A 72,089-nucleotide genomic window follows, 5' to 3' on the forward strand; every position below is an offset into this window, starting at 1 on the left:
CTTCTTTCAGAATGCAGGGCAGAGTCATCAGACGCTCCACAGGGGGCGGAGCCGGCATTGTGGTGGCAGAGCATAGTTCTATTCAGAGTCCAGGTGTACTCCTCCCACCAATATACCTGTCAATCTTTCTATTCACCACCAGGCTACCTAGCTCTGCCCATCTGGGTTTCCCCAGCCCGTTCACTCACACAAGCCAGACAGCAGATACACATCACGCAGAGGCGGGCTGAAATGGTTTGGCAAGCAAAGGCCATCTTTCTAAAACTGGCATTTGCAAACGCAGAATATTAAAATAAACCTTACGAAAAGATGTACCCTATTATTCTGAGTTCAGGCATACTAAACTCGATTTTCTACCATGTTCCCTGGGTCGGTTAGGATCATAGGATGTAACAATCTTAATCACCCATTCCTGCCTTACAATAGTGAAAAACGAAAATGGCTGTGATTCACTATTAGGACATGCCACACACATCAGGGCTTGTCCTACATTATGCCACAATGCACCCTGCCCTTGGACCTACCATAGGGGTGACTAACATGAAGTTAAGGGAAGGTTTAGGGACTGGCAAGTGTGTCCACTTGCCAGTCAGCATGTCAGTACCAGACTGCACACAGGTTCTGCAATGGCAGACCTTAGGCATATTTTTACCAGGCCGCGTCTGTGGGTGGCACAACCAGTGCTGCAAGCCCACCAGCGGCATTTGTATTTACAAGCCCTGAGCACTCCTGCTGCACTTTACTGGGGTCTGATAGTAAACCAAATAAGCCAATCATGGAATCCAACCAACATATACATTTTACAATGGGGAGAGCATATGCACTTTAGCACTCAACAGCAGTGGTAAAGTGCCCAGAGTCATAAAACAGCCAACAACAGGTCAGAAAAAATGCAGGAGGAAGGCAAAAAGTTTAGGGATGACCCTGCAAAACGGGCCAAGTCCAACACTACCCCCTTCCAGCCAAAACACAGGGCAGACCAATCACCACCGTGATGGTCTTCCCTGCTTGGGGCGATAGAACAAGGACCTGGCCCGCAACTGCAGGGGCAGACTCCAGTTCTACGCCAATCTGAACCTAATGGAATCCCTCTGTCCATACTCTCAGGGCCTACCAAGCCAATCCATGGGGAACCCTTCTCCTCACCTGTGGACACCACCTGTGCAGCACCTAACCTTAACTGGCTCACAGGTGTGTCCCAACAGACAGACAGCAAAATGCCACAGTGGCTACTGACAGTAGTCCGGGATGAGACCCAGGCCTTATGCCTCTCATGGCTCTCAAACCTCTGTGGCGCCAGGGTGCGTGGGGCAGTAGCCCCAGTTGTTTGGCAACCTTTGTCCATTCTCCCTCCTGTCAGGTCAGGTATGACATCCTGGCACCGACCAACCAGCCCCAGGCCTGTACCCGGCAGATGGACCAAAGACTGGGGTGGCCTCTCCCACACCTGGTCCTCCTCCTTGGGGCTCTGCACCCTCCCACTTGGAGTGGTACCCTGTTCCAGAATTGCCAGGGCACCTGTGGCAGGTGTCCTGTGCAATTCGCCCACCAGTTCAAGGGTTCTATCCTGTAACTGGGCGTCCAGGTCAGGGGGGACACCCTGAACCTGGCCCCCCAACCTAGGGTCTAAACCCTTCAGTTGAGCCGGGGTCAGAGGCGAGGACTCCCTCTGCACCCCCTTCCAGATGGCTGTACCCTCTCAACTGGAGTGGTACCCCTAGAAGCAACATGGGTCAGGACAGAGATTACAGTTGTCCCACCCTCCAGGTCAGATAACACCTGAACCTGGCTTCCCAACCCTGGGACCAACACATGCGGTTGAACGCTCGCCTGGCACACCAGGACTTCCCGGGGAGCACGCATGCCCCCCCTGAAGGTGACACATAACTCATGTGTCGTGTGACAGTCTGCCTGGCTCAGATCTCCCGACCCCTGTCCATCTGACAGTGCACGAAGATCCCCCAGGACAGTAGTGGTGTCACCATGGTCATTCACTGGTGCCGCAGCCCTTCTGGCTGGCCCCTGACCCACTGGTTCTTCCACTGGGGACTTTTTCCCCCTCTCACCCCTCAATCTGGACTTCTGCACCCTCCCAACTGGAGCAGTACTGCCAGACACCAGAACTGAGGGAGGCCTTCTTACAGACACTCCCCGTTCACCAGACACTAGGGGATCCCGCACAACGGGCAGCCCCTCAGAACAGACTAGGCTCCCCACCTGGCGTTCCCTTAAAGAACCATCCAAGTTCTGGGACTGAGGTTGGGCACTACTGGCACATAACCCATTCTCACTCCTTCCCCTTAAAGACAGGACGTGAGGCCCTACACCCCTCTCACTACTACAGGATCTAGTTGGGCTACTCTGAGCCACTTCCACCACACTGGGTGTAAAGATACCTGAACCACTCCTCTTGGGATCACTCCCTGATCCCTTTCCAGACCCTCTGGACTCCACCAAAAGGTCTGCCTCCAATGTGAGCTCCCTGCGGTCAGAGAACTCAGTCTCCCACAGGTGTTGGCATAGCTTTGGAAAACAGGGACTTACAATATGCTCTCCCACAATTGGATCACACAGCACCCTAGCAGGGTTAACCAAACTATCCTTCACCTCACCATCCAGTGCCTCACACACGTACTCCACACCACTCTCCTGAGACTGGCAAGACAGTATCTGACTGTCTCTGTCACACAACCCACACTCTTCTGGGCGGTCTTCACACTCACATACCAGGACTTCAATTTTGGGGGAACCCCTCTCCCTGCACCTCTCATCTAGAGTCAGTAGAGTGTCCCTCCCACCACTAGGACCATGAACCCCTGCACCAGTTACCCTATTCCTCTCAGGGACACTGCACACTACTGGAGCTACCTCAGGTCCTTGAACCTCCTGGTGTATGTTAACCCCCTCCTTCAAGTCAGGTGCCATGTCTCTGGGTGTGTGAACTACTCTCTCAGCACTAGAAAATTCAATATTGCTGCCACCATCTGAGCTGGATTCCTCCTCCCACTCAGCAAAGCTCAATCTCTGAGCTACACACATTTCTTGTTGCTGGACTGAGACACTCATGGTCTCAAGCCTCTCGATCTCTAAGTTAAGCTTCCTCATTATCAAGTCATGCTCCATTTGCATTTTCTTTTCTTCCAGAGCCAGCTTTTTGCTTTCCAGCTCCAGTTGCCCATTTAGTTTCGCCATCTCTATCTCATGAGCTCTGGTTTCCTTCCTGTCGGCCCACTCCTCTGGCGACAGGCCTCTGCCCAAGCTAGCGATGCTCTCTGCCCGCTCAATTTCCTCCACCTCATCAGAGTCTTTTCTTGACTCCATCCAGGCCCTCAGCGCCTTGTAAAGATCTACTTTGAGCTTGCATCCAACAGTGGGGACTTTGAATTTCCTGCAGAAGCCCTTCAGCTGGGCCTTGGTGTAGCTCTCTAATCTCTCTTGTTCACATTCCATATCATCCATTCCAGAGACTATAGAGGCTGCCCTTCCTGCAGGGAGTGAACCAGGCATGGTTTCTCAAAAATGGAGATTCGTGGCACAACAAAAAAAATCTATAGTATTGTGGCTGCGTAACTGGTCTGCACTCACTATGTGGCGATCAATGATCTACTATATGCAAACTACAAATGCAAATCCGAAAATCCTCCCCGCTGCCTCCAATGTTAGAAATGAGGGGACTCTGGTTGGCGCAGGCAAGGACCAGCGACAAGCAGGGACCCTTTACTTCTAGTCAGGGCGAAGTATGACTCCTTAGAATAACCACTGCTCACCCTCTAGGTGCGTGGCGTGAGCAGTCAAGGCTAAACCTCAGGGCATACACGGTTAAGCATTTGCAATTATACACACAGTAAACTCTTTACATGCACCACAAACAGACACCAAGCAGGTTGTATACAGAAATAAGGCTTTTATATATTTTCAGCAGATTTAGATTTAGTACAAGACCCAGTAACAGTGAAACAGTGGGGCCACGATCTCTATGATACGGAAACAAGGGGAACCGTGGGCCTTAGCGCACTTCGCGCTGGGGCAGCAACCGGGAGGCACGCGTCAGACGGCAGAGAAAACAGAACGTTGCGGACCCTGGATCCGATGCGAGCTCGCGGTCGAGTTCGTAAGTACAGTACCTTTGTTTTCTTTTCGTGAAGGTGGGTGCGGGACACTCAGCGGCTCTTTCAGAAGGGCGAGGCGGTGTCCGGGGCTTCCACGCTTCACAAGGGGGGTATGGTCCTTCAGGCTCACAACAAGAGCGGGGTGTTTCAGGTGGCAAGTGAACAAAGTAGGGCAGCCAGGCACGCTTTCTACGTCCGGGCCGTCCGAGGCTTGAAGATGCTCAAAGCGCCGATTCCGGCGGGAGGGGTGAAGGGTGCGCAGCGAGCCTCTGGCGAGCGAGGGGACGGGGGCAGCCCAGCACGGGGTAGGGAGAGCGGCTCAGATCGAGCGAGGCTCTTCCCAAGGCAGGGGCGGTGTTAGACCTGGCACCATTGGCGTGGGTCACCCTTCCATTTTTGTTTGTGCCTCAATGTATTTTTGTGCTGGTGTTAGCTGCTCAGGGCACTGTGCCACTGCCATCCAGTGCCACAGTGCAAGTGCTCCCTATGGTAAAATGTATTATGTGAATTGACTTCCATGTTTGGCTATTTGGTTCTATCAGTCCCTAGTAGAGTGCACCAGGGGTGCCAAGGGCTTGTATATCCAAATGCTGCTAGTGGGCTTGCAGCACTGGTTGTGCCACCCACAGAAACAGCCTGGTAAAATGTGTCTAAGGTCTGCCATTGCAGAACCTGCATGCAGTCTGGTACTGTCATGCTGACTGGGCAAGTGTCCCCACTTGCCAGTCCCTAAACCTTCCCTTACCTTCATATTAGTCACCCCTATGGTAGGCCCTAGGGCAGGGTGCATTGTAAGGATAAGGTAGGACATGCCCTGAGGTGTGTGGCATGTCCTAATAGGGAATTACAGCCATTTTCGTTTTTCACTATTGTAAGGCTACCTGCTCTCCATAGGCCAGAATGGGCTGCTAGATTAAACACTCTATAATCCTAGCAGGCTCAGGAAGCATGGTAGAAATTCGTGATTAGTATGCCTGAACTCAGAATAATAAAATACATCTTTTAGTAAAGTTTATTTTAATATCCTGTGTTTGCAAATGCTACTTTTAGAAAGTTAGCATTTGCTTGCCTAACCATTTCAGTCCGCCTCTGGAGGGGAGGGCTATCTTCTTAGTGTGTAGCTTGAGTGACTGGGCTGGGAAGTTCCAGGAGACAGGCTGGGGCTGCCAGGTGGTGAATAGAAAGATTACACCAGGAAGGGTGGGAGGAGTGCACCTTGACTCTGAATAGGGCAGCGCTCTGCCTCCACAATGCTTGCTCCATCCCCTGGGGAGCGTCTGATGTCTCTGCCCTGCCTGCTGAAAGAAGAAGCCAGAGTCCCAACAAGCAAGTGCTCCTCACTGAAAAGAACTGGACTGGGATTATGCAAAGGCCCCCCTGGCCTGTAAAGACAAAAGAAACTTGGTATAAATGTAGGAGCCCTGCTCCTAAGAAATCAGATCCTGATTGAACCACAAAGGAACTCTGCCTGACTAGAAGGACCTGGAAGAAGCTGAAGGAGGAGTAACTTTCCCTGACCTGGGGGATTGGCCTGCAGTTGGTGCCTTGCTGAGAAAGGAGAGGAAAAGACTAAAAGAGACTTTGCACTTTGTTTTCCAACTATCTCCAAGGGCTTGGAAGAAGAGCTTGCCCCCTGAACTGAGTCCCAGTACCATTGGACTCATCTGCCTTCAAAAATTGAGTTGCCTGGACGATCTGTGCTTGTTTCCCGCTGGATTTGGCCCCAGTACGCCTCGTACACCATCCGCCGCGAAGCCGTGTCTTTGCCGCCAGGCACCGTGCGTCTACGCTGATCCAAAAGCGTTAGTACGTGTCATATCCCTCCCGGCTGCATTGCACCTAACCTTCCCCGCCGATTCGAGACGTACATCACTGGCCGCCGAACCCTGTACGCCGGACCCAAGTTCCATCGTCCCGCAGGTACGGTCCGTACGCTGCTAACGTACTGCACCGTGCCGTACTCAGAGCCGAGAAGCCGCAGTACGCTGATCCTCCCCGTACGCTGTACGGCGCCGAGAAGTGTCGCCGCCCATCCGCACCGAAGGTACGGCACGAACGCTGAACGCCACGGACTCTGCAAGCTGATCCGGGCCATCCGCACGTATCCCTGAAGGTCCCGTACCAACGCCGTGTACCGACGCCGCGACCCGACCAGACCAAATATGCTGCCGAACTACGACCCGGACCCATCAACTTGTCCCGCACTGTCCGTCGCGGACCCCACGAACTTAAGGTACTTTGTTCTGTTCGCACCGCAGCGTGCGCGTCACTGACCCCGGAGTCCGCACCGATTGTTTGACTCGTACTTCCTTTGTTTTTAATGCAGAATTGAGTAAAAGAAGCCTATTTTTGCATTTTAGGCCTTTTTACAAGAACATTGAACTTTAAAATAATACTGTGGTCATTTTAATCGTTATTCTGGTCTTGTGCTAAGCCTTATATAAAGAGAACTATTTTTGATATAACCTTGACTGGTGTCCATTTGTGGTGTGTCATTGTATTACTCTATGTGTTCACAAATGCTTAACCTATGACGCCCTGAGAATAGTCTTGACTGCTTGCGCCACACTACCTAAAGGGTGAGCAGAGGTTATTTGAAAGGGTGATCCCCTTATCCTGACTTAGAGTTGAGAGTCCCTGCTTGTCACAAGTGTATACCTGTGCCAACTAGAGACCCCCATTTCTAACATTGGTGGTCAGCGGTGAGGATTTGAATTTGCATTTGTGATTCATGTACAGTGATTGAGTGAACGCCACGTAGTGAGTTCAGACCGATAACGCAGCCAAACAGTATTAATTTTTGTTTTGCTGAAGAATCTCCACTCTAAGAAACCATGCCTAGCTCAGTCAGTGGAGGCGGAGCGTCCTCTATATTCTCTGGGGTTGATGACATAGATTGGGAGGAGGATGCACTGAGGAAGTGCACAAATGAAGTCTTGAAAGGATACCTCTCCAAGTACAGAATCATCCAAACTGGATTGAAAAACAAGGAACAGTACACAAAGGCGCTGAGGGCCTGGTACGAATCCAAGTTCCCAGAGAATGCACTGGAGGTGATACCCCCAGAAGGTGTTGCTGAGCCTAGCAGAGGCCTGTCGCCAGAGGAAATGGCCGACAGGAGTGCTGCACGAGCACATGAAGTGGAGATGGCAAAACTACAGATGGAAATGGAAAGACAAAGGCTGGCCATGGAGCATGAGGTAAAAATGAGGGAGTTGGATCTCAAGGCCAAGAGTTTAGACCGCTCTCCCTCTGGTGGCAGCAATTTAACAGAGTCAAGGGTGCACATTCCTAAAGATGTAGTGAAAGAGTATTATAAGCAGGGTGATATTGGGCAGTGGTTCAGGGCCTATGAAGTAGCCATGTCCTCCCACCGGGTCCCTGAGAAAGATTGGGGAGCGGGGTTGTGGGGAAGGTTCCTGAGTGAGGGGCGGGACACACTGCTGGATCTCCCCTCTGATGTCAACACATCCTATCCACACATGAAGGAAGCTCTGATGACAAGGTATGGGTTAACTCCTGAATTGTACAGGCAGAGGTTTAGGGATTGCACCAAGAAACCTGGTACCACTTATGTAGAATATGTGACTTTTTTTTCCAGAGCGCTAGATGGTTGGGTGAAGGGTAGCAAAGTGAATGATTACCAAGGGCTGTTTGATTTAATTGCATGGGAGCACTTGTCTGATAATTGTTTTCCTGAGCTACGCCAGCACCTGATTGATAGCAAGCTGACTAACCCTAGGAAGCTTGCTGAGGAGGCGGACCGCTGGATCAGCACCAGGGTCCACAAGGGTCCCATGGGAGGCCCCGCCAAAGGTGTTCAGGGTCCCCAGCAGAAGAGTGGGGGGGACAAGGGTAAACAGAGGGAGTTCTACAGACGGCCCCAAAGTAATTCCCAGGGGAACCAAGGGAAAGGTTCTCAGCCACCGCCACACCCAAAGCAGACCGGGGCCCCGACAGGTAACCCTGTTCAAAGAGGGCCCCCCAGATGTTACAAGTGTAACAACCTGGGGCACTATTCCATGGATCCCAAGTGCCCCATGTATGGTAAACCAGCACCCTCTGGTGCTCCACCCCCCAAGCAGGTGGCTAGTGTAGCCTTTGGGAGGGAGGTAGATGTCCAAAGGGAGGGGGTTCCCGCACAGATGACCCTAGTCTCATTAGGAGACAGTGAGATGGTCGCTGAGGCCCAACTGCCCCCCAATACTCAAAAGTATGGGCAGTGGGTGACCATAAATGGCCGAAGGGTGGGGGCTCTTAGAGATACAGGAGCCAGTGTGACTGCTGTCAAGCAACACCTGGTATCTCAAGAGCAGGTTGTCCCACACGCATTCTGCCGTGTTGTCAACGCCGACAACACAGAGAGTCAGTGTCCAATGGCTCAGGTTCCCTTTGAGTGGGGGGGGGGTCTCTGGTACTCTGCAAGTGGCTGTGAGAGAGGCCATGCCTGTTGATTGTCTCCTAGGTAACGATTTGGAGAGCTCCCCTTGGGAAAAGGTGGAGAAGACAACTCACCTGAGGATGGTGGATTTACCTGATTGGGCGTGCGTGACCACCCGGTCGATGGCAGCCAGTAGGGGTGTTGAAGGGACCCTGGAGCCTGAAGGAGAGGCACAGGAACCGGCCTTAGGGAGAGGGCGCAGGAGGCACGAGAATCCGGCTCCTGAGGTCCCCACGGCCCAGGAGGAAGCAGACCTTGAGGGGGATGCCCTGGAGCCTACCAGGGAACAGATAGCCGAACTGGGGGACCTGCCTGAGCTGACCCATTGGCAGCAAGAAGGAGGCCCCACCAGGGAGGAATTCTGCAGGGAGCAGAAGGAGTGCCCCTCTCTAGTGGGTATGCGGCAGCAGGCTGCAGCCCAGGCCAATGGTGATCAGTCCGGTACTCACTTGATCTACTGGGAGAACGACCTCTCCTGTACTCAGAGCCCAAGGTTGCTGAACCTGGGTCAGCCCGTGCGCTGGTGGTACCCCAGAAGTTCAGAGCCTTCCTACTGGGGCTGGCTCACGACGTTCCGTTAGCAGGGCATTTGGGGCAGGACAAGACCTTTGAAAGGCTTGTCCCCCACTTTTATTGGCCTCAAATGCGCAGGAGTTCTGACACTCACTGCAGGACATGCCAGACTTGCCAGGCAAGTGGTAAGAGTAGAAGGAAGCTGAGAGCTCCACTCCAACCTTTCCCTGTGGTCAGTACCCCATTCCAGCGAGTGGGGATTGACATTGTGGGGCCACTGGACCCCAAGACAGCCATGGGCAACAGGTTTATCCTGGTCTTGGTGGACCATGCCACCCGGTACCCTGAAGCCATCCCTCTGAGGACAGTGACGGCCCCCGTGGTGGGACGGGCACTGATGGGAATTTTCTCACAAGTAGGATTCCCTCTAGAGGTGGTGTCTGACAGGGGGACCAATTTCATATCGAAATATATGAAATCCCTTTGGCAAGAGTGTGGTGTGACATACAAGTTCACCACCCCTTACCATCCCCAAGGAAACGGGTTGGTTGAGCGCTTCAACCGAACCCTAAAGGGCATGATTATGGGTCTTGAGGAACCCATGAGGCGTAAGTGGGACGTCCTCTTACCATGCCTTCTCTTTGCGTACCGTGAGGTGCCACAAAAGTCTCTGGGGTACAGTCCCTTTGAACTTTTGTATGGCCACCCAGTACGAGGACCTCTTAGTCTGGTCAAGGAAGGCTGGGAGCAATCTCCCAGGAAACCTCCCCAGAATGTATACAGTTACAGTACATGCTGGCTTTCCGGAACCAGACTAGGCGTTTCAGGCAACTTGCTGAGGCAAACCTGGAAGCCAGCCAGGAGGAAATGAAGCGTTGGTATGACCAGAATGCCACTCTGGTTGAGCTTCAACCTGGTCAAATGGTATGGGTCCTGGCCCCTGTGGAGCCTTGTGCACTCCAGGACAAGTGGACAGGACCCTCTGAGATTGTGGAGCCCAAGAGTTCTGTCACCTACTTGGTGGACTTGCAGTCTCCGAGGAACCCCTTGAGGGTCCTCCATGTCAATCGACTGAAGCCCCACTTGGAGAGGTCCGAAGTGGGCATGCTCTTGGCCACAGATGATGGGACGGAGGAGGAGTCTGAGCCTCTTCCTGACCTCCTGGTAGCCTCAGAGCGGGACGGGTCAGTGGATGGAGTTAACCTCTCACCCACCCTGACCCCTGAGCAACAGGATGACTGCCGCCAGCTGCTGGGGCTGTTTCCTGACCTGTTCTCCCTGGTCCCTGGTATCACAGATTGGTGCGTCCATGATGTGGATACAGGAGACAGCTTACCTGTGAAGCACAAGGCTTACAGGGTAACTGACAGGGTCAGAGCCTGCATCAAAGAGGAATTCTCAAAGATGCTTGCTCTAGGGTTGGTTGAGTCCTCTAGCAGTCCTTGGGCCAGCCCAGTGGTCTTTGTCCCAAAGGCTGCCTCGCCGGGTGCCACACCCGAACTCCGGTTCTGTGTAGACTACAGAGGACTCATTTCGGTCACGAAGACTGACGCGCACCCCATCCCCAGAGCTGATGAGCTCATCGAAAGGTTAGGGGCTGCACGGTACCTCAGCACGTTTGATTTAACGTCTGGGAACTGGCAGATCACCTTGACTGATGGGGCCAAAGAGAGGTCCGCATTCTCCACACCAGATGGGCATTTCCAGTTCCGGGTGATGCCATTTGGGATGAAGAGTGTCCCTGCCACCTTCCAGAGGTTGGTCAACCAGGTGTTGGCTGGGCTGTCCGAGTTCAGCGCAGCATACCTGGATGACATCGCAGTGTTCAGTGGCACATGGGAAGAACACCTGCGACATCTCTGGGAAGTGTTGATGGCACTGCGCAAGGCAGGCCTCACGATCAAGGCAAGCAAGTGTCAGATCGGGCAGGGTTCCGTGGTGTACTTGGGACACCAGGTAGGGAGCGGCCAGGTGGCGCCGCTATAACCCAAGATTGAAACCATCCTGGCTTGGGAGCCCCCAAAGATCCAGACGGAGGTGAGGGACTTTTTTAGAACTCACAGGGTACTACAGGAGGTTTGTCAAGGGGTATGGCAGCATCATTGCCCCCTTGACAGAGCTGACTTCGAAAAAGCAGCCCAGAAAAGTGATATGGACTGATACCTGTCACAAGGCCTTTGACACCCTGAAAACTGCCATGTGCACGGCGCCCGTGCTCTTGGCTCCTGACTTCTCCAACGAGTTCCTTGTGCAGACAGATGCATCAGAGCATGGTGTAGGGGCTGTTCTCTCACAGATCACTGAGGAGGGCTTTGACCAACCCGTAGCCTTTATTAGTGGGAGGTTACTTCCCCGGGAACAAAAGTGGAGTGCGATTGAGCGAGAAGCATTTGCTGTGGTCTGGGCATTGAAGAAGCTAAGACCACACTTGTTTGGGTCTCACTTCCAGGTTCAAACAGACCACAGGCCCCTCAGATGGTTGATGCAGATGAGGGGTGAGAATCCTAAGTTGTTGAGGTGGTCCATTTCCCTACAGGGGATGGATTTCACGGTGGAACATCGCCCCGGTACAGACCACGCCAACGCTGATGGTCTTTCCAGATTTTTCCGCCTTAGTGATGAGAACTCCCTGGGGTAGGGTAGTTCTCCCCACATTTCAGCTGGAGGGGACACGTGTTAGACCTGGCACCATTGGCGTGGTTCACCCTTCCATTTTTGTTTGTGCCTCAATGTATTTTTGTGCTGGTGTTAGCTGCTCAGGGCACTGTGCCACTGCCATCCAGTGCCACAGTGCAAGTGCTCCCTATGGTAAAATGTATTATGTGAATTGACTTCCATGTTTGGCTATTTGGTTTACTATCAGTCCCTAGTAGAGTGCACTAGGGGTGCAAGGGCTTGTATATCCAAATGCTGCTAGTGGGCTTGCAGCACTGGTTGTGCCACCCACAGAAGCAGCCTGGTAAAATGTGTCTAAGGTCTGCCATTGCAGAACCTGCATGCAGTCTGGTACTGTCATGCTGACTGGGCAAGTGTCCCCACTTGCCAGTCCCTAAACCTTCCCTTACCTTCATATTAGTCACCCCTATGGTAGGCCCTAGGGCAGGGTGCATTGTAAGGATAAGGTAGTACATGCCCTGAGGTGTGTGGCATGTCCTAATAGTGAATTACAGCCATTTTCGTTTTTCACTATTGTAAGGCTACCTGCTCTCCATAGGCCAGAATGGGCTGCTAGATTATAACACTCTATAATCCTAGCAGGCTCAGGAAGCATGGTAGAAATTCGTATTTAGTATGCCTGAACTCAGAATAATAAAATACATCTTTTAGTAAAGTTTATTTTAATATCCTGTGTTTGCAAATGCTACTTTTAGAAAGTTAGCATTTGCTTGCCTAACCATTTCAGTCCGCCTCTGGAGGGGAGGGCTATCTTCTTTGTGTGTAGCTTGAGTGACAGGGCTGGGAAGTTCCAGGAGACAGGCTGGGGCTGCCAGGTGGTGAATAGAAAGATTACACCAGGATGGGTGGGAGGAGTGCACCTTGACTCTGAATAGGGCAGTGCTCTGCCTCCACAATGCTGGGGAGCGTCTGATGTCTCTGCCCTGCCTGCTGAAAGAAGAAGCCAGAGTCCCAACAAGCAAGTGCTCCTCACTGAAAAGAACTGGACTGAGATTATGCAAAGGCCCTCCTGGCCTGTAAAGACAAAAGAAACTTGATATAAATGTAGGAGCCCTGCTCCTAAGAAATCAGATCTTGATTGAACCACGAAGGAACTCTGCCTGACTAGAAGGACCTGGAAGAAGCTGAAGGAGGAGTAACTTTCCCTGACCTGGGGGATTGGCCTGCAGTTGGTGCCTTGCAGAGAAAGGAGAGGAAAAGACTAAAAGAGACTTTGCACTTTGTTTTTCAACTATCTCCAAGGGCTTGGAAGAAGAGCTTGCCCCCTGAACTGAGTCCCAGGACCATTGGACTCATCTGCCTTCAAAAATTCAGTTGCCTGGACGATCTGTGCTTGTTTCCCGCTGGATTTGGCCCCAGTACGCCTCGTACACCATCCGCCGCGAAGCCGTGTCTTTGCCGCCCGGCACCGTGCGTCTACGCTGATCCAAAAGCGTTAGTACGTGCCATATCCCTCCCGGCTGCATTGCACCTAACCTTCCCCGCCGATTCGAGACGTACATCACTGGCCGCCGAACCCTGTACGCCGGACCGAAGTTCCATCATCCCGCAGGTACGGTCCGTACGCTGCTAACATGCTGCACCGTGCCGTACTCAGAGCCGAGAAGCCGCAGTACACTGATCCTCCCCGTATGCTGCACAGCGCCGAGAAGTGTCGCCGCCTATCTGCACCAAAGGTACGGCTCGAACACCGAACGCCACGGACTCTGCAAGCTGATCCGGGCCATCCGCACATGTCCCTGAAGGTCCCGTACCAACGCCGCGTACCGACGCCGCGACCCGACCAGACCGAATACGCTGCCGGACTACGACCCGGACCCATCAACTTGACCCGCACTGTCCGTCGCGGACCCCACGAACTTAAGGTACTTTGTTCTGTTCGCACCGCAGCGTGCGCGTCATGGACCCCGGAGTCCGCACCGATTGTTTGACTCGTACTTCCTTTGTTTTTAATGCGGACGAGTCACACACCCAGGTACGGACCGTACAAAGCCTGAAAAGAAGCAGAATTGAGTAAAAGAAGCCTATTTTTGCATTTTAAGCCTTTTTACAAGAACATTGAACTTTAAAATAATACTGTGGTCATTTTAATCGTTATCCTGGTCTTGTGCTAAGCCTTATATAAAGAGAACTATTTTTGATATAACCTTGACTGGTGTCCATTTGTGGTGTGTCATTGTATTACTGTATGTGTTCACAAATGCTTAACCTATGACGCCCTGAGAATAGTCTTGACTGCTTGCGCCACACTACCTAAAGGGTGAGCAGGGGTTATTTGAAAGGGTGATCCCCTTATCCTGACTTAGAGTTGAGAGTCCCTGCTTGTCACAAGTGTATACCTGTGCCAACTAGAGACCCCTATTTCTAACAGGCGGCTAAGCAGTCTGGTCACGGCTCAAGGAGGGGCTGGGGGCACGAGAGTCACGGCTCCGGCGAGGGAAGGAACACCACAGTCCAGCGGTGGGCGAGTGAAGGTCAGGTTGAGCCAAATGATCCTGGGGCTCAGTTCAGGGGGCAAGCTCGCTTCCAAGCTCTTGGAGATCGTTTTGAAAAGCACAAGTTTCTTGAAAATAAAAATGAAGCAAAGTCTTTAGTAAAAGGTTCCTCTTCTCTCCTTTGGCAGCAAGGTCACCACTGCAGGCCAGTCCCTCAGGATAGGGACAGTCTTCCTCCTTACAGCTTTCCTGGCGCCTCCTCCTCAGGCAGAGATTCTTCTTGGTACAAAGCAGATCTGATTTCTTAGGAGCAGGGCTCCTAATTTATACTACATTTCTTTGGTCTCCCAGGCCAGGGGGGCCTTTGCCTAGTTCAGTCCAATTCTAGAGCACTTTGTTGACGCGATGCAGGATTCTTCTTTCAGAGGGCAGGGCAGAGTCATCAGACGCTTGTGGTGGCAGAGCACAGTCCTATTCAGAGTCTAGGTGTACTCCTCCCCCCCATCTACCTGTCAATCTTTCTATTCACCACCAGGCTACCTGGCCCTGCCCATCTGGGTTTCCCCAGCCCTGTCACTCACACAAGCCAGACAGCAGATACACATCACGCAGGGGCGGGCTGAAATGGTTAGGCAAGCAAAGGCCATCTTTCTAAAAGTGGCATTTGCAAACGCAGAATATTAAAATAGACCTTACGAAAAGATGTACCCTATTATTCTGAGTTCAGGCATACTAAACTCGATTTTCTACCATGTTCCCTGGGTCGGTTAGGATCATAGGATGTAACAATCTTAACCGCATATTCTGGCCTATGAGAACAGGGTAGCCTTACAATAGTGAAAAACGAAAATGGCTGTGATTCACTATTAGGTCATGCCACACACATCAGGGCTTGTCCTACCTTATGCTACAATGCACCCTGCCCTTAAGCCTACAATAGGGGTGACTAACATGAAGTTAAGGGAAGGTTTAGGGACTGGCAAGTGTGTGCACTTGCCAGTCAGCATGTCAGTACCAGACTGCACACAGGTTCTGCAATGGCAGACCTTAGGCATATTTTTACCAGGCCGCGTCTGTGGGTGGCACAACCAGTGCTGCAAGCCCACCAGCGGCATTTGTATTTACAAGCCCTGGGCACTCCTGGTGCACATTACTGGGGTCTGACAGTAAACCAAATAAGCCAATCATGGAATCCAACCAACATATACATTTTACAATGGGGAGAGCATATGCACTTTAGCACTGAACAGCAGTGGTAAAGTGCCCAGAGTCATAAAACAGCCAACACCAGGTCAGAAAAAATGCAGGAGGAAGGCAAAAAGTTTAGGGATGACCCTGCAAAAAGGGCCAAGTCCAACAGCAGGTATAACACATAGGCAACCAGAGCACCTGCAGTGGAAGAGGTGCATGCAGGTAAGCTACACAGGCAACAAGATCACCTGCAGTGGAAGTGGTGCACACAGGTATACCACACAGGCAATGAGAGCACCTGCAGTAGAAGTGGTGCATGCAGCTAGGCCACACAGGCAATAAGAGCATCTGCAGTAGAAGTGGTGCGCGCCAGGTACACCACAAAGGCAGCAAGAGCACCTACAATAGAAGTGGTGCTTGCAGGTAGGCCACACACGCAACCAGAATACCTGCAGTAGAAGTGGTTCACACAGGTATACCACACAGGCAATCAGAGCACCTGCCGTAGAAGTGGTGCACGCAGGTATACCACACAGGCAACAAGAGCGCCTACAGTAGAAGGGGTGAAAGCAGGTAAGCCATGCAGGGAACCAGAGAACAGAAAAAGTGGTGCACACAGGTATACCATGAAGGCAAGGAAAGCACCTGCAGAAGAAGTGGTGCACACAGGTATGCCACGCAGGCAATGAGAGCACCGGCAGAAGAAGTGGTGCACACAGGTATACCACACAGGCAACGAGAGCACCTGCAGAAGAAGTGGTGCACACAGGTATACCACTTAGCTAACGAGAGCACTTGCAGAAAAAGTGGTGCACACAGGTATACCACACAGGCAGCGAGAGCACATGTAGAAGAAGTATTGCGCACAGGTATACCACACAAGCAACAAGAGCACCTGCAGAAGAAGTGGCGCGCACTTGTATACCACGCAGGCAGCAAGAGCTCCTTCAGTAGAAGTGGTGCGTGCAGGTATACCACGCAGGCAACGAGAGCACCTGCAGTAGAAGTGGTGCACACAGGTATACCACACAGGCAGCAAGAGCTCCTGCAGTAGAAGTGGTGCATGCAGGTACACCACACAAGCAACCAGAGCACCTGCAGTTGAAGTGGTGCATGCAGGTAAGCCATGCAGGAAATAAGAGCATCTGCAGTAGAAGTGGTGCGCGCCAGGTGTACCACAAAGGCAGCAAGAGCACCTGCAGAAGAAGTGGTGCACACAGGTATACCACACAGGCAACAAGAGCACCTGCAGTAGAAGTAGTGCGCACAGTTACACCACACAGACAATAAGAGCACCTGCAGTAGAAGTGGTGCATGTAGGTATACCACACAGGCAACAAGAGCACCTGCAGTAGAAGTATTGCGCACAGGTACAACACACAGGCAATGAGTGCACCTGCAGTAGATGTGGTGTACACAGGTATACCACACAGGCAATGAGAGCACCTGCAGAAGAAGTGGTGCACACAGGTATATCACTTAGCTAACGAGAGCACTTGCAGAAGAAGTGGTGCACACAGGTATACCACACAAGCAGTGAGAGCACATGTAGAAGAAGTATTGCGCACAGTTATACCACACAAGCAACAAGAGCACCTGCAGAAGAAGTGGCGCGCACTTGTATACCACGCAGGCAGCAAGAGCTCCTGCAGTAGAAGTGGTGCGTGCAGTTATACCATGCAGGCAACGAGAGCACCTGCAGTAGAAGTGGTGCACACAGGTATACCACACAGGCAGCAAGAGCTCCTGCAGTAGAAGTGGTGCATGCAGGTACACCACACAAGCAACCAGAGCACCTGCAGTTGAAGTGGTGCGTGCAGGTAAGCCATGCAGGAAATAAGAGCATCTGCAGTGGAAGTGGTGCGCGCCAGGTGTACCACAAAGGCAGCAAGAGCACCTGCAGAAAAAGTGGTGCACACAGGTATACCACACAGGCAACAAGAGCACCTGCAGTAGAAGTAGTGCGCACAGTTACACCACACAGACAATAAGAGCACCTGCAGTAGAAGTGGTGCATGTAGGTATACCACACAGGCAACAAGAGCACCTGCAGTAGAAGTAGTGCGCACAGGTACAACACACAGGCAACGAGTGCACCTGCAGTAGATGTGGTGTACCCAGGTATACCACACAGGCAACAAGAGCACCTGCAGTAGAAGTAGTACGCACAGGTATACCACACAGGCAACGAGAGCACCTGCAAAAGAAGTGGTGCGCACAGGTATACCACGCAGACAACGAGAGCACCTGCAGAAGAAGTGGTGCACACAGGTATACCATGCAAGCAACGAGAGCACCTGCAGAAGAAGTGGTGCACACAGGTATACCACGCAGGCAACGAGAGCACCTGCAGAAGAAGTGATGCACACTAGTATACCACGCGGGCAACAAGAGCACCTGCAATAGAACTCGTGGGCACAGGTATACCACACAGGCAACGAGAGCACCTGCAGAAGAAGTGGTGCACACAGGTATACCACTTAGCTAACGAGAGCACCTGCAGAAGAAGTGGTGCACACAGGTATACCACACAGGCAGCGAGAGCACATGCAAAAGAAGAGGTGCGCACAGGTATACCACACAGGCAGCAAGAGCTCCTGCAGTAGAAGTGGTGTGTGCAGGTATACCACGCAGGCAACGAGAGCACCTGCGGTAGAAGTGGTGCACACAGGTATACCACACACGAAGCAATAGCTCCTGAAGTAGAAGTGGTGCATGCAGCTAGGCCACACAGGCAATAAGAGCATCTGCAGTAGAAGTGGTCAGCGCCAGGTGTACAAAAAAAGGCAGCAAGAGCACCTGCAGAAAGAGAGGTGCGGACAGGTATACCACGCAGGCAACGAGAGCACCTGTAGTAGAAGTGGTGCACACAGGTATACCACACCCGAAGCAATAGCTCCTGAAGTACAAGTGGTGCATGCAGGTATACCACACAAGCAACCAGAGCACCTGCAGTTGAAGTGGTGCTTGCAGGTATACCACACAGGCAGTGAGAGCACATGCAGTAGAATTGGTGCGCACAGGTATATCTCACAGGCAACGAGAGCTCCTGCAGTAGAAGTGGTGCGCACAGGTATATTGCACAGGCAGTGAGAGCCCCTGCAGAAGAAGTGGTATGTGCAGGTATAACACGCAGGCAACCAGAGCACCTGCAGTGGAAGTGGTGCATGCAGGTAAGCTACACAGGCAACAAGATCACCTGAAGTGGAAGTGGTGCACACAGGTATACCACACAGGCAATGAGAGCACCTGCAGTAGAAGTGGTGCATGCAGCTAGGCCACACAGGCAATAAGAGCATCTGCAGTAGAAGTGGTCCGCGCCAGGTACACAACAAAGGCAGCAAGAGCACCTACAATAGAAGTGGTGCTTGCAGGTAGGCCACACACGCAACAAGAATACCTGCAGTAGAAGTGGTTCACACAGGCATACCACTCAGGCAATCAGAGCACCTGCCGTAGAAGTGGTGCACGCAGGTATACCACACAGGCAACAAGAGTACCTGCAGTAGAAGGGGTAAAAGCAGGTAAGCCATGCAGGCAACCAGAGCACCTCCAGTAGAAGTGGTGCACACAGGTATAACACAGAGGCAACAAGAGCTCCTGCAGTAGAAGTGGTGTGCGCAGGTATAACACACAGGCAACCAGAGCACTTGCAGTAGAAGTTGGGCATGCAGGTAGGCTACGCAGCCAAGAAGAGCACCTGCAGTAGAAGTGGTGCGCACCAGGTGTACAAAAAAGGCAGCAAGAGCACCAGCAGAAGAAGTGGTGCGCAAAGTTATACCACGCAGGCAACGAGAGCACCTGCAGAAGAAGTGGTGCGCACATGTATACCACGCAGGCAACGAGAGCACCTGCAGAAGAAGTGATGCACACAGGTATACCACGCAGGCAAGGAAAGCACCTGCAGAAGAAGTGGTGCACACAGGTATACCACGCAGGCAACCAGAGCACCTGCAGAAGAAGTGGTGCACACTGGTATACCACGCAGGCAACGAGAGCACCTGCAGAAGAAGTGGTGCACACAGGTATACCACTTAGCTAACGAGAGCACCTGCAGAAGAAGTGGTGCACGCAGGTATGCCACACAGGCAGCGAGAGCACATGCAGAAGAAGTGGTTCACACAGGTATACCACACAGGCAATCAGAGCGCCTGCCGTAGAAGTGGTGCACGCAGGTATACCACACAGGCAACAAGAGCACCTGCAGTAGAAGGGGTGAAAGCAGGTAAGCCACGCAGGCAACCAGAGCACCTCCAGTAGAAGTGGTGCGCACAGGTACACCACACAGGCAACGAGAGCACATGCAGAAGAAGTGGTGCGCACAGGTATACCACGCAGGCAACGAGAGCACCTGCAGAAGAAGTGGTGAGCACAGGTATACCACGCAGGCAACGAGAGTGTCTGCAGAAGAAGCAGTGCGCACAGGTATACCACACAGGCTACGAGAGCACCTGCAGAAGAAGTGGTGCGCACAGTTATACTACGCAGGCAACTAGAGCACCTGCAAAAGAAGTGGTGCGCACAGGTATACCACGCAGGCAACGAGAGCACCTGCAGAAGAAGTGGTGCGCACAGGTATACCACGCAGGCAACGAGAGCACCTGCAGAAGCAGTGGTGCACACTGGTATACAACGCAGGCAACAAGAGCACCTGCAGTAGAAGTAATGGGCACAGGTATACAACGCAGGCAACGAGAGCACCTGCAGAAGATGTGGTGCACACAGGTATACCACACAGGCAGCAAGAGCACATGCAGAAGAAGTGGTGCACACAGGTATACCACGCAGGCAGCAAGAGCTCCTGCAGTAGAAGTGGTGCGTGCAGGTATACTACACAAGCAACCAGAGCACCTACAGTTGAAGTGGTACGCACAGGTATACCACACAGGCAGTGAGGGCACATGCAGTAGAATTGGTGCACACAGGTATACCTCACAGGCAACGAGAGCTCCTGCAGTAGAAGTGGTGCGCACAGGTATATCGTACAGCCAATGAGAGCACCTGCAGAAGAAGTGGTACGCGCAGGTATAACACACAGGCAACCAGACCACCTGCAGTGGAAGTGGTACATGCAGGTAAGCTACACAGGCAACAAGATAACCTGCAGTGGAACTGGTGCACACAGGTATACCACACAGGCAATAAGAGCACCTGCAGTAGAAGTGGTGCATGCAGCTAGGCCACACACGCAACCAGAATACCTGCAGTAGAAGTGGTTCACACAGGTATACCATACAGGCAACAAGAGCACCTGAAGTAGAAGGGGTGAAAGCAGGTAAGCCACGCAGGCAACCAGAGCACCTCCAGTAGAAGTGGTGCACACAGGTATAACACACAGGTAACAAGAGTTCCTGCAGTGGAAGTGGTGCATGCAGGTAAGCTACAGTTAGAATCCGGGGTCTCTGGTTGGCGCAGGTATGCACTTGCGACAAGCAGGGACCCTCTCCTCTAAGTCAGGGCAAAGGATTACTCTTAGAAAATAACCCCTGCTCACCCTCTAGGTAACGTGGCGCGAGCAGTCAGGCTAGATTCCAGAGGGCATGAGGTTAAGCATTTAGGGCATCCCACAATAACCACCAACCCACCACACAGTGGCACAAGACTGTATTTATAAAAATAAAGCTCTTTATAGATATACTTCTTCAAGCAGGCTTCAAAATACAGGGTTTCACTTCTTAAGAGGGTTCCAGTTACTTGTACTCAATATTCCATGAGGCCACAGTAATTAAAAGGCAATTTGGGGGCAATATTCACTTTCTTGAGGTTTGTGCGTCGGAGCGTCTTTTGTACAGTTCGTACGGGTGTTGGTATGCGTCGTACCACTCTTCGTACGGGCCGTACAGTCTTCGGGACGCTTCCTGCGATTGCTCACGCTTCCCGCGTGAATCCGCGTATTCTGTACGGACCGTACAGGCGAAGGTACGTGCCGAACAGATGTCAGTATGCTTCGTACACCCAAGGCCGCTTCCCCTGCAGTGTCTCACGCTTCTCGCTGGGGTCAGCGTACGGGACAGCCAGTCCGGGCCGCACAATGGGAGTACGCGCCGTACGGTGGGAAGTACGCGTCGTAGAGGGGGAAACAGTACCTTAGTCTTTTGTGGGGAGTTCGCGGCAGCCTCAGCAGTCCTCAGAGGGGCGTCCCGCGTTGCGTTGCAGTCCCGCTTGGTCAGAGGACGGCGATGCTTCGTGGGGCACCTCAGGACTTCCACAGCTCACCTAGAGGTGGGAAGCAGGAGGGGCGGCTCGGGGGTGATTTTCAGCATGCAGCGCTGTCGGCATCGGCCAGAATCGGTGAACCACTGTGTCGTCGATCTTCGCAGTGGTCTCTGCGCTTGGAGTCAGACAGTCTTTCCTTCCGTTGCGAGCTCCGGCTCGAGGGGGAAGCAGTTTACTTTGCTCAGGCCAGGCAGGGCAGGCCTTCACAGTGCTCACAGCAGCACAGTCGATCAGAGGTCACGTTGCTCGGCGAGATGGGGGCACACAGGTTCTCTGGGGTCAGCGTTTGCAATCCACCCACAGCAGCTTCCTTTCTTCCAGGGAGGGGTAGCGCCCACTGTTCCTGGGGCGCAGTTCAGGGGGCAAGTTCACAAGCAAGCCCTTGGAGATTGTTCTTAAAGCACAAGTTGAAATAAAAGTCTTTCTCAGTCTTTTCCTCTCCTTCTGGCAGCAAGGCTACCACCACAGGCCAGTCTCTCAGGCTGAGAGACAGTACTCCTCCATGCAGCTTTCCCAGGTCCTTCTCTTCGGGCAGAGGTTCTTCTTGGCACAAACAGGATCTGATTTCTTAGGAGCAGGGCTCCTTCTTTTATACACAGTTTCTTTTGTTCTTTGTCGCCAGGGGGCCTGTGCCTGGCTCAGTCCGGTTTTGGAGCACTTTTTTGTGGTGACTCTGCTCTTTCCTTTCAGTGCACAGGGCAGAGACATCAGCCACTCCACAGGGGGCGGAGCCAGCATTGTGGTGGCAGAGCACAGGTCTATTCAGAGTCAAGGTGTGCTCCTCCCACCCATCCTGGTGTAATCTCTCTACCCACCACCTGGCAGCCAGCCTGTCTCCTGGAATTCCCCAGCCCTGCCCCTCACTGAAACTAGGCAGCACACACACACAAAGCAGAGGCGGACTGAAATGGCTAGGCAAGTAAATACTAACTTTCTAAAAGTAGTATTTACAAACACAGGATATTAAAATAAACTTTACTAAAAGAAGTATTTTATTATTCTGAGTTCAGGCATACTAAAATTGACTTTCTACCATGCTCTCTGAGTCCGCTGGGATTATAGAGTGTAATAATTTCAGCAGCCCATTCTGGCCTATGGAGAGCAGGTAGCCTTCAATAGTGAAAAACGAAAATGGCTCCAATTCACTGTTAGGACATGCCACACACATCAGGGCATGTCCTACCTTATGCCTACAATGCACCCTGCCCTTGGGCCTACCATAGGGGTGACTAAGATGTATTTAAGGGAAGGTTTAGGGACTGGCAAGTAGGTGCACCTGCGCAGTCAGCATGACAGTACCAGACTGCACGCAGGTTCTGCAATGGCAGACCTTAGACATATTTTACTAGGCCGCTTCTGTGGGTGGCACAACCAGTGCTGCAAGCCCACCAGCAGCATTTGTATTTACAAGCCCTGGCACTCCTGGTGCACTTTACTAGGGGCTGATAGTAAACCAAATAAGCCAAACATGGAATCCAATGAACATCAACATTTTACCATAGGGAGAGCATATGCACCTTAGCACTGATCAGCAGTGGTAAGGTGCCCAGAATCAGAAAACAGCCAACACCAGGTCAGAAAAAATACAGGAGGAAGGCAAAAAGTTTAGGGATTGTGGTAAATAAAATATTACGCTCTCAGAATTTTAAAGTATAAATAAGATCATGCATAAAGCAAGAGGCTGAGTCTGTGGTATCAGGTTCATAAAGGGCTTTATTCCAATAACTCGAGTCAGAGGGAGAATATTACCATCACCAAAAAGGATCTGGAAAGGGACTCAAAAGTATTCTCAATATTCTCAAAACATTATTCACAGAGTACAGTATATATACATTTCTCAATTGTACGTAAGCAAAAGAGCAAGAGAGAATGAGATAAGAGCATGTGGGCGTGTAAGTAGGCGTGAAGGTGGGCGTCCATGTGGGCGTCCACTTGATGATAATGGGAAATTTGTCATGTGTGGGTGGATACCTGGAGGGGGTTGCGTGATCTGCTGGAATTGTACTGGAACTTTGCCTTACTTGTGCTCAACTCGAGCATGACGTGTAACTGACGTGGGGAGGGTTGCTATGCAACCGGACAAGTCTGGAAGTGAGGCCTTCAGTGAGTGAGGCCTTCAGTGTCAGGACGACCAGCACATCTTGTATTATCTGATATCCCATGTCTGGAGCAGGGACTGATTTGTGACACAGGTTGCTCATCACCAAGAGCCGATGTGGCATCTATTTCTTCATTTACTTCATTTACTGCAGAGGCCTTACATGGGGGCTATGGGCTTTTTACTGACGTGAGCTTTGCAATCTCACAAAGAGAGACAGTAAGGCTGGGCTCCCTCCTTGCAGATGGGTCGCGTTCATTCCTCCTTCACCAGGCAAGAATGTGGTTTCAGTAAGAGTAAGCAGATAACCGTGCTCAATACTGTCTCGGCACCTCGGTCGGGGCCCCTTTGGCTGAGGCCCAAGTGTGCAAGGCCAAGGATACGTAGCTGTAGCTTTCAGAGCGTTCTGAGGCATGAAACCTCTTTTCGGCTCTGGCTGAGCCATAAACATGGGCTTCATGAAAATGCAGGAAAACATGATGAAAAACGTTTAGGCCTCAATACAGATTTGTCGTTTCTCTCATGGGAGACTGGATGATGGCAGGCCACGTTATAGCATAAGCATCATGATAGAAAGGCCATGGAGGGGAAATACATAGGTTACATGTATGTGCATATAAGCGTTTGGGGGGGGCACATGGGGACACATAGGCCTCATAGATTTTTATTTTCCTCATTCCCTCCTTGTACCCTAGTGAACCCCCTATGTAACGTCTATTTTCATGAGACAGTCGATCTGTTCTTGCAGCATTATTTTTCCATTTTCAATGCTTTGTAAATAGGGATGTGGAACACATGCAGTAGCACCCAGGCCACAAATGGCCGGGCCACACTGCAGACATAGGCAACAACTGAATATCATTAATAGTATCAACCCACAGACGGTCAACCCTTTCCATCCCCAAGCCGATATTAATCCCCAGAGCCAACCGGACCATGTCCACGTGCCTGGGTCTTGATGTATGTTTTGGGCAATCTTGTGGAGCCTTGTTATTGCTTTGTATTCTTTGGCATCACCGTTGATGGATGTCATTTAAGGCAAACCATGCTCCGCAAGAACCATTATGGGAGAACGGAAAAGGAAAAAGAGGCAACACTCCCTTTACCTTCTGATACGGGGGAAATCGGCCACAGACCCAGCAGTCTGTAGCATTGCTAGTCTGATGTGAATGGTGCAGCATCTGAATAAAGGTATTGTTGCGTAAGGCAAGTCGATATGATAGCTCATGGGATGGCAGATCACTAAATGTGTGCTTTATGGTATCATTAGTGGAGGAGTATAAGAGTGAGGCAATAGGAGGAAAAATAGCATGTAGTATTAAGCTGATACATATTATCGTGATGCACATCTTGCTCTTTTTATCAATGTTATTGTCCAAGATCTTATGCAAGCCAGAATACATGTTCAACCGCTTCACCACCTAGTGGACTTAATTGATCAAACGGGTTCTGACTTTTTAGATCAAAGTTTAGCTTTGTGGAAACTTCTGGGGAGTCTCCTCTAGAAAATGGTGTTCAAAGTCCAAAGTCCAAGTTCAAATTCTTTTTCCTTTGTAAAAGAGTGGTGAAGGTGCAACCATCCTTTCCGCCCTTTGACTTTAACGGCCGTCCCCGTGGTCCAGAGCACTGACTTTGGCGCCTTCCATCCAGGAGCGATGGAGCATTCTTTGACCTGGGTGTTGTCAGGGAAGGCGGCAGCAACCTGCGAACAACAAGAGAGTAGTGCAGACATCAAGGAAGCCAGGTAATCTGTCAGCATGTTACTATCAACATCAGTAATCTTTTTAGGCATTGGAGTGCCCCACATATTCGGTAGTCTACCAAAGACCACTTCATAGGGAGATAAGCCTGTTCTAGAATGGGCTACCATTCGCATGTAAAAGAGGGCAACCGGCAGGGCTACCATCCAATCTACACCTTTGTCTGCGCAAATTTTTAATGTCCGATTATGTCTTTCTACAAGGCCTGCTGCTTCAGGATGTCGCACACAATGGAATTTCCAGGTATACCCTAACAGAAGGGACACCTGCTTCATTAGTACCAGGACATATTTGTAACCTCTACATCTGTTTATTTGGATATAATCCATTTGGAGCACTTCAAAAGGGTGGTCAGGTGGTTGGAATCCACCTTGTTCCATCGGAATGCCTTTACCTGGATTGAATTGGCAACAGATCATACATGTTCTGACCTTTTGTTTCGCTGCTGCACGCAGGTGCTTGTTGAACCATATATTCTGTAAGCTATCTATCATTGCTTTCTCTCCTAAGTGTGCAGGACTATGTGCGGTATTTATAATCACTTGTACCATCGAATCAGGAAGAAACCATGTGGATTTGCCCTTTTTCATCCAACCCTGATCAGTCAGTACCCCTCCTTGTTCCGACCATTTCTTTAATTCGTCCATAGTAGCATGTGTCTGTATGTCTTGTACATCCTTGGAAGGATCCCTAACTGTCATGGCTTTGGACAGTGATAGTATCTGTGATTTTGTCATGTCTAGTGGGGTCTGAGCTGTCTGTTTAGCTGTTCGGTCTGCCAGATCATTGCCTTGGGAAATGGTATCTGTGGCTCTAGTATGTGCTTTACATTTTAGGATAGCTATGGCTGTTGGTAAATGTATTGCTTCCAGTAGGGCTTGAATAAGGGGGCCATGCTGTATCTTGGCCCCATGAGAGGTCAAGAAACCTCTTTCTCGCCACAGAATCGGTGTAAATGTTTACTCTCAGGTGCTTAGCTCTTATGCACGCTTGTGTCAGGGCGATGAGCTCTGCTGCTTGTGCTGACAATATGTCTATTCTTTTAGTCTCTATTATTACAGTATCAGTAGTCACTGCATATGCTGCCACTAATTCTCCCGCCCCTGTCCTCATGCATAAGCCGTCAACTTATAGTGTTAGGTCGGGGTCTGGGAGTGCAACGTCTGTCAAGTCTTGTCTTGGTTTAGTCACGGTATGTATTACTTCAACACAGTCGTGTGGTGAAACGCTTTCTGTACTGGAGGGCAAAAGGGTAGCAGGATTCAGTATGTTGCATCGTCTGATCTCTATGTGTGGTTGAAATAACGTTGGCTCATAGCCTGTCAGTCTAGCTACAGTCAGGTGTTCTGTTTGTGTCCGGTTCAAGAGAACCTCTACTGCGTGTGGTACTTGTACTGTCAGAGGGTGGCCCAGCACTATCGAGTCACTTTGTCTTATGGCTAAGGCCGTTGCTGCAACTGATTTTAGGCACGCAGGCAAAGCCTGTGCTACTGGGTCTAATGTACTAGAAAAATAAGCACAGGGCTCGTGTTTTCCTGCATGATCTTGTGTTAGGACAGATAGTGCTGTTCCATCCCGCTCTGTCACAAAAAGCATAAACGATTTGTTGTAATCAGGGTTTGCTAAAACTGGTGCTTGACATAAAGCTCTCTTTAATTCTTCAAATGCCACAGTGTGTTCTTGTGTCCAAGGGAGGACTTTAGTAGAAGCTGTATTAGGGGCTTGGACTAATTCCCCTGAAAGATCACAATCAAACATGAGAAAAAGGGGAAAGCACCATACCTATTTCCTCTGCTTAATTTCTAAGGGGGCTAATTTCTAAGGGGCTTAATTTCTTAAGGGGCTAGCGGGAAGCGAACCTCCTCAGGGGCCAGCAGAAAGCCAATATTCTCCTCCTTCCCCCCCTTTTTGACAGGAGGAAATCTGAAACAGATTTCACTGCTGTCAAACACTATCAAACCCTGTGTCTTGTCAACACTATTAATCCCTGTGTGTAGCTACTGGGCGTAAGCAAAATTATAGGAGATACACAGCGTATTTGAAACGGCGAGAAATCCTTCAAATTAATGTACAAACCTCATTGTGTTAGCTCATAAGCTGGCCAAATGACATCTCATATGCAAATGTCCCTATTACATGAACCTACACCAACCTGAAGTCAATATTAATGCTAGGAGGCCCTAATAGGAATGCTAAATTACCTAAATATTCGGAAAACCAAGTTTAAGAACAGTTGTTAATGTTGATAATTAATAATTCATCTGCTAAAGAAATCAGTCATTTTGCAATAATTTCCACCTATACAATAAACAGCCTAATTTAAAAACAAGTCAACTTTTGGGGCCACCACTTACAAGAATGAGCTTACTAAAACAAACTTTAAAAAGGAAATCCTGTCAGATATTTTCTCATTACCCTAAATACCGAGCCTCATTTGTCACTCTGGGGTGGCAGTCCTTATTTAAAACAGGCCTTTCAAGAGGTAAGATGCGAGTGCACAGATCATAATGGTTCCTTAATGTCCAATCTGGAAACATATGACCGAGGCTGCCTGTCTATAAGAGAAAGGCAGTCATGTGATACATATTTAAGTCTTGCATAACTATTTTCTTCTTTTATTCATCACCAATACCAATTAGACATACACTGATAACGTGTTGTCTGCTATTTTGACAGCATGATAAAGGAAATATCATGTCTGTGAAATTTAGTAATTGTGAACAAGTTCCAGCCAAGCGCTGCGCAAAGATTTACGTCGTCACGTCCATCTCTTTGACGCCCAGGAGAACTTGTATCAATGCCAAACATACTGGTCAATACAACACAAAAACAAAACATATATAAAATACATATGCCAAGCCATCAGTATACCAAGCACAGAAAGCATAGACAATTACACTAACATATATAAATGAGCAGTGATGCGCAATTACAGTACCTACAGCTCAGAGGCGAACATTCTGGCCTGCTTAATTTGTCAGGCTTATAATCAATAACTGATTTACCTGCCCTATACACCCCCATCTGAAATCACCGTGTCAAGTCTGACACACAGAATCAGCAATAATAATCAAAAACGAAGAACACACGAACCTGTTTGTTTTCTTTTATAAAAATGAGCTATGCATCTTCGTCAACACAATGTACCCTAATGTCCCAGACGAAGACGCACCTCTCATCTCTCCTCACAGACTTTTAACCACTGGATCATTTATCCAATGCAACTGGTGGCAGCTTGTGGCCACAATTAAAAAATGTCTGAATTTGAAAATCGTTTTTATATAGGCATATAGCCCTTAAAATTCCAAGCAAGAGCAACATTTTACTTTCTGGCCAGAAGCAATATAACAATTGTTAAAAAATAAAACAAATCTTCTCCATAGACATTTCTCGGGGCACTGGTTTCGCACAGAATAGAACAAGGGAATCTTTCTCGACTTACATTTCTCAGCTGCCCTGTCTTATCAGAGAAGCTAAAAATAGCCCCTCAGCGCGGCCTGAGCCTGGGCTGCCAGCCAACTTTTTTTGTTGTTCCTACTCCTGGCCCCCAAGGCTCTCCGGCTGCAGGCATTACACAGATGCGATGTCAGAGAAGCTTTCTAAGCAGTGCCTCTGTTCTGCTCCTCTCACCGGCCCCCACCTACACTGGCTACAAGGTCAGAATCTGTCTCCGATTTCTGTATCACATTCTGCTCTACACAGCCCCCACCTTCTCCTCACTCTGAAGCTGTCAAAGACAAAAAGACTACTCAATTCCATAAAAACTGCAATAATTCGCCCAATTGAAAAATTATTTTTACATACAATTTGCACTCAGGGGGTCATAATCTTACCGACTTGACCCAGCACATTGGCTCACTGGACCACCAAGAACACAAACCTGTATTCTTGAACAATTTGCAAATTCGAAATACCCACAATTCTTTTTTCAAGCTAAACTTTTCACTAATTATTTTTTCGTTAACACTTTGTACATTAGGGGTGTCATCAAATCACAGGTGTTGCTATTACCCTAGCTACACCCCTCTCAAGTCCCTTTTAACAACGTAATCAAATGTTGGACCATGAAAACACCAGCTATGCGCTGTTCGTTTGGTGGGAGGCTCAAGAACCTTTGGGCTACTATATCATTATTATATGTATCGTGGTACTTGCGGTGGCACTCTAACTGGACCTTCTACTGGGGCCACTCTTGTTAGGTCCTTTGAAAGGACGGGATAAATACCAGCAACGTCAGTATTTCTTTCTCTGTCAGCCTGCGCTCATTTTACCTGCTCCACTTCCTCCTGTAACATCTTTTCCTTGGCTTTTCCAGACTCCAGTCTACTTCTCTCTGCTTCGTGAAACACTTACTCTGTCCTCCTATGTGACTCCTTGCGCCAAAACTCAATGGCATCCTTCCGAGCTGGTCTACATTTTCTCTTTCATAAGAGTGTTTCGTTGTCTGTCTACTTGTTCTGCTTTTATTCGGATACCTTCCTCAACTAATACGTTTTCTCGGGCTTTGTCTGAATCCTCCCTACTTTTCTCTTCTTTTCTGAGCGCTTTCTCTGTGCGTCTATGCCATTCTTTACGCCATAAATCAATGGCATCTTTCTGTGACTGTCTGGCTTTCTTTTTCCATAATTCTTCTTCTACTCTCATGATGCAATCTGCATCCCAGGTCCCAGCTGCGGGCCACCTCTGACTTTCTGGTAAATCCTTGGTGTAGTCCACCCATAAATCAAGAAATAATACGGCATCTAGGCCATGCTTATGATACATAAAGTACCCTGGAGTGTCCCTAGGTGGAATGGGAACAGCTTCCTCGAGTACCCCTTTTCTAGTTTTGATCTGTCTTAATTTTGAAAAGAACGGCATCTTTAAACTTTGCTACTTGATTTTGAACACAATAAATTACAATAAACACAATAATGAACACTCATTCATACCACAATTTTTAAAACATTTTAAAACATTTAACATTTAACATTTAACGAACGATGATAACTAATAGGAAACTAGTTACTGACATAATACTAACACTAGAGAATACTGAATTATATGCAAGACATACTAGATATACTGCTAAACAGTACAGATACACTGCTGAAACAGTGCAGACCGGATTTGTGTACCCAAACCCGTCTTGACCGGCACAACCTAATGTGCACGTCTAACTGCCTCCCCAGCAACGGTACTCACCGGGTAGCACGGAACGGAAGGCCTCGGAACTGAACTGGACTAGACCAAACTGGACTGGACTGGACTCGACTCGTGACTTGGATACTTCGGAACTTCGGAATCTGGTGGGCCTCTGTATACCTCAGACACAGCTCTCTCGCAGGTGGGCTCTGGGTAGGACAATCTGCGTTCCTCACCGCCTCGTATGGATGCCTGGTCGCAGTCTGTCCCCTTCGTTGGCCTGAGGGAGTTGGCGGGAAGACCCGCGACGTGCGCGCTTGAAGTCCGTCACGGCTATGGAAGGGGGCAAAACTGGACCTTCATCTCCGGCGTGTGGGGAAAGAGATGTAACTGTTCGGGCGCCATTATGTGGTAAATAAAATATTACGCTCTCAGAATTTTAAAGTATAAATAAGATCATGCATAAAGCAAGAGGCTGAGTCTGTGGTATCAGGTTCATAAAGGGCTTTATTCCAATAACTCGAGTCAGAGGGAGAATATTACCATCACCAAAAAGGATCTGGAAAGGGACTCAAAAGTATTCTCAATATTCTCAAAACATTATTCACAGAGTACAGTATATATACATTTCTCAATTGTACGTAAGCAAAAGAGCAAGAGAGAATGAGATAAGAGCATGTGGGCGTGTAAGTAGGCGTGAAGGTGGGCGTCCATGTGGGCGTCCACTTGATGATAATGGGTAATTTGTCATGTGTGGGTGGATACCTGGAGGGGGTTGCGTGATCTGCTGGAATTGTACTGGAACTTTGCCTTACTTGTGCTCAACTCGAGCATGACGTGTAACTGACGTGGGGAGGGTTGCTATGCAACCGGACAAGTCTGGAAGTGAGGCCTTCAGTGAGTGAGGCCTTCAGTGTCAGGACGACCAGCACATCTTGTATTATCTGATATCCCATGTCTGGAGCAGGGACTGATTTGTGACACAGGTTGCTCATCACCAAGAGCCGATGTGGCATCTATTTCTTCATTTACTTCATTTACTGCAGAGGCCTTACATGGGGGCTATGGGCTTTTTACTGACGTGAGCTTTGCAATCTCACAAAGAGAGACAGTAAGGCTGGGCTCCCTCCTTGCAGATGGGTCGCGTTCATTCCTCCTTCACCAGGCAAGAATGTGGTTTCAGTAAGAGTAAGCAGATAACCGTGCTCAATACTGTCTCGGCACCTCGGTCGGGGCCCCTTTGGCTGAGGCCCAAGTGTGCAAGGCCAAGGATACGTAGCTGTAGCTTTCAGAGCGTTCTGAGGCATGAAACCTCTTTTCGGCTCTGGCTGAGCCATAAACATGGGCTTCATGAAAATGCAGGAAAACATGATGAAAAACGTGTAGGCCTCAATACAGATTTGTCGTTTCTCTCATGGGAGACTGGATGATGGCAGGCCACGTTATAGCATAAGCATCATGATAGAAAGGCCATGGAGGGGAAATACATAGGTTACATGTATGTGCATATAAGCGTTTGGGGGGGGGCACATGGGGACACATAGGCCTCATAGATTTTTATTTTCCTCAGGATGACCCTGCAAAAAGGGCCAAGTCCAACAGCTACACAGGCAACAAGATCAACTGCAGTGGAAGTGGTGCACACAGGTATACCACTCAGGCAACAAGAGCACCTGCAGTAGAAGTAGTGCACACAGGTACACCACACAGGCAACAAGAGCTCCTGCAGTAGAAGTGGTGCATGCAGGTATACCACACAGGCAATGAGAGCACCTGCAGTAGAAGTAGTGCGCACAGGTACACCACACAGGCAACGAGAGCAGCTGCAGCAGAAGTGGTGCACACAGGTATACCACACAGGCAGCGAGAGTACCTGCAGTAGAAGTAGTGCGCACAGGTATACCACGCAGGCAACGAGAGCACCTGCAGAAGAAGAGGTATGCACAGGTATACCACGCAGGCAACGAGAGCAGCTGCAGAAGAAGTGGTGCGCACAGGTATACCATGCAGGCAACGAGAGCGCCTGCAGAAGAAGTGGTGCGCACAGGTATACCACGCAGGCAACGAGAGCACCTGCAGAAGAAGTGGTGCACACAGTTATACCACGCAGGCAACAAGAACACCTGCAGAAGAAGTGGTGCGCAAAGGTATACCACGCAGGCAACGAGAGCACCTGCAGAAGAAGTGGTGTGCACAGGTATACCACGCAGGCAAGGAAAGCACCTGCAGAAGAAGTGGTGCCACAGGTATACCACGCAGGCAACGAGAGCACCTGCAGAAGAAGTGGTGCACACAGGTATACCACGCAGGCAACAAGAGCACCTGCAGAAGAAGTGGTGCACACTGATATACCATGCAGGCAACAAGAGCACCTGCAGTAGAACTAGTGGGCACAGGTATACCACGCAGGCAACGAGAGCACCTGCAGAAGAAGTGGTGCACACAGGTATACCACGCAGGCAACGAGAGCACCTGAAGAAGAAGTGGTGCGCACAGGTATATCACACAGACAATGAGAGTACCTGCAGTACAAGTGGTACGCACAGGTATAACACACAGGCAACCAGAGCACCTGCAGTGGAAGTGGTGCATGCAGGTAAGCTACACAGGCAACAAGATCACCTGAGTGGAAGTGGTGCACACAGGTATACCACACAGGCAACGAGAGCACCTGCAGTAAAAGTGGTACATGCAGGTAAGCCATGCAGGAAATAGGAGCATCTGCAGTAGAAGTGGACACTTAAAACAATTTAGAACAATAATCCCTTTCCATGTGACTATCTAAATGCAGAGTTTTGTAGTGCAGCCAGCTGTCGCTGTGGTACTGCGCAAACGCAAGTCCTAATCCCACCGCTGATCACCAATGTTAGGAATGGGATTTCTGGTTGGCTAGGGCTTGCACCAAAGCCAGGCAGAAACCACCACTCTAGTCAGGGCTGGGGAGTTACACGCCAAATATAACCCCTGCTCACCCCCTTGGTAGCTTGGCACGAGCAGTCAGACTTATCCCGGAGGCGATGTGTAAAGCGTTTGCGCGCGCACCCAGCAACAACACCCAAGGCCCACCACAAAAGAAACTGTTAATGTTATGTTATGTTATGTTATGTTAACGGGTCTTGTAAAGCGCCTGGTTACACTAGAACAGTGTGTCCCCGCGCTGCGGTGGGGCTGCAAGGGCAGAACCCGGTAGATTAGTGGGGGAACAGGAGAGTCTTGAGCTTCTTCCTGAAAATACCTTCAGCTGGTTCGAGTCGGAGACACACAGGTAGTTTGTTCCAGGACTGAGCTGCCAAGAGACGGAAAGAGCGGCCCCCCATCCTGGCTCTTTTTATCATAGGGACACAAAGTAGGCCCAGTCCCTCAGACCTGAGGCTACGGGTGGGAGTGTAGGGAGTGATCAGGTTACGCAGGTAGGTTGGAGCGGTCCCCTGCATAATGCGGTGGCACACACATAGTGCCTTAAAACGGGCTCGTTCCCGGATAGGGAGCCAATGTAAAGAGGCTAGAGCCGGTTTAGAAGGAGCTCTCCTAGGGTGCTTTAAGATGAGACGAGCCGCTGCGTTCTGGACGCATTGGAGTCTCTGAGTACACCTATCAGTAGCCCCTAGAAGGAGGATGTTCCCATAATCAAGGCGGGAAGTTACAAGTGCGTGGACCATAGTCTTTCTGGCCGCAGTGGGCAAAATGTCAAGGGTTTTCCTAAGTCTTTTTAGAACCCCGTAGCATGTGCCAGCAACCCGCCTGGTATGATAATCATACGAGAGGTGGGTGTCGATCCAGATTCCGAGGTTCTTCGCTTGGTCACAGGGTATAGGGGTAGGGCCCAAATCTTGCGGCCACCACGCAGATGACCATACAGAAGGGGCTTTCCCCACTATAAGTACCTCAGTCTTATTACCGTTGAGTTTTAGGCAGTTTATATCCATCCAGGCTGCAAGTTCTCGGAGGCATGCCACCAGGTTCGGTGCTGCTGAGAATTGGTCTTGAGACAGGGACACCACCAACTGGGTGTCATCGGCATAGGACACCACACCGATCCCAAAGCCTTCAGCAATCTCGGCCAAGGGAGCCACGTAAAGATTGAACAAGGTGGGGCTCAAGATTGAGCCCTGGGGTACTCCCTGCTGCAGTGCCATCACTTTGGAGTAGAATTTCCCCTGCCTCACCTGGAAGCTACGGTTGTTCAAAAAAGAGATGAGCCAGCCCAAGGCCTTCCCAGACACACCTCCCTTCTTCAGACGATCGACCAGTATCTTATGGGCCACCGTATCAAAGGCCGCGCTGAGGTCGAGCAGGATCAGGGCGACCGTCTGGCCCATGTCCACAGATTGCCGGATGGTCTCAGTGGCAAGGAGGAGGGCGGACTCTGTCGAATGACAGGAGCGAAAGCCCGACTGGGTGGGATGGAGAAGATGGAATGACTCAATGTGCGCTGCTGGTTGACCACTTTCTCTGCGATCTTAGCAAAGTAGGGAAGAAGAGAAATGGGTTGAAGATTCTCAAGACGCTCAAGGCCCAGGTGCTGTTTTTTAGGGAGGGGGAGAACGACTGCCTCCTTCCAGCGGAGAGGGACAGTGCTGGTCTCAAAAGAGATCTCCAGGAGATACCTAATGAAAGGTTCCAGAGCTTCTAAGAAAGAAAGAAACTCCACACAAGGTATTATATAAAAATAGCCTTTGTATTATACCAAAACACATTAGATACTTTTCACACAATTTACACTGTGCCAACTGGCACTGGGCAGAATTTTACAAGGGATTATATGTACAGGGGACAGGGCCACATGGACCACTGTCAGGAATTAGCACTTTTAGAACTTAGCACTTAGAACATAGGATATAAAATTACTGTAGCACAAAATAACACGTGTAGCACACAACCAGTAACTACTGGTAACAGGTAAGTACCACCTATGCAACCCTAACCACCTTAGGAAAATATTGCGCAGGGAACCAGGACCTCACTAGCACCACCTGTACTAGGAGAAAAACAACCACCTAAGTAACACAATACCTGTAGGGGTAGAAGAACATTACACATGATGCATCACAACACATTCAGAGGTGTAAACACAAGGCACATGACGCATAAAAACACATTCAGAGGTGCAGGAAAACACAATTGCGCCAAACGGCGCCAGGTACCCTAGGGGAGGGCACAACACAGGGAAACTGCCACCAGGCCAACTGGCCTCTCACGGGTGCAGAAATGCCCAATATCCAGCAAAGTCAAGGCAAGGCCGCGCAAGCCAGGAACAACTGAGCACAACCTACACGTTGCAGCTGCCCACTAAGTGCTGGGCAGCTGGGGAAATGAGCGTGGGCACCACTGTGCCTTTTAAAACACATATAGCAGTTGTTGGAGCCTCGGGGCTCTAAACAAATATTCACCCACTGGAGCGCACTGGCTCCCGAACTAATATGTGCCAATGAGAGGGGAGAATGAAGGGCAGAACTTGTCCCCCACGTTTGAGCGTACTCGCGCTCTGAATCACACAGTGCGGTGCACTGGAGCCCTCTAGGATCTTCAAAGAATGCCCCCTCACATTGGAGCCTCGCAGGCTCTACACAATAATGCGCCGTCTTGGAGTCCCTCTGGACTCTGAGCAACGAATAATGCCTGCCTCGTTGGAGTCCCGCTCGGGGGACTCTAAACAAATAATGCCAGCGGGGTTTGGGCTTCGCACGCAGCCGAACAGCGAGGCAGAACTGCCCTGTGCCTTCCCGGGCACTGCACAGGCTGGGGGCGCAAGGAAATGTTCCCAGCTACACGGGGACTTTGGGGCTCAACAGAGCGCCTCACCTGTCACAAGAGGGCTCCCGCTCCTCGGGGCTCTCTCACTCTCGCCGGCAGCACTCCGGCGGGGCAGCAGCGTCTCGCTGCCTCGCTTCCTTCTTCCTCTGCAGAAGCGCGGGGTAGGCTCCCGTCGCTTCCGGCTCGATGTCCCGCCCACGTCCCGACTCCGGTTGCCTGGCTTCCGGTTTCGCGGGGGCCGCGGCAGTGATCTTCCGATCGCGGTGATGCGGGGTGGGCACCCGCGAGGGGGATGCAACAAGAACGGCAAAGTCCCTGGCGGGGTGGGCACCCGCTAGGGATATGAATTCTCCAATAAAGCGGGGTAGGCTCCCGCTCGTGCACCACAATGCGGGGTGGGCACCCGCCTCGAAACGCGGCAGAAAGCGGGGGAATCTCTACGTCGGGGTTCCCTCGCAGATTATCGTAGCGCCGCGCTGCGGGCCACAATGAAGGCGCTCTTCAGGGAGAGCGCTTCTCAATGCTGGGGTCCAAATAAAGCGCTCCTAGCGCTTTGGGGAGAATATAACAGTCCAGCACAGTTCTCCTCTGTATACAGCAAGGGGGGGAAAGGCTGGGCCCAGAGCCAGCTCACTGGGCCTCCAGGCAGGAGGTAGTCCAAGTGGCGGTCCTCTGGCCCAGCAACAGCAGCAGCCCTCTCAGGCAGGATCCTGGAAGAGAACACTTCTGTGGGGACACAACCCCATTTTTATACCCCTTTTCCCTTTGTTCTTGGTTCAGGGTGAGGGGGAAAACCAGTCGCAGCTGGTTGGGGAGCACCCTTGATGTGCTCAGCCCCTCACTCTATTCACTGGCAGGGCTAGGGTCATCAGTCGCACCACAGGGGGCGGAGCCAGCATTGTGTGGGGAAATCCCAGCCCTATTCACAGGACCCAGGTGCACCACTCCCTCATCACACATGCTGATCTCAACACTCACCACCGGGGTAGACCCATCCAGACTCCTGGAGCCAGGCTCACCAGCCAGCTCCAGCCAATCACGTGTCAGCACCTTTACAGCACACGCACAGCCATGTCTAGAAGTGGCACTTCCACACTAGACACATACATGCTGCATACATCATTGCGCAGCATTCAATCACACGAGTCCGCACATACCAGACTCGACCCTGCACACCCCATGCATCAGAAACTACCAGGGGCACATACATTCCCCAGGCATTCCTATGGGAGGGCAGGCCTATCTCACCACATGCACTCAGAGTGCGCACGCACTTTACTCTGGGACACAGGGAAAGTGCGCAGAAACCAAAAACCACTTCCACCAGGTCACCAGTAAAAGCAAAAAGTTTAGGGGTGAACCTGCCAGAAGGGCCAAGTCCAACACTTTGGTGTGAGTTCTCTGAAATAAGGAGCTTGCTGGTTGATTGGGTGTGAGTTCTCTGGGATAGGGAGCTTGCATTGGGGAGTGATTCCAAAAGGAGTGGCTGAGGTGTCTTCCAGCCCAGCGTGGTGGAAGAGGTTCAGAGTAGCTGTTGGACTTAGCCCGTCTGGCAGGTTCACCCCTAAACTTTTTGCTTTTTATTATGACCTGGTGTTAGTAATTTTTGGCTTCTGCGCACTTTACCACTGTGTCCCAGGGTAAAGTGCATGCGTGTAGTGAGGTTGGCCTGCCCTCCCATAGGAATGCATGGGGGAATGTATGTGTCCCTGGTAGTTCCTGATGCGTGGGGAGTACAGGTGCGAGTTTGGTATGTGCGGACTCATGTGATTAAATGCTGCGCGATGATGTGTGCGGTGTCCATGTAGCTAGTGTGAAAGTGCCACTTATAGACGCTGGCATAAATGTGCAGTGACTGCCTGGCGCGTGATTGGCTGGCTGAGGTCATGTGATGGGCTAAGGGAATCCCCAGAGTCAGGATGAGTCACCCAGTGGTGAATGGGGAGATCAGCAGCCAGATGGGTGGGAGGAGTACACCTAGGACCTGAATAGGGCTGGTCTTTCCCCACACAAAGCTGGCTCCGCCCCCTGTGGTGCGACTGATGACCCTGGCCTGCTCTGTGAATAGGGAGAGGGGCTGAGCAAAACAAAGTGCTCAAGAAACAGTTGCATCTGGTTCGCCCCTCCCCTGTACCTTGAAACCAAGGTAAAACTGTGTATAAAAAGGGGCTGTGACCCCATGTGAAAGGTTCTCTTTCTGATCCTAACTTGAGGGGGGCCTGCTGCTGCTGGGCGCCAGGAGAGACCGCCACTGGGGACTGCCTCCCTGCTGGAGGGCCCTGTGAGCTGGCCCCTGGGCCCAGTCTTTGCCCCCCTGCTTCTGAAGACCTGGCCTGAAAGGCTTTTCCCTGGACCTTGCCTGCCAGCGCCGGGGAAGCGCTAAAACCTTGATTTACTGAAGAAGCGCCTGCATTTGTGGCCAGCAGCGCAGCGCTACGACATTTTGCTAGGGAACCCCGACATAGGGATTCCCCGCTTTTGTCGTGTTGAAAGCGGGTGCCCACCCCACATTGTGGCGCTCGTTGGCAGGTGCCCACCCCGCTGATCTCTTTATTTTGCGGGAGCCCACCCCGCATATATGTGTCTGCCGCGGGTCCCACCCCGCTTATGTATTTAGTTAAAGTGCGGGAGCCCACCTCGCATTGTGTATTTGAAGAACGGGAGCCTACCCCGTGTTGCCGGCGCCAAAGCCTCCAGGGCCGCCGCGCTGACCGCGGTGACCCGGAAGCAGTCCGGGAAGCCCTGATCGTGGGCGGAGCCTGACCCCAACAGCAGGAAGCAGACGGGAGCCTACCCCGCGCTCCTGTGAACAGAAGAAGACCGGAGGAGTGAGGACGGCGGCGGCGGCTCCTCGCGCAGGGCTCCCGTGTGTGGAGGGAGCCCTGCAGATCTTCAGGAAGAGAGAAGACCCAACCAGAGGAGCCTCTCGTCAGTCCGGTGAGTGGGGCCTCGTGTCAGACCGGAGGAAGGGGGTGTGTGAAGGGCCTGGCCGGTGCCTCCCCCCCTGCAACTCCAATGTCGCGCATTGTTTGTTTAGAGCCTGTGAGGCTCCAACGACGGGGCAAATATTTGTTTAGAGCCCCGAGGTTCCCACGTTACGGGGGCAGATTGTTGAGCGCAGAAGTCGCTCCAACGACGGGGCAAATATTTGTTTAGAGCCCCGAGACTCCAACGCGAGGGCGTTTCTTTGGGTGATTTTGAGCCCACGAGGCTCCAACGTTAAACGGGGGCATTCTTTGTGTAGAGTCCAGAGGGACTCCAACGGGACCGCAATATTTGTTTTAGGGCCCGAGCGAGGCTCCAGCACCTTGGGGGCATAATTCCTTTAGAGCCCTGTGAGGCTCCAACGTTGGCCCCCTCATTGGTATAGAGCCCACGAGGCCCCCCTGTTGTCGTGGGGCATCCCAGAGCCCAGAGAGGGCTCAGGAGGCACGCCGGTGCCAGGTTCCTTTCCCCAGCTGCCCAGCACTTAGTGGGCAGCTGCGACGTTTAGGTTGTGCCCTGTTGCTTTACGCTTTGGCTTGCGCAGCCTGCGCAGTCTTGCCCTGACTCTGCGGGACAAAGGGCGTTTGAGCCCCTGAAAGGCCAAGTTGGCCTGGGGACAGTTTTCTTGCGTTGTGCCCTCACCTAGGGTACATGATTGTTTTTACCTATGTGTGTTGGCGCAAAATGCATTTCCTTTATGCTATGTTTATTGCTAACTGTGACTATGCGTAGGAGAGGGTTTTTCCTAGTATAGGTTACAACTAGTAAGTTCATGGTTCCCTGCGTAATACTTTCCTAAGGTGGTTAGGGTTGCGTAGGTGGTACTTACCTGTTACCAGTAGTTACTGGTTGTGCGCTACATTTATTATTTGTTCTACATTTCTATGTTTACAATTTGGTGATTTGTGCTAATTCTGACAGTGGCCCATGTGGCCCTGTCTTGTGTAAATAGTCCCCTGTAAATTCTGCCCAGTGCCAGTTGGCACAGTGTAAATCGTGTGATTATGATCTAATGTGTTTTGGTATAATACAAAGGCTATTTTTATATAATACCTTGTGTGGAGTTTCTTTTGTGGTGGGCCTTGGGTGTTGTTGCTGGGTGCGCGCGCAAACGCTTTACACATTGCCTCCGGGATAAGCCTGCCTGCTCGTGCCAAGCTACCAAGGGGGTGAGCAGGGGTTCTCTTTGGCGTGTAACTCCCCAGCCCTGACTAGAGTGGTGGTTTCTGCCTGGCTTTGGCGCAAGCCTTAGCCAACCAGAAATCCCATTTCTAACATTGGTGATCAGCGGTGGGATTAGGACTTGCGTTTGCACAGTACCGCAGCAGCAACTGGCTGCACTACAAAACTCTGCATTTTAGATAATCACATTTTGGGGATTATTGTTTTGAGTTCCATTATTTCTTCTCCTAAAAGTGTCATTTGAAAATTGTGTACTCCTGCTTCAGCTCAGACGCCTAGGTCTCTTGTGTTGCACCTGTGTTTTAAAAACCTTGCCAGAATGGAACCTTTAGTGCTTATAATCTGTTGGGATACAGTATGTGGGAATTAAGGGGGTTCTGTGAGGAGAGAAGCTTAGCAGTGGGTGAGGAAGACACTCGGCTATCCCTTAGGACAGCCCTGCTACACTGGCAACAGGATAGATAGAGACAAATAGGCAGGGACCAGGCCGCATTCCAAGAGGGGGGTGGGTCTGAGGGTGACCCTGAGGAGTCTGAAGAGGAGGAAGATGACAGGACAGGGACGCCAGTAGATAGTGAGGACCCCATAGGTAGGGAGTCCCTTGCTGGGTCCAGTGTCAGGGGCAGCGCCCCACCCCTTTCCCTATCCCCAGAGGAGTGGGTAGATAGGAGGGAAGAAAGGGAGCATTAGCTGGCGTTGGAGAAGCTCAGGTTAGAGCATGCCAAGGCGATAGCGCAGCTGAATGTGGAGGAGAAAAAGTTTGAGACCGAGAAGGTCTTAGCGCAGGAGAGGATGGCGGAGGCTGAGAGGGCCTTCACCAGGGAGAAATTAGCTCACGAGGGTAGAATGTCCCCTGAGCGCGGTTGTGGTTTTCTGGATTCACCAGTAAGGGTAGAGTCCAGTGGTGGCAGCGATAGAGTCCAGTGCAGAGAGTCCCGTTCCCAGTTCCCAGAGTATGGTACCTGTTTCCCAGGAAGAGGAGTATAGGTTGAAATTCAGGGGCAGTAGGAAACTGTCTCACCAGTCTTGGGAGGAGTTTGTGGAAGAATGTAATGATGCACTGGACGATTGGGTACAGCTTGACCTGGAAAATGACGTTGGTGAACTGTTCAATATGATTCTCAAAGAGCAAGTGTTCAGTAGTGGTTGTGGGCCGGAGTTGCGCCAACACCTGTTGGGGTGGGAGGCCTGTGATCCTTGGGAGCTTGCAGAAAAGGCAGACCTTTGGGAAAAGGCCCAAGGTCCTGATGAGGCAAGGGAGAGTACTTCCAAAAGTAGTGGCTCAGGTATCTTCCTGTCCTGTATTGGGGAAGAGGTTCAGAGTAGCCCAGCTAGGTCCCAGAGTAGTGAGAGGGGTGTAGGGGCTCACGTCCTATCTCAGTGGAGTAGGAGTGAGTGTGAGACTTCGAGTCCCCAGAGGCCCGAAACCCAGTCTCAGAGCCTGGATGGTTTCTTCACGGAACACCAGGTTGGGGGCCTAGGCTGTCCTGTTAGTCCATTTGAGAAGGATCACCTAGCGTATGGAGAACATGGAGCATCTGTAAGTAGAGCTCCAGTGGTTCTGATGTCTGGCAGTGCCGCTCCAGTAGGGAGGGTACAGAAGTCCAGCAAGAGGAGTGGCATGGGGCTGTGTTCACCGGTGGAGGAGCCAGTGGGTCAGGGACCAGCCGGGAGGGCTGAGTCTCCTAGAGGTGACCATGGTGACCACACGTCTGTCCTGGGGGATCTTCGCGCACTGTCAGGTGGACAGGGGACGGGAGATCTGCGCCAGGCAGACTGTCACGCAACATATGAGGCATATGTTACTCTCGGGGGGATGGTGTGTAAGTCCCCAGAAGTCCTGGAGTGCCAGGCAAGTACTCAGCCAAAGGGTTTAGACCCCTGGTTGGGAGGCTGGGTTCAGGATCAGCCTGACCTGGAGGATTACTGGGTGCACGCGCAAACGCTTTACACATTGCCTCCGGGATAAGCCTGACTGCTCGTGCCAAGCTACCAAGGGGGTGAGCAGGGGTTATCTTTGGCGTGTAACTCCCCAGCCCTGACTAGAGTGGTGGTTTCTGCCTGGCTTTGGCGCAAGCCTTAGCCAACCAGAAATCCCATTTCTAACAGTAGCCCAGCTAGGTCTCGGTGTAGAGGCTCACGTCCTGACTCTGCGGAGAAGGAGTGGGTGGGACTGTGTATCTCCAGGTGCCCGAAACCCAGTCTCAGGGCCTGGATGGTTTATTTAGGGAACATCAGGTCGGGGGCCTAGGCTGTACCAAAAGGTCATTTGAGGAGGATCTCCCCGTGTCTAGAGGACGTGGAGTGTCTGTAATCAGAGCTCCAGCAGTCCTGGTGTCTGCGGAAGTCCAGAGGGAGGGGTGAGAGGGGGAGGGAGTCCCCAGTGGGAACCAGTAGGTCAGGGACCAGCCGGGAGGGCTGAGTTGCCACTGAGTGACCGTGGTGTCGCCACTTCTGTCCTGGGGGGTCTGCACGCACTGTCAGATGGACAGGAGGTCGTGAGATCAGCGCCAGGCAGACTGTCACACGACCCATTAGTTATGTGTCACCCTCGTTAAGTCCTGGTTCGCCAGGCATCTGACCAAAGGGTACGTCCCTCCGTTGGGGAGCCAGTAGTCGGTGTTTCTGGATCTGGACGTAAGGGCAGCTGTAGTCCTGAGGGCAGGTGGGGCTCATCTTAAGTGAAGAGACCCTGCTCTACAGTGGAAGGGGGTGCAGAGGGAGGGAGTCCTCGCCTCTGACCCCGGTGGATCCCAGGTGGTAGACCAGTTGATGGAGAGAGGTCCTGAACTGGTGGGAGAGTTGTGTTCTTGTGGGTGCTTCCCTGGGAGGGTGCGGAACCCCAGAAGTAGAGGTAGGGTGGGGCATTCTTGCCCGTGACCTCTGGTCAGCCTGAGGGTGCGGATCCTAGGTTGAAGGATCAGTGGTAGTTGGGAACTACACTGAGAGGGAGAGTGGAGAATGGCTTGTATGCCAGGGGTTACTACCCCCCTCTCTGGGTTTGGCAAGGACCAGTGGTATCTGGGTGGCCTAGGGCCTGGTCCTGGCCGTGGACAACTAGGTAGTACCAGTGGGGTAGCCTAGTTGGGCCTAAGTTTTTTTTCGTTTTTTTTTTTTTAGATGGAACCACGTTGATTCAGAATGGCGTAGAACCGGAGGGTGTCCCTGCAGTGCGGGCCTGCGTCCGTGTTCTATCGCCCCAAGCAGGGAAGACCATCACGGTGGTGATTGGTCTGCCCTGCGTTTTGGCTGGAAGGGGGTTGTGTTGGACTTGGCCCTTTTGGCCAGTTCACCCCTAGAACTTTTTGCATTATCTTAGCCTTTTTTCCTATGTTGTACTAGTGGTTTTAGGCCTCTAGGCGCTTTCACACTGTGTTCCAGTTGAAAGTGCGTGCGCTCTGTGTATGTTTTTGTGAGACTGACCTGCCCTCCCATAGGAATGCATGGGGGATCTGAGTGACCGTGTTAAGTCCTGATGTGAGAGGAGTGCAGGGTTGAGTTTGGTGTGTGCGAACTCGTGAGAGTGAATGTTGTGCAATGATGTGTGCGGCGTTACGGTGTCTCGTGTAGAAGTGCCACTTCTAGAAGCTGGCCTGTCTGTATAATAAATGTGCAGTGACTGTCTGGATTGCGATTGGCTGGTGTGTCTGTCTCCAGGAGTCAGGATGGGTCTGCCCCGGTGGTGAATGGAGAGAGCTGCATGTTGATGGCAGGGAGGAGTACACCTGGGACCTGAATAAAGCTGGGCTTTCCCCACACAATGCTGGCTCCACCCCCTGAGGTGCGTCTCATGTCCCTGGCCTGTCCTGTGAATAGGGAGAGGGGCTGAGCAAAACAAAGTGCTCAGGAACCAGTTGCATCTGGTTCGCCCCTTCCCTGCACCTTTGGAGACAAAGGATTCTGTGTATAAAAGAGGGGCTGTGACCCCATGAAAATGTTCTCGTTCTGACTTGAATCTACCAGGGGCGTGTTGCTGCTGGGGCCCAGGGGAAGGCTTGCCTCCCTGGGCCCTGCCCAGCCCCTGGATGCCTGATGGACTTCAAGGACTTTGTTTCTAGCACCTGGTGAGCGTGTTATTGCTTCTTCTTGCTTGGATCCTGAAAGGAGGGGGCTGGCTGCTGGTGGGGCCCAGTAGGGACCGCCATGGGGGCTGCCTCCCTGCTGGTGGGCCCTGTGTGCTGGCCCCTGGGCCCTACATTGTTGCCTGGATGCTGCCAAAGCGTTGTCCAGCCTTTTTGCGCCCTGAGTGAGCTGTGATTTTCTCCAGGAGAGGGAGAGCCTGGGGGCTGAGCAGCGCGCCGCTGCAGCCCTGGCTGAGGGAATCCCCATCATAGGGATTCCCCCCCTTTTGATGAGCCTTGCGGGTGCCCACCCCGCTTATGTCCGCATTTTACTAAGTTTCGCGGGTGCCAACCCCGCGCTCCTGCCGCTTGTTCTTGTCATGGTAGCGGCGGGTGCCCACCCCGCCTTATGGAAGTGGTCGCAACTGAGCGGGAGCCCTCCCCGCTTATTTTTATTATAGTGCGCGGGTGCCCACCCCGTGACTTTGATTTATTGTAGCGGGTGCCCACCCCCGCGTTATATCGCTGATTAAGAGGGAGCCTACCCCTCGTTATGCCGGAGAACCGCCGCTGCTGCCCTGCGGCGTCCGCCCGGAAGTCAGGCGAGTCGGCCTGGGATGTGGGCGGGGCCGCGGCAGGACCGGAAGCTGGGTCGCGTCGGTGCGGGGCTCCCGTGAGTCGATGGGAGCCCCGGAGCTTACAGCCAGAGGGAGGACGGGAGCCCACCCCGCCTCCCGGAGACAGGAGAAGGAATAAATGCCCCCGGAGCCTTGCGGGCTCCACAACCAAGTCCCGGGTCCCAGGAGGGGGCCCGGGTGAAGAGGAGTGGCGAAGGGAAGCTGGCGCCTGCCTGTGCGGGGCTCCCAGGAGTGAGGGAGGGCCCCGTGGGAGCCAGCAGCCAGAGAACAGAGGTTCTCCCTGCCGCTTGCATCGCCACGAAGAAGCCCCCCGACAGAGCCCGGTGAGTGGGAGCTCTAGTAAGCATGCCGCCTCAGTGCTGGGGGGCGCTTCAAGGTGCATGGTTGGTGCGTTTGTCTTCCGAGTGGCCCCGTCTAGCAGCGGGCTGCTCCAACGAGGCAGGCATGATTTTGTTTCAGGAGCCAGCCTGCTCCTCCGTGGCCCCATTTGTTAGTCCCGGTTAGCAGGGATTCCCCGGCACAGAGAGTGCCAGTGCTCCTCTCTCTTTGGGGGCAGAGTGGTTTACAGAGCCCCGTGTGGTTCTAGCAATTGGAATCATTATTCTAAGAGCCCCGAGTGGCTCCAACACAGGGGCAAGTTGTTCTTCGAGCCTAGGTGGCTCCAACGCTGGCGCATATTGATTTCAGGAGCCCGTGCGCTCCATGGGGACATGGTTGTTTTCTGAGCCAGATGGCTCCAACGTGAGGCCCATTGATTTCCTCATCCTTGGCCTTCAACAGCTGCGCAGCACTTAGTGCTAACTGCAGCGTTTAGGCCCTGTTCTTGTCCCCAGCTGCCCAGCAAGTAGTGGGCAGCTGCTACATTTAGGTTCTGGCCCAACCTGAACCCTAATGTGATGTAGGTGTTATTGTGCTTTATATACTAATGCGTTGGGTGTTAGGAAATGTACTGAGTGTATTATGTTTTGCGCACCCTGTGTTTTATACCTCTAGATAGGACTTCTGCCTAGGAGGTTGCTTTACCGGTTTAGGTTGAAGTTAGGTAGATTATACTTCCCTGTGGATGTACGCCCCTGGTGTAGTTATACTTAGGAGGTTAGGTCTAATGCGTTAGACTAATGAGAAATTGCATAATGTGTTTATGCCCCTGTGATGTATACAGGATGGGTTTTATACCTGATTCTATTATGATAATTCTGAGGTCATTATTGCGCCAGTAGTTACTGGTTGTGCTCTACAGTGATAATTTGTGTTACAGTTAGTATATGTTCTACATGTACAATTGGTGATTTGTGCTGATTCTGACAGTGGTCCATGTGGCCCTGTCCCGTGTAAATAGTCCCTTGTAAAATTCTGCCCAGTGCCAGTTGGCACAGTGTAAATTATGTGATTATCATCATATGTGTATTATAATACGAAGGCTATTTTTATATATAACCTTATGTGGAGTTTCCTTTGTGGTGGGCCTAGGGTGTTGTTGCTGAGTGCGCGCGCAAACGCATTACACATTGCCTCCGGGATAAGCCTGCCTGCTCGTGCCAAGCTACCAAGGGGGTGAGCAGGGGTTATCTTTGGTGTGTAACTCCCCAGCCCTGACTTACAGTGGTGGTTTCTGCCTGGCTTTGGCGCAAGCCCTAGCCACCCAGAAATCCCATTTCTAACACAAAAGAAGTGGTGCGCACAGGTATACCACGCAGGCAACGAGAGCACCTGCAGAAGAAGTGGTGCGCACAGGTATACCATGCAGGCAGCAAGAGCTCCTGCAGTAGAAGTGGTGCGTGCAGGTATACCACGCAGGCAACGAGAGCACCTGCGGTAAAAATGGTGCATACAGGTATACCACAAAGGCAGCAAGAGCCCCTGCAGTAGAAGTGGTGCATGCAGCTAAGCCACACAGGCAACAAGAGCATCTGCAGTAGAAGTGGTGCGCGCCAGGTACACCGTAAAGGCAGCAAGAGCACCTACAATAGAAGTGGTGCTTGCAGGTAGGCCACACAGGCAACCAGAATACCTGCAGTAGAAGTGGTTCACACAGGTATACCACACACGCAATCAGAGCACCTGCCGTAGAAGTGGTGCACACAGGTATACCACACAGGCAACAAGAGCACCTGCAGTAGAAGGGGTGAAAGCAGGTAAGCCACGCAGGCAACCAGAGCACCTACAGTAGAAGTGGTGCACACAGGTATAACACACAGGCAACAAGAGCCCCTGCAGTAGAAGTGGTGCGCGCAGGTATAAAACACAGGCAACCAGAGCACCTGCAGTAGATGTTGGGCATGCAGGTAAGCTACGCAGCCAACAAGAGCACCTGCAGTAGAAGTGGTGCATGCAGGTAAGCCACTCAGGCAATAAGAGCATCTGCAGTATAAGTGGTGCACGCAGGTACACCTCAAAGGCAGACAGAGCACCTGCAATAGAAGTGGTGCACACAGGTATACTACACAGGCAGTGAGAGCACCTGCAATAGTAGTGGTGCTCGCAGATAGGCCACACGGGCAACCAGAATACCTGCAGTAGAAGTGGGCACACAGGTATACAACACAGGCATCAAGAGCACATGCAGAAGAAGTGGTGCATGCAGGCATGCCACGCAGGCAATAAGATCACCTGCAATAGAAGTGGTGCTCGCAGGTAGGCCACACAGGCAACGAGAACACATGCAGTAGAAGTGGTGCACGCAGGTATACCAAACAGGCATCAAGAGCAACTGCAGTAGAATTGGTGCGTACAGGTATACCTCACAGGCAATGAGAGCACCTGCTGTAGAAGTGGTGCGCACAGGTATACCACGCAGGCAACGAGAGCACCTGCAGAAGAAGTGGTGCGCACAGGTATACCACGTAGGCAACGAGAGCACCTGCAGTAGAAGTGGTGCACACAGGTATACCACACAGGCAGTAAGACCTCCTGCAGTAGAAGTGGTGCGTGCAGGAATACCACACAAGCAACCAGAGCAACTGTAGTGGAAGTGGTGCGTGCAGGTATACCACGCAGGCAACGAGAGCACCTGCAGTAGAAGTGGTGCACACATGTATACCTCACAGGCAACGAGACCTCCTGCAGTAGAAGTAGTGCGCACAGGTATACCACGCACGCAATGAGAGCACCTGCAGAAGAAGTGGTGCACACTGGTATACCACACAGGCAACAAGAGCACCTGCAGTAGAACTAGCGGGCACAGGTATACCACGCAGGCAACAAGAGCACCTGCAGAAGAAGTGGTGCACACAGGTATACCACGCAGGCAACGAGAGCACCTGCAGAAGAAGTGGTGCACAGAGGTACACCACTTAGCTAACGAGAGCACCTGCAGAAGAAGTGGTGCACACAGGTATACCACACAGGCAGCGAGAGCACATGCAGAAGAAGTGGTGCGCACAAGTATTCCACGCAGGCAACGAGAGCACCTGCAGTAGAAGTGGTGCACACAGGTATACCACACAGGCAGCAAGAGCTCCTGCAGTAGAAGTGGTGCATGCAGGTATACCACACAAGCAACCAGAGCACCTGCAGTTGAAGTGGTGCGTGCAGGTATACCACACAGGCAGTGAGAGCACATGCAGTAGAATTGGTGCGCACAGGTATATCTCACAGGCAACGAGAGCTCCTGCAGTAGAAGTTGTGCGCACAGGTATATCGCACAGGCAATGAGAGCACCTGCAGAAGAAGTTGTACACACAGGTACAACACACAGGCAACCAGAGCACCTGCAGTGGAAGTGGTGCATGCAGGTAAGCTACACAGGCAACAAAATCACCTGCAGTGGAAGTGGTGCACACAGGTATACCACACAGGCAACGAGAGCACCTGCAGTAGCAGTGGTTCACGCCAGTGTACCACAAAGGCAGCAAGAGCACCTGCAGTAGAAGTGGTGCACACAGGTATACCACACAGGCAACAAGAGCACCTGGAGTAGAAGTAGTGCGCACTGGTACACCACACAGGCAATAAGAGCACCTGCGGTAGAAGTGGTGAATGCAGGTATACCACACAGGCAACGAGAGAACCTGCAGTAGAAGTAGTGCGCACAGGTATACCACACAGGCAACGAGTGCATCTGCAGTAGAAGTGGTGCACAAGGATATACCACACAGGCAACAAGAGCACCTGCAGTAGAAGTAGTGTGCACAGGTATACCACACAGGCAACGAGAGCAACTGAGGAATAAGCGGTGCGCACAGGTATACCACACTGGCAACGAGAGCACCTGCAGAAGAAGTGGTGCGCACAGGTATACCACGCAGGCAACGAGAGCACCTGAAGAAGAAGTCGTGCACACAGGTATACCACACAGGCAGCAAGAGCTCCTGCAGTAGAAGTGGTGCTTGCAGGTATACCACGCAGGCAACGAGAGCACCTGCAGTAGAAGTGGTGCACACAGGTATACCACACAGGCAGTAAGAGCTCCTGCAGTAGAAGTGGTGCGTGCAGAATACCACACAAGCAACCAGAGCAACTGTAGTGGAAGTGGTGCGTGCAGGTATACCACGCAGGCAACGAGAGCACCTGCAGTAGAAGTGGTGCACACATGTATACCTCACAAGCAACGAGACCTCCTGCAGTAGAAGTGGTGCGCACAGGTGTACCACGCAGGTAACGAGAGCATCTGCAGAAGAAGTGGTGCACACTGGTATACCACACAGGCAACAAGAGCACCTGCAGTAGAACTAGCGGGCACAGGTATACCACGCAGGCAACAAGAGCACCTGCAGAAGAAGTGGTGCACACAGGTATACCACGCAGGCAACGAGAGCACCTGCAGAAGAAGTGGTGCGCACAGGTATACCACGCAGGCAACGAGAGCACCTGCAAAAGAAGTGGTGCACACAGGAATACCACGCAGGCAACGAGAGCACCTGCAGAAGAAGTGGTGCACACTGATATACCACACAGGCTACAAGAGCACCTGCAGTAGAACTAGTGGGCATAGGTATACCATGCAGGCAATGAGAGCACCTGCAGAAGAAGTGGTGCACACAGGTGTTAGAAATGGGATTTCTTGTTGGCTAGGGCTTGCACCAAAGCCAGGCAGAAACCACCACTCTAGTCAGGGCTGGGGAGTTACACGTCAAAGATAACCCCTGCTCACCCCCTTGGTAGCTTGGCACGAGCAGTCAACTTATCCCGGAGGCAATGTGTAAAGCGTTTGCGCGCGCACACAGCAACAACACCCTAGGCCCACCACAAAGGAAACTCCACACAAGGTTAGATATGAAAATAGCCTTCGTATTATAATAAACACATTAGATGATAATCACATAATTTACACTGTGCCAACTGGCACTGGGCAGAATTTTACAAAGGACTATTTACACGGGACAGGGCCACATGGACCACTGTCAGAATCAGCCTAAATCACCAATTGTACATGTAGAACATATACTAACTGTAACACAAATTATCACTGTAGAGCACAACCAGTAACTACTGGCGCAATAATGACCTCAGCGTCATCACACTAGAATCAGGTATAAAACCTATCCTACATCCATCACAGGGGCATAAACACATTATGCAATTTCTCATTAGTCTAACACATTAGACCTAACCACCTAAGTATAACTACACTAGGGGCGTACATCACACAGGGAAGTACAATCTCCCTAACACCAACCTAAACAGGTAAAGCAACCTCCTAGGCAGAAATCCTATCTAGAGGTATAAAACACAGGGTGCGCAAAACATGCTACACACAGTACATTCCCTAACACCCAACGCATTAGTATATAAATCGCCAAATCACATTAGGGTCCAGGTTGCGCCAGAACCTAAAAGTAGCAGCTGCCCACTACTTGCTTGACAGCTGGGGACAAGAACAGGGCCTAAACGCTGCAGCTGGCACTAAGTGCTGCGCAGCTGGGGAAGTAAAATGAGGCATGGGCTCTCAATGGCCCCTGAAACAGTGTCCAACGTTGGAGCCACCTAGGCTCTACACACACCATGTCCCCCAGTACTGTGGAGCGCACTGGCGCTTTTAGAAGGAAAGATGCACCCAAAGTGTTGGAGCCACTCAGGCTCTAAAATATAATTATGCCCATGGGAGCCACGCAGGCTCAAGAAACAATTGTGCCCACATGGGGGTGGAGGGGCGCTTAAACACAACATGCCCGCCTCGTTGGAGCCCTGTAGGCTCTGAAACCCACTATGCCCACGTTGGAGCGGCCCGCTGACAGACGGGGCCGCTCGGACTTTGTGCCTCATCTGGCACACATACACGGGAGAGGGCATGTTGGAGCGGCCCACTGTCAAGCGGGGCCGCTCAGCACTGGCACTAGTGCCTCTATCTCGCGCCCTCCCCCTCCCCTCAGGCAGCACCACTCACCGGGCTGCCACTCCAGAGGTAGGACTCCTCCGGTCTTCTCGGGGGCGGCTTCTCCACTTCGCCCGGGCCCCCTCCTGGGACCCGGGATTTCAACGTGGAGCCTGCATGGCTCCGGATGGTGAACCCGCCTCCCTCCCTCCATGACGAGGAGGAGGGCCGGAACTGGAACCCGCAAGGCTCCCTTTTTCTCCATGCTTCACCCATGGCCCCTGCCTGGGACCCGGGACTTGTTTAACGGCACTCAAGGAGGCGGGGTAGGCTCCCGTTCTCCTCACCACGCAGCCACGCTTCGGGCTGCACGTCTCTCCTGCTTCCGTCCGGCCGGCCCCACCCACAACCAGGCGGGCCGCGGATCGCGCCAGCAATCTCTGCTCGGGAATGAGGGGTGAGCTCCCTCGCAATTCAAAAATGTGAAGCGGGGTGAGCTCCCGCTACTCGGCGTAAAAATAAGAATAAAGTGGGGTGGGCTCCCGCTATCAAAGGCACCATAATGTGGGGTGGGCACCCACTCCCGGCAGCATCACGGGGGAATCCCTACGTCGGGATTCCCTCGGCGGAGATCACAGCCCAGCGCTGCAAAGCGTGCTCGCTCCTCCTCGGGGAAAAAAAAAAGCGCTTGGCTCTAGACAAAGGAATAAAACGCTCACCAGGCGCTAGGAGCAGGCAAAAGTCCTGCAGCAAAGGAGAACAAGTCCAAGAGAGGTGTCAGGGGCAGAGCTGGGCCCAAGGGCCAGCACACAGGGTCCTCCAGCAGGGAGGCAGCCCCCATGGCGGTCCCTCCTGGGCCCCAGCAGCAGCAAGCCCCCTCCTCCGTCAGGAACAGGAACACTGAACATTTTCATGGGGTCACAGACCCTCTTTTATACACAGAATCCTTTGTTTCAAGGTGCAGGGAAGGGGCGAACCAGATGCAACTGGTTCTTGAGCACTTTGTTTTGCTCAGCCCCTCTCCCTATTCACAGAACAGGCCAGGGTCATCAGTCGCACCACAGCGGGCGGAGCCAGTATTGTGTGGAGATAGCCCAGCCCTATTCAGGTCCCAGGTGTACTCCTCCCACTCATCCACATGCAGATCTCTCCACTCACCACTGGGGCAGACCCATCCTGACTCCTGGAGCCAGGCACACCAGCCAATTACAGCGCCAGACAGTCACTTCACATTTATGCCAGCGTCTAGAAGTGGCACTTCTATACTAGTCACAGTAACCCCGCACACATCATCGCGCATTTAATCTCACGAGTTCGCACGTACCAAACTCGACCCTGCACTCCTCTCACATCAGGACTTAGCAAGGTCACTCAGATACCCCATGCATTCCTATGGGAGGGCAGGTCAGTCTCACCAAACCATACTCAGAGCGCACGCGCTTTCCACTGGCACACAGTGTAAAAGCGCCTAGAGGCCTAAAACCACTAGTACAACACAGGAAATTGGCTAGGATAATGCAAAAAGTTTTTAGGGGTGAATTTGCCAGAAGGGCCAAGTCCAACAACAGGTATACCACGCAGGCAACAAGAGCACCTGCAGAAGAAGTGGTGCACACAGGTATACCACTTAGCTAACGAGAGCACCTGCAGAAGAAGTGGTGCACACAGGTATACCACACAGGCACCGAGAGCACATGCAGAAGAAGTGGTGCGCACAGGTATACCACCAGGCAACGAGAGCACCTGCAGAAGAGGTGGTGCGCACAGGTATACCACGCAGGCAGCAAGAGCTCCTGCAGTAGAAGTGGTGCGTGCAGGTATACCAAGCAGGCAACGAGAGCACCTGCAGTAGAAATAGTGCACACAGGTATACCACACAGGCAGCAAGAGCTCCTGCAGTAGAAGTGGTGCATGCAGCTAAGCCACACAGCCAACAAGAGCATCTGCAGTAGAAGTGGTGCACGACAGGTACACCACAAAGGCAGCAAGAGCACCTACAATAGAAGTGGTGCTTGCAGGTAGGCCACAAAGGCAACCAGAATACCTGCAGTAGAAGTGGTTCACACAGGTATACCACACACGCAATCAGAGCACCTGCCGTAGAAGTGGTGCAGGCAGGTATAACACACAGGCAACAAGAGCACCTGCAGTAGACGGGGTGAAAGCAGGTAAGCCACGCAGGCAACCAGAGCACCTACAGTAGAAGTGGTGCACATAGGTATAACACACAGGCAACGAGAGCACCTGCAGTAGAAGTGGTGCACGACAGGTGTACCACAAAGGCAGCAAGAGCACCTGCAGAAGAAGTGGTGCACACAGGTATACCACACAGGCAACAAGAGCACTTGCAGTAGAAGTAGTGCGCACAGGTACACCACACAGGCAATAAGAGCACCTGCAGTAGAAGTGGTGCATGCAGGTATAACACACAGGCAACGAGTGCACCTGCAGTAGAAGTGGTGCACACAGGTATACCACACAGGCAACAAGAGCACCTACAGTAGAAGTAGTGCACACAGGTATACCACACAGGCAGCGAGTGCAAATGCAGAAGAAGTGGTGCGCACAGGTATACCACGCAGGCAACAAGAGCACCTGCAGAAGAAGTGGTGCACACAGGTATACCACACAGGCACCGAGAGCACATGCAGAAGAAGTGGTGCGCACAGGTATACCACCAGGCAACGAGAGCACCTGCAGAAGAGGTGGTGCGCACAGGTATACCACGCAGGCAGCAAGAGCTCCTGCAGTAGAAGTGGTGCGTGCAGGTATACCACGCAGGCAACGAGAGCACCTGCAGTAGAAATAGTGCACACAGGTATACCACACAGGCAGCAAGAGCTCCTGCAGTAGAAGTGGTGCATGCAGCTAAGCCACACAGCCAACAGGAGCCTCTGCAGTAGAAGTGGTGCACGCCAGGTACACCACAAAGGCAGCAAGAGCACCTACAATAGAAGTGGTGCTTGCAGGTAGGCCACAAAGGCAACCAGAATACCTGCAGTAGAAGTGGTTCACACAGGTATACCACACATGCAATCAGAGCACCTGCCGTAGAAGTGGTGCATGCAGGTATACCACACAGGCAACAAGAGCACCTGCAGTAGAAGGGGTGAAAGCAGATAAGCCACGCAGGCAACAAGAGCACCTAGAGTAGAAGTGGTCACACAGGTATAACACACAGGCAACAAGAGCTCCTGCAGTAGAAGTGGTGCGCGTAGGTATAAAACACAGGCAACCAGAGCACCTGCAGTAGAAGTGGGGCATGCAGGTAAGCTACGCAGCCAACAAGAGCACCTGCAGTAGAAGTGGTGCATGCAGGTAAGCCACTCAGGCAATAAGAGCATCTGCAGTATAAGTGGTGCACGCAGGTACACCTCAAAGGCAGCCAGAGCACCTGCAATAGAAGTGGTGCACATAGGTATACTACACAGGCAGTGAGAGTACCTGCAATAGAAGTGGTGCTCGCAGGTAGGCCACACGGGCAGCCAGAATACCTACAGTAGAAGTGGGCACACAGGTATACAACACAGGCATCAAGAGCACATGCAGAAGAAGTGGTGCATGCAGGTATGCCACGCAGGCAATAAGATCACCTGCAATAGAAGTGGTGCTCGCAGGTAGGCCACACAGGCAAGGAGAGCACCTGCAGTAGAAGTGGTGCACGCAGGCATACCAAACAGGCATCAAGAGCAACTGCAGTAGAATTGGTGCGAACAGGTATACCTCACAGGCAATGAGAGCACCTGCAGTAGAAGTGGTGCGCACAGGTATACCACGCAGGCAACGAGAGCACCTGCAGAAGAAGTGGTGCGCAAAGGTATACCACAAAGGCAACGAGAGCACCTGCAGAAGAAGTTGTGCACACAGGTATACCACACAGGCAGCAAGAGCTCCTGCAGTAGAAGTGGTGCTTGCAGGTACACCACGCAGGCAATGAGAGCACCTGCAGTAGAAGTGGTGCACACAGGTATACCACACAGGCAGCAAGAGCTCCTGCAGTAGAAGTGGTGCGTGCAGGAATACCACACAAGCAACCAGAGCACCTGCAGTAGAAGTGGTGCGTGCAGGTATACCACGCAGGCACGAGGGTACGGCCCCTACGGCTTGAGTCCCAGTACGCGTGCTCACGCGGGAAGCGTGAGAAATGGCACGAAGCGTCCCAACGCCGGTACGACACGTACAGAGGGCCCTACGAAGCGCACAGACCCCCAAAGAGTGCAGATTGCACCAAAATTGACCATTTAAAGAACTGTGGCATCCTGAACATTAATCACAAGTAATTGGAACCCTGTTTACAAGTGAAAGACTGTATTTTGAAGCCTGCTTAAAGAACCTCTATATAAAGTGCTTTATTTTTATAAATACAGTCTGGTGTCTCTGTGTGGTGGGTTGGTGGTTATTGTGGGACGCCTCAAATGCTTAACCTAATGCCCTCTGGAATCTAGCCTGACTGCTCGCGCCACGTTACCTAGAGGGTGAGCAGGGGTTATTTTCTTAGAGTAATCCTTTGCCCTGATTTAGAGGAAAGGGTCCCTGCTTGTCGCAAGTGCATACCTGCGCCAACCAGAGAACCCGGATTCTAACATGGTGCTTGCAGGTAGGCCACACAGGCAACCAGAATACCTGCAGTAGAAGTGGTTCACACAGGTATACCACACATGCAATCAGAGCACCTGCCGTAGAAGTGGTGCACGCAGGTATACCACACAGGCAACAAGAGCACCTGCAGTAGAAGGGGTGAAACCAGATAAGCCACGCTGGCAACAAGAGCACCTAGAGTAGAAGTGGTCACACAGGTATAACACACAGGCAACAAGAGCTCCTGCAGTAGAAGTGGTGCGCGCAGGTATAAAACACAGGTAGCCAGAGCACCTGCAGTAGAAGTTGGGCATGCAGGTAAGCTACGCAGCCAACAAGAGCACCTGTAGTAGAAGTGGTGCATGCAGGTAAGCCACTCAGGCAATAAGAGCATCTGCAGTATAAGTGGTGCACGCAGGTACACCTCAAAGGCAGCCAGAGCACCTGCAATAGAAGTGGTGCACATAGGTATACTACACAGGCAGTGAGAGTACCTGCAATAGAAGTGGTGCTCGCAGGTAGGCCACACGGGCAACCAGAATACCTACAGTAGAAGTGGGCACACAGGTATACAACACAGGCATCAAGAGCACATGCAGAAGAAGTGGTGCATGCAGGTATGCCACGCAGGCAATAAGATCACCTGCAATAGAAGTGGTGCTCGCAGGTAGGCCACACAGGCAACGAGAGCACCTGCAGTAGAAGTTGTGCACGCAGGCATACCAAACAGGCACCACTCACCGGGCTGCCACTCCAGAGGCAGGACTCCTCCGGTCTTCTCGGGGGCGGCTTCTCCACTTCGCCCGGGCCCCCTCCTGGGACCCGGGATTTCAACGTGGAGCCTGCATGGCTCCGGATGGTGAACCCGCCTCCCTCCCTCCATGACGAGGAGGAGGGCCGGAACTGGAACCCGCAAGGCTCCCTTTTTCTCCATGCTTCACCCATGGCCCCTGCCTGGGACCCGGGACTTGTTTAACGGCACTCAAGGAGGCGGGGTAGGCTCCCGTTCTCCTCACCACGCAGCCACGCTTCGGGCTGCATGTCTCTCCTGCTTCCGTCCGGCCGGCCCCGCCCACAACCAGGCGGGCCGCGGATCGCGCCAGCAATCTCTGCTCGGGAATGAGGGGTGAGCTCCCTCGCAATTCAAAAATGTGAAGCGGGGTGAGCTCCCGCTACTCGGCGTAAAAATAAGAATAAAGTGGGGTGGGCTCCCGCTATCAAAGGCACCATAATGTGGGGTGGGCACCCACTCCCGGCAGCATCACGAGGGAATCCCTACGTCGGGATTCCCTCGGCGGAGATCACAGCCCAGCGCTGCAAAGCGTGCTCGCTCCTCCTCGGGGAAAAAAAAAAGCGCTTGGCTCTAGACAAAGGAATAAAACGCTCACCAGGCGCTAGGAGCAGGCAAAAGTCCTGCAGCAAAGGAGAACAAGTCCAAGAGAGGTGTCAGGGGCAGAGCTGGGCCCAAGGGCCAGCACACAGGGTCCTCCAGCAGGGAGGCAGCCCCCATGGCGGTCCCTCCTGGGCCCCAGCAGCAGCAAGCCCCCTCCTCCGTCAGGAACAGGAACACTGAACATTTTCATGGGGTCACAGACCCTCTTTTATACACAGAATCCTTTGTTTCAAGGTGCAGGGAAGGGGCGAACCAGATGCAACTGGTTCTTGAGCACTTTGTTTTGCTCAGCCCCTCTCCCTATTCACAGAACAGGCCAGGGTCATCAGTCGCACCACAGCGGGCGGAGCCAGTATTGTGTGGAGATAGCCCAGCCCTATTCAGGTCCCAGGTGTACTCCTCCCACTCATCCACATGCAGATCTCTCCACTCACCACTGGGGCAGACCCATCCTGACTCCTGGAGCCAGGCACACCAGCCAATTACAGCGCCAGACAGTCACTTCACATTTATGCCAGCGTCTAGAAGTGGCACTTCTATACTAGTCACAGTAACCCCGCACACATCATCGCGCATTTAATCTCACGAGTTCGCACGTACCAAACTCGACCCTGCACTCCTCTCACATCAGGACTTAGCAAGGTCACTCAGATACCCCATGCATTCCTATGGGAGGGCAGGTCAGTCTCACCAAACCATACTCAGAGCGCACGCGCTTTCCACTGGCACACAGTGTAAAAGCGCCTAGAGGCCTAAAACCACTAGTACAACACAGGAAATTGGCTAGGATAATGCAAAAAGTTTTTAGGGGTGAATTTGCCAGAAGGGCCAAGTCCAACAACAGGTATACCACGCAGGCAACAAGAGCACCTGCAGAAGAAGTGGTGCACACAGGTATACCACTTAGCTAACGAGAGCACCTGCAGAAGAAGTGGTGCACACAGGTATACCACACAGGCACCGAGAGCACATGCAGAAGAAGTGGTGCGCACAGGTATACCACCAGGCAACGAGAGCACCTGCAGAAGAGGTGGTGCGCACAGGTATACCACGCAGGCAGCAAGAGCTCCTGCAGTAGAAGTGGTGCGTGCAGGTATACCACGCAGGCAACGAGAGCACCTGCAGTAGAAATAGTGCACACAGGTATACCACACAGGCAGCAAGAGCTCCTGCAGTAGAAGTGGTGCATGCAGCTAAGCCACACAGCCAACAAGAGCATCTGCAGTAGAAGTGGTGCACGACAGGTACACCACAAAGGCAGCAAGAGCACCTACAATAGAAGTGGTGCTTGCAGGTAGGCCACAAAGGCAACCAGAATACCTGCAGTAGAAGTGGTTCACACAGGTATACCACACACGCAATCAGAGCACCTGCCGTAGAAGTGGTGCAGGCAGGTATAACACACAGGCAACAAGAGCACCTGCAGTAGACGGGGTGAAAGCAGGTAAGCCACGCAGGCAACCAGAGCACCTACAGTAGAAGTGGTGCACATAGGTATAACACACAGGCAACGAGAGCACCTGCAGTAGAAGTGGTGCACGACAGGTGTACCACAAAGGCAGCAAGAGCACCTGCAGAAGAAGTGGTGCACACAGGTATACCACACAGGCAACAAGAGCACTTGCAGTAGAAGTAGTGCGCACAGGTACACCACACAGGCAATAAGAGCACCTGCAGTAGAAGTGGTGCATGCAGGTATAACACACAGGCAACGAGTGCACCTGCAGTAGAAGTGGTGCACACAGGTATACCACACAGGCAACAAGAGCACCTGCAGTAGAAGTAGTGCACACAGGTATACCACACAGGCAGCGAGTGCAAATGCAGAAGAAGTGGTGCGCACAGGTATACCACGCAGGCAACAAGAGCACCTGCAGAAGAAGTGGTGCACACAGGTATACCACACAGGCACCGAGAGCACATGCAGAAGAAGTGGTGCGCACAGGTATACCACCAGGCAACGAGAGCACCTGCAGAAGAGGTGGTGCGCACAGGTATACCACGCAGGCAGCAAGAGCTCCTGCAGTAGAAGTGGTGCGTGCAGGTATACCACGCAGGCAACGAGAGCACCTGCAGTAGAAATAGTGCACACAGGTATACCACACAGGCAGCAAGAGCTCCTGCAGTAGAAGTGGTGCATGCAGCTAAGCCACACAGCCAACAAGAGCATCTGCAGTAGAAGTGGTGCACGCCAGGTACACCACAAAGGCAGCAAGAGCACCTACAATAGAAGTGGTGCTTGCAGGTAGGCCACAAAGGCAACCAGAATACCTGCAGTAGAAGTGGTTCACACAGGTATACCACACATGCAATCAGAGCACCTGCCGTAGAAGTGGTGCATGCAGGTATACCACACAGGCAACAAGAGCACCTGCAGTAGAAGGGGTGAAAGCAGATAAGCCACGCAGGCAACAAGAGCACCTAGAGTAGAAGTGGTCACACAGGTATAACACACAGGCAACAAGAGCTCCTGCAGTAGAAGTGGTGCGCGCAGGTATAAAACACAGGCAACCAGAGCACCTGCAGTAGAAGTGGGGCATGCAGGTAAGCTACGCAGCCAACAAGAGCACCTGCAGTAGAAGTGGTGCATGCAGGTAAGCCACTCAGGCAATAAGAGCATCTGCAGTATAAGTGGTGCACGCAGGTACACCTCAAAGGCAGCCAGAGCACCTGCAATAGAAGTGGTGCACATAGGTATACTACACAGGCAGTGCGAGTACCTGCAATAGAAGTGGTGCTCGCAGGTAGGCCACACGGGCAACCAGAATACCTACAGTAGAAGTGGGCACACAGGTATACAACACAGGCATCAAGAGCACATGCAGAAGAAGTGGTGCATGCAGGTATGCCACGCAGGCAATAAGATCACCTGCAATAGAAGTGGTGCTCGCAGGTAGGCCACACAGGCAAGGAGAGCACCTGCAGTAGAAGTGGTGCACGCAGGCATACCAAACAGGCATCAAGAGCAACTGCAGTAGAATTGGTGCGAACAGGTATACCTCACAGGCAATGAGAGCACCTGCAGTAGAAGTGGTGCGCACAGGTATACCACGCAGGCAACGAGAGCACCTGCAGAAGAAGTGGTGCGCAAAGGTATACCACAAAGGCAACGAGAGCACCTGCAGAAGAAGTTGTGCACACAGGTATACCACACAGGCAGCAAGAGCTCCTGCAGTAGAAGTGGTGCTTGCAGGTACACCACGCAGGCAATGAGAGCACCTGCAGTAGAAGTGGTGCACACAGGTATACCACACAGGCAGCAAGAGCTCCTGCAGTAGAAGTGGTGCGTGCAGGAATACCACACAAGCAACCAGAGCACCTGCAGTAGAAGTGGTGCGTGCAGGTATACCACGCAGGCACGAGGGTACGGCCCCTACGGCTTGAGTCCCAGTACGCGTGCTCACGCGGGAAGCGTGAGAAACGGCACGAAGCGTCCCAACGCCGGTACGACACGTACAGAGGGCCCTACGAAGCGCACAGACCCCCAAAGAGTGCAGATTGCACCAAAATTGACCATTTAAAGAACTGTGGCATCCTGAACATTAATCACAAGTAATTGGAACCCTGTTTACAAGTGAAAGACTGTATTTTGAAGCCTGCTTAAAGAACCTCTATATAAAGTGCTTTATTTTTATAAATACAGTCTGGTGTCTCTGTGTGGTGGGTTGGTGGTTATTGTGGGACGCCTCAAATGCTTAACCTAATGCCCTCTGGAATCTAGCCTGACTGCTCGCGCCACGTTACCTAGAGGGTGAGCAGGGGTTATTTTCTTAGAGTAATCCTTTGCCCTGATTTAGAGGAAAGGGTCCCTGCTTGTCGCAAGTGCATACCTGCGCCAACCAGAGAACCCGGATTTTAACATGGTGCTTGCAGGTAGGCCACACAGGCAACCAGAATACCTGCAGTAGAAGTGGTTCACACAGGTATACCACACATGCAATCAGAGCACCTGCCGTAGAAGTGGTGCACGCAGGTATACCACACAGGCAACAAGAGCACCTGCAGTAGAAGGGGTGAAACCAGATAAGCCACGCTGGCAACAAGAGCACCTAGAGTAGAAGTGGTCACACAGGTATAACACACAGGCAACAAGAGCTCCTGCAGTAGAAGTGGTGCGCGCAGGTATAAAACACAGGTAGCCAGAGCACCTGCAGTAGAAGTTGGGCATGCAGGTAAGCTACGCAGCCAACAAGAGCACCTGTGGTAGAAGTGGTGCATGCAGGTAAGCCACTCAGGCAATAAGAGCATCTGCAGTATAAGTGGTGCACGCAGGTACACCTCAAAGGCAGCCAGAGCACCTGCAATAGAAGTGGTGCACATAGGTATACTACACAGGCAGTGAGAGTACCTGCAATAGAAGTGGTGCTCGCAGGTAGGCCACACGGGCAACCAGAATACCTACAGTAGAAGTGGGCACACAGGTATACAACACAGGCATCAAGAGCACATGCAGAAGAAGTGGTGCATGCAGGTATGCCACGCAGGCAATAAGATCACCTGCAATAGAAGTGGTGCTCGCAGGTAGGCCACACAGGCAACGAGAGCACCTGCAGTAGAAGTTGTGCACGCAGGCATACCAAACAGGCATCAAGAGCAACTGCAGTAGAATTGGTTCGTACAGGTATACCTCACAGGCAATGAGAGCACCTGCAGTAGAAGTGGTGCGCACAGTTATACCACGCAGGCAACGAGAGCACCTGCAGAAGAAGTGGCGCGCAAAGGTATACCACGAAGGCAATGAGAGCACCGGCAGAAGAAGTCGTGCACACAGGTATACCACACAGGCAGCAAGAGCTTCTGCAGTAGAAATGGTGCTTGCAGGTACACCACGCAGGCAATGAGAGCACCTGCAGTAGAAGTGGTGCACACAGGTATACCACCCAGGCAGCAAGAGCTCCTTCAGTAGAAGTGGTGCGTGCAGGAATACCACACAAGCAACCAGAGCACCTGCAGTAGAAGTGGTGCGTGCAGGTATACCACGCAGGCACGAGGGTACGGCCCCTACGGCTTGAGTCCCAGTACGCGTGCTCACGCGGGAAGCGTGAGAAACGGCACGAAGCGTCCCAACGCCGGTACGACACGTACAGAGGGCCCTACGAAGCGCACAGACCCCCAAAGAGTGCAGATTGCACCAAAATTGACCATTTAAAGAACTGTGGCATCCTGAACATTAATCACAAGTAATTGGAACCCTGTTTACAAGTGAAAGACTGTATTTTGAAGCCTGCTTAAAGAACCTCTATATAAAGTGCTTTATTTTTATAAATACAGTCTGGTGTCTCTGTGTGGTGGGTTGGTGGTTATTGTGGGACGCCTCAAATGCTTAACCTAATGCCCTCTGGAATCTAGCCTGACTGCTCGCGCCACGTTACCTAGAGGGTGAGCAGGGGTTATTTTCTTAGAGTAATCCTTTGCCCTGATTTAGAGGAAAGGGTCCCTGCTTGTCGCAAGTGCATACCTGCGCCAACCAGAGAACCCGGATTCTAACATGGTGCTTGCAGGTAGGCCACACAGGCAACCAGAATACCTGCAGTAGAAGTGGTTCACACAGGTATACCACAAATGCAATCAGAGCACCTGCCGTAGAAGTGGTGCACGCAGGTATACCACACAGGCAACAAGAGCACCTGCAGTAGAAGGGGTGAAACCAGAAAAGCCACGCAGGCAACAAGAGCACCTAGAGTAGAAGTGGTCACACAGGTATAACACACAGGCAACAAGAGCTCCTGCAGTAGAAGTGGTGCGCGCAGGTATAAAACACAGGTAGCCAGAGCACCTGCAGTAGAAGTTGGGCATGCAGGTAAGCTACGCAGCCAACAAGAGCACCTGTAGTAGAAGTGGTGCATGCAGGTAAGCCACTCAGGCAATAAGAGCATCTGCAGTATAAGTGGTGCACGCAGGTACACCTCAAAGGCAGCCAGAGCACCTGCAATAGAAGTGGTGCACATAGGTATACTACACAGGCAGTGAGAGTACCTGCAATAGAAGTGGTGCTCGCAGGTAGGCCACACGGGCAACCAGAATACCTACAGTAGAAGTGGGCACACAGGTATACAACACAGGCATCAAGAGCACATGCAGAAGAAGTGGTGCATGCAGGTATGCCACGCAGGCAATAAGATCACCTGCAATAGAAGTGGTGCTCGCAGGTAGGCCACACAGGCAACAAGAGCACCTGCAGTAGAAGTTGTGCAAGCAGGCATACCAAACAGGCATCAAGAGCACCTGCAGTAGAATTGGTTCGTACAGGTATACCTCACAGGCAATGAGAGCACCTGCAGTAGAAGTGGTGTGCACAGTTATACCACGCAGGCAACGAGAGCACCTTCAGAAGAAGTGGTGCGCAAAGGTATACCACGAAGGCAATGAGAGCACCTGCAGAAGAAGTCGTGCACACAGGTATACCACACAGGCAGCAAGAGCTTCTGCAGTAGAAATGGTGCTTGCAGGTACACCACGCAGGCAATGAGAGCACCTGCAGTAGAAGTGGGGCACACAGGTATACCACACAGGCAGCAAGAGCTCCTGCAGTAGAAGTGGTGCGTGCAGGAATACCACACAAGCAACCAGAGCACCTGCAGTAGAAGTGGTGCATGCAGGTATACCACGCAGGCACGAGGGTACGGCCCCTACGGCTTGAGTCCCAGTACGCGTGCTCATGCGGGAAGCGTGAGAAACGGCACGAAGCGTCCCAACGCCGGTACGACACGTACAGAGGGCCCTACGAAGCGCACAGACCCCCAAAGAGTGCAGATTGCACCAAAATTGACCATTTAAAGAACTATGGCATCCTGAACATTAATCACAAGTAATTGGAACCCTGTTTACAAGTGAAAGACTGTATTTTGAAGCCTGCTTAAAGAATCTCTATATAAAGTGCTTTATTTTTATAAATACAGTCTGGTGTCTCTGTGTGGTGGGTTGGTGGTTATTGTGGGACGCCTCAAATGCTTAACCTAATGCTCTCTGGAATCTAGCCTGACTGCTCGCGCCACGTTACCTAGAGGGTGAGCAGGGGTTATTTTCTTAGAGTAATCCTTTGCCCTGATTTAGAGGAAAGGGTCCCTGCTTGTCGCAAGTGCATACCTGCGCCAACCAGAGACCCCGGATTCTAACATGGTGCTTGCAGGTAGGCCACACAGGCAACCAGAATACCTGCAGTAGAAGTGGTTCACACAGGTATACCACACATGCAATCAGAGCACCTGCCGTAGAAGTGGTGCACGCAGGTATACCACACAGGCAACAATAGCACCTGCAGTAGAAGGGGTGAAACCAGATAAGCCACGCAGGCAACAAGAGCACCTAGAGTAGAAGTGGTCACACAGGTATAACACACAGGCAACAAGAGCTCCTGCAGTAGAAGTGGTGCGCGCAGGTATAAAACACAGGTAGCCAGAGCACCTGCAGTAGAAGTTGGGCATGCAGGTAAGCTACGCAGCCAACAAGAGCACCTGTAGTAGAAGTGGTGCATGCAGGTAAGCCACTCAGGCAATAAGAGCATCTGCAGTATAAGTGGTGCACGCAGGTACACCTCAAAGGCAGCCAGAGCACCTGCAATAGAAGTGGTGCACATAGGTATACTACACAGGCAGTGAGAGTACCTGCAATAGAAGTGGTGCTCGCAGGTAGGCCACACGGGCAACCAGAATACCTACAGTAGAAGTGGGCACACAGGTATACAACACAGGCATCAAGAGCACATGCAGAAGAAGTGGTGCATGCAGGTATGCCACGCAGGCAATAAGATCACCTGCAATAGAAGTGGTGCTCGCAGGTAGGCCACACAGGCAACGAGAGCACCTGCAGTAGAAGTTGTGCACGCAGGCATACCAAACAGGCATCAAGAGCAACTGCAGTAGAATTGGTTCGTACAGGTATACCTCACAGACAATGAGAGCACCTGCAGTAGAAGTGGTGCGCACAGTTATACCACGCAGGCAACGAGAGCACCTGCAGAAGAAGTGGTGCGCAAAGGTATACCACGAAGGCAATGAGAGCACCTGCAGAAGAAGTCGTGCACACAGGTATACCACACAGGCAGCAAGAGCTTCTGCAGTAGAAATGGTGCTTGCAGGTACACCACGCAGGCAATGAGAGCACCTGCAGTAGAAGTGGTGCACACAGGTATACCACACAGGCAGCAAGAGCTGCTGCAGTAGAAGTGGTGCGTGCAGGAATACCACACAAGCAACCAGAGCACCTGCAGTAGAAGTGGTGCGTGCAGGTATACCACGCAGGCAACAAGAGCACCTGCAGTAGAAGTGGTGCACACAGGTATACCTCACAGGCAACGAGAGATCCTGCAGTAGAAGTGGTGCGCACAGGTATATCACACAGGCAACGAGAGCACCTGCAGAAGTGGTATGCGCAGGTATAACAAACAGGCAACAAGAGCAGCTGCAGAAAAAGTGGTGCACACAGGTATCCCACACAGGCAACGAGAGCACCTGCAGTAGAAGTAGTGCGCACAGGTATGCCACGCAGGCAATGAGAGCACCTGCAGAAGAAGTGGTGCACACTGGAATAACACGCAGGCAACAAGAACACCTGCAGTAGAACTAGTGGGCACAGGTATACCACGCAGGCAACGAGAGCACCTGCAGAAGAAGTGGTGCACACAAGTATACCACGCAGGCAACGAGAGCACCTGCAGAAGAAGTGGTGCACACAGGTACACCACTTTGCTAACGAGAGCACCTGCAGAAGAAGTGGTGCGCACAAGTATACCACGCAGGCAACGAGAGCACCTGCAGAAGAAGTGATGCGCACAGGTATACCACGCAGGCAGCAAGAGCTCCTGCAGTAGAAGTGGTGCATGCAGGTATACCACGCAGGCAACGAGAGCACCTGCAGTAGAAGTGGTGCACACAGGTATATCACACAGGCAGCAAGAGCTCCTGCAGTTGAAGTGGTGCATGCAGGTATACCACACAAGCAACCAAAGCACCTGCAGTTGAAGTGGTGCGTGCACGTATCCCACACAGGCAGTGAGAGCACATGCAGTGTGTTGGACTTGGCCCTTCTGGCAGGTTCACCCCTAAACTTTTTGCGATTATCTTAGCTTTTTCCCTATGTGGTGTAAGTGGTTTTAGGCCTCTAGGCGCTTTTACACTGTGTCCCAGTGGAAAGTGCGTGCGCTGTTACATTTAGTGAGACTGACCTGCCCTCCCATAGGAATGCATGGGTAATGTATGTGTCCATGATAGTTCCTGATGCGTAGGGAGTGCAGGGTCGAGTTTGGTATGTGCGAACTCGTGAGAGTGAATGCTGCGCGATGATGTGTGCGGCGTTGCTGTGTCTAGTATAGAAGTGCCACTTCTAAATGCTGGCATAAATGTGAAGTGACTGTCTAGCGTGTGATTGTCTGGTGTGCTTGGCTCCGGGAGTCAGGATAGGTCTGCCCCAGTGGTGGATAGGGAGATTTACATCCAGATAGGTGGGAGGAGTACACCTGAGACCTGAATAGGGCTGGGCTTTCCCCACACAATGCTGGCTCCGCCCCCTGTGGTGCGACTGATGACCCTGGCCTGTTCTGTGAATAGGGAGAGGGGCTGAGCAAAACAAAGTGCTCAGGAACCAGTTGCATCTGGTTCGCCCCTTCCCTGCACCTTGAGACAAAGGAAACCTGTGTATAAAAAGGGGCTGTGACCCCATGTAAAATGTTCTTCTTCTGATCCTAATTGGAGGGGGGGCCTGCTGCTGCTGCTGGGCGCCAGGAGAGACCGCCACTGGGGACTGCCTCCCTGCCTGGAGGGCCCTGTGAGCTGGCCCCTGGGCCCAGCCCTTGCTCCCCCTGCCTCCTGAACGCCTTTATTCCTAAAACCTTGCCTTATCTGGAGGAGCGCTGTGGTTTGGACTAAGGAGCGCCTTCATTGTGGCCAGCAGTGCTGAGCTGCGATAATTTACGAGGGAACCCCGTCGTAGGGATTCCCACGCTTTTTGCCGTGTTTTATAGCGGGTGCCCACCCCGCATTGTGGTGCTCGTTGGCGGGTGCCCACCCCGCTTATTTTATCGTATCTAACTTTAAACTGAAGGCGGGAGCCCACCCCGCGCTTTGGTGAAAAGAGGAGGAAAAATCACCGGTGCAGCCCGGTCCGGACCGGAAGTCAGGCACCCTCTGGGGGCTGGCCGCGAGACGGAAGCCGTGCCCGGAAGCAGGAAGCAGGCGGGAGCCTACCCCGCGCTCATGCGTATGCCCCGGGAGAAGCCGTGACTGAGGAAGCCGAGGGGAGAGTGCTTCCCCCACCGCAGAGAGGAGACTCCGCCGCCCAAACAAACGGTGAGTGTGGGCGTTCCCGCGGGTCACTCCTCGGCTCCGCGCAGCGCTTTCCCTGCTTCAGAGCCCCCAAGCGGGACTCCAACGGTTGGGGCCCAGGGTACTTTGAGGCTCACGAGTCCCCCGAGCGGGACTCCAGCGAAGGGGGCATTACTAATCTAGAGCGCCAGTGCGCTCCAACGTCTGGCATTCTCGTGTCCCCGAGTCCCAGAATCCCTTGGATGCACAGCGGCGCAGCAGTTGCGGGCCGCTGCAACGAGTGGGGCACCTTTCAGGAAGAAGTCCCAGTGGGGCTTCAGTGGCACAGTCAGTGCCCGTGTCATTCTTTTTGGGGCATACTGATTCCCAGAGCCTAGGTGGCCCCAGCGCGGCATAGTATTGTTTTGGAGCTTGCATGCTTCATCGTTGGGAAAATTATTCCAGAGCCTGAGAGGCTCCTATGTCTGGGGCAATATTATTCCAGAGCCTGTGAGGCTCCAACGTTTGAGACAAGTTCTTTCTTTTCGTTGTCCCTCCTAATTGGCGCAGGAGTATTTCAGGAGCCAGTGCGCTCCTTGGGGGCATGATTATTTACGGAGCCCCGTGTGGCCCCAACGCGCTGCATATTTGATCTAAAGGCACAGTGGTGCCCGGCCTTATCTGATTCCCAGCTGCCCACCACTTAGTGGGCACTGCAACGTTTAGGCCTGATCTTTGCGCCTTCTGCCTTGACTGCGTGCGCAGTCCAGCCCTGACACTTTGGACAAAGGGCGTTTTAGCCCCTGAGAGGCCAAGTTGGCCTGGGGACAGTTTTCCTGTGTTTTGCCCTCACCTAGGGTGCATGATGATTTTTACATGTGTACCTATGCGCCATGTGTATTGCCTTGATGCTATTTTTATTTCTAACTATGCCTATGCGTAGGAGAGGGTTTTTCCTAGTATAGGTTATGCTAGTGTGTTCATGGTTCCCTTCGTGATATATGCCTAAGGTGTTTAGGATTGCGTAGGGTATACTTACCTGTTACCAGTGGTTACTGGTTGTGCGCTACATTTATTATTTGTTCTACATTTCTACATTTACAATTTGGTGATTTGTGATGATTCTGACAGTGGTCCATGTGGCCCTGTCTTGTGTAAATAGTCCCCTGTAAATTCCGCCCAGTGCCAGTTGGCACAGTGTAATTTGTGTGAATATTATCTAATGTGTTTCGTATAATACAAAGGCTATTTTTATATATAACCTTGTGTGGAGTTTCTTTTGTGGTGGGCCTTGGGTATTGTTGCTGGGTGCACACGCAAACGCTTTACACATTGCCTCCGGGATAAGCCTGACTGCTCGTGCCAAGCTACCAAGACGGTGAGCAGGGGTTATCTTTGACGTGTAACTCCCCAGCCATGACTAGAGTGGTGGTTTCTGCAAGGCTTTGGCGCAAGCCCTAGCTAACCAGAAATCCCATTTCTAACACAGAAGAATTGGTGCACACAGGTATACCTCACAGGCACCGAGAGCTCCTGCAGTAGAAGTGGTGCGCACAGGTATATCGCACAGGCAATTAGAGCACCTGCAGAAGAAGTGGTACGCACAGGTATAACACACAGGCAACCAGAGCACCTGCAGTGGAAGTGGTGCATGCAGGTAAGCTACACAGGCAACAAGATCATCTTCAGTGGAAGTGGTGCACGCCAGGTGTACCACAATGGCAGCAAGAGCACCTGCAGAAGAAGTGGTGCGCGCCAGGTGTACCACAATGGCAGCAAGAGCACCTGCAGAAGAAGTGGTGCACACAGGTATACCACACAGGCAACAAGAGCATCTGCAGTAGAAGTAGTGCGCACAGGTACACCACACAGGCAATAAGAGCACCTGCAGTAGAAGTGGTGTGCACAGGTACACCACACAGGCAACGAGTGCACCTGCAGTAGAAGTGGTGCACACGGGTATACCACACAGGCAACAAGAACACCTGCAGTAGAAGAAGTGCGCACAGGTATACCACACAGGCAACGAGAGCACCTGCAGAAGAAGTGGTGCGCACAGGTATACCACGCAGGCAACGAGAGCACCTGCAGAAGAAGTGGTGCACACAGGTATACCACGCAGGCAATGAGAGCACCTGCAGAAGAAGTGGTGCGCACAGGTATACCATGCAGGCAACGAGAGCACCTGCAGAAGAAGTGGTGCAAACAGGTATATCACGCAGGCCACGAGAGCACCTGCAGAAGAAGTGGTGCACACAGGTATACCACGCAGACAACGAGAGCACCTGCAGAAGAAGTGGTGCACACAGGTATACCACTTAGCTAACGAGAGCACAGGTATACTACGCAGGCAACGAGAGCACCTGCAGAAGAAGTGGTGCACACAGGTATACCACACGCAGGCAAGGAAAGCACCTGTAGAAGAAGTGGTGCACACTGCTATACCACGCAGGCAACAAGAGCACCAGCAGTAGAACTAGTGGGCATAGGTATAGCATGCAGGCAACGAGAACACCTGCAGAAGAAGTGGTGCACACAGGTATAGCACTTAGATAACGAGAGCACCTGCAGAAGAAGTGGTGCACACAGGGATACCACACAGGCAGCGAGAGCAAATGCAGAAGAAGTGGTGCGCACAGGTATACCACATAGGCATCGAGAGCACCTGCAGAAGAGGTGGTGCGCACAGGTATGCCACGCAGGCAACGAGAGCACCTGCAAAAGAAGTGGTGCACACAGGTATACCACGCAGGCAACGAGAGCACCTGCAGAAGAAGTGGTGCACACAGGTATACCACGCAGGCAACGAGAGCACCTGCAGAAGAAGTGGTGCGCACAGGTATACCACGCAGGCAACGAGAGCACCTGCAGAAGAAGTGGTGCACACAGGTATACCACGCAGGCAATGAGAGCACCTGCAGAAAAAGTGGTGCGCACAGGTATACCATGCAGGCAATGAGAGCACCTGCAGAAGAAGTGGTGCAAACAGGTATATCACGCAGGCAACGAGAGCACCTGCAGAAGAAGTGGTGCACACTGGTATACCACGCAGGCAACAAGAGCACCTGCAGTAGAACTAGTGCACACAGGTATACCACGCAGACAACGAGAGCACCTGCAGAAGAAGTGGTGCACACAGGTATACCACTTAGCTAACGAGAGCACAGGTATACTACGCAGGCAACGAGAGCACCTGCAGAAGAAGTGGTGCACACAGGTATACCACACGCAGGCAAGGAAAGCACCTGTAGAAGAAGTGGTGCACACTGCTATACCACGCAGGCAACAAGAGCACCTGCAGTAGAACTAGTGGGCATAGGTATAGCATGCAGGCAACGAGAACACCTGCAGAAGAAGTGGTGCACACAGGTATAGCACTTAGATAACGAGAGCACCTGCAGAAGAAGTGGTGCACACAGGGATACCACACAGGCAGCGAGAGCAAATGCAGAAGAAGGGGTACGCACAGGTATACCACATAGGCATCGATAGCACCTGCAGAAGAGGTGGTGCGCACAGGTATGCCACGCAGGCAACGAGAGCACCTGCAAAAGAAGTGGTGCACACAGGTATACCACGCAGGCAACGAGAGCACCTGCAGAAGAAGTGGTGCACACTGCTATACCACGCAGGCAACAAGAGCACCTGCAGTAGAGCTAGTGGGCATAGGTATACCACGCAGGCAACGAGAGCACCTGCAGAAGAAGTGGTGCACACAGGTATACCACTTAGCTAACGAGAGCACCTGCAGAAGAGGTGGTGCACACAGGTATACCACACAGGCAGCGAGAGCAAAGGCAGAAGAAGTGGTGCGCACAGGTATACCATGCAGGCAACGAGAGCACCGGCAGAAGAGGTGGTGCGCACAGGTATGCCACGCAGGCAACAAGAGCACCTGCAGTAGAAGTGGTGCACACAGGTATACCTCACAGGCAACGAGAGATCCTGCAGTAGAAGTGGTGCGCACAGGTATATCACGCAGGCAATGAGAGCACCTGCAGTAGAAGTGGTGCACACAGGTATACCACACAGGCAGCAAGAGCTGCTGCAGTAGAAGTGGTGCGTGCAGGAATACCACACAAGCAACCAGAGCACCTGCAGTAGAAGTGGTGCGTGCAGGTATACCACGCAGGCAACAAGAGCACCTGCAGTAGAAGTGGTGCACACAGGTATACCTCACAGGCAACGAGAGATCCTGCAGTAGAAGTGGTGCGCACAGGTATATCACACAGGCAACGAGAGCACCTGCAGAAGTGGTATGCGCAGGTATAACAAACAGGCAACAAGAGCAGCTGCAGAAAAAGTGGTGCACACAGGTATCCCACACAGGCAACGAGAGCACCTGCAGTAGAAGTAGTGCGCACAGGTATGCCACGCAGGCAACGAGAGCACCTGCAGAAGAAGTGGTGCACACTGGAATAACACGCAGGCAACAAGAACACCT

This window comes from Triturus cristatus, chromosome 1_1 (assembly GCF_964204655.1).
Source record: "Triturus cristatus chromosome 1_1, aTriCri1.1, whole genome shotgun sequence".
Classification (NCBI taxonomy): Eukaryota; Metazoa; Chordata; class Amphibia; order Caudata; family Salamandridae; genus Triturus; species Triturus cristatus.